Below are 72089 nucleotides of genomic sequence, written 5' to 3' on the forward strand. Positions count from 1 at the left end.
TCTTGTCATTATGGGGTGAGTAGAATTTGATGAGAAAAAGGAATTTCATCCATTTTGGAATACGACTGTAACATAATAAAATGTGGAAAAAGTGAAGCGTTGTGAATATTTTCTGGATACACAGTCATAATCTGTATTCCAGCTTTGGAATTTGCTGAGAGACATCAAGGAGCTGTTTTATGCCCCTTTTTATACTGAACTGAGTCCTATATAAGACCTACAAGATCATGATATTTTGTAAACTCTCAACTCTTATCTGGTCTCCGCTGTGATCCCTTTTTGCGTTTACACTAAGTTTGCATTGTGACTGAACTGTGCAAGTAAACAATATGTTAATATCCGTAATCACTGATGCAACCTCATGCAGAGTTAATCGAGAGTCTATTATGACCCGTAGGATCCTGTTGAGAATGAGTTAAGACCAACCCAGACTAACGGCATGCCGTGATTCAGCAGCACAAAATATACATTAATCTATTGGTTTGTGATATTGTCACGAAAAGTGCAAAATGTTCGTAATGGGAGCACAAATTTGCTCTATTACATTCCGTGACGGCTGCACGAAATTAAGTGAAGCAGGGAGGTCGGGGGAGGGGTATGGTTAGGCATGAGATAGACCAATGTATCTGTTAACTGGTCGCAGAACTTGTGCAGTGTTTAACAGTCCAATACACTCACACACCTGTTAGAGGCCGATGGAGAGTGATGGCGACCAAGAGGAATTTTTTTGACCATGGAGACCCCATTGTGACCAGTAGTCCATGGGCCAAGCAGATTTTTGGTACCACTGAAGGTGACTAAACGACACTTATAATCCAGCCTCAGTGTACTATGGACTACACAAAAACTGAAACTGACCTTTGTCACCATTTTTGCTGTTTTTACCCCATAACTCCAGAACATTCAGTCATAGATAGTCCAAACTATACCTTTTTGGAATCTTTACGATCAGACAAATAATGTGACATAGTTTTTCAACATGATTGGAGCATTTTAACATTTTGACCTCTGTGTGATCCTTCATTGACCTCTAGCTGGCTGCAGCTACAGTGGGGAAAATAAGTATTTGACCGCCTGTCAGTTTTGCAGGTTTTCCCACCTACAAAGAATGGAGAGGTCTGTAATTTTTATCATCAGCACACTTCAACTGTGAGAGACAGAATCTAAAAAAAATCCAGAAAATCACATTGTATGATTTTTTTTTTAAATAATTAATTTGCATTTTATTGCATAAAATAAGTATTTGACCCCCTACCAACTAGCAAGAATTCTGGCTCACACAGACCTGTTAATTTTTCTTTCAGAAGCCCTCTTATTCTGCGCTCTTTACCTGTATTAATTGCACCTGTTTGAACTTTTTACCTGCATAAAAGACACCTGTTCACACACTCAGTCAATCACACTCCAACCTGTCCACCATAGCCAAGACAAAAGAGCTGTCTAAGGACACCAGGGACAAAACTGCAGACCTGCACAAGGCTGGGATGGACTACAGGACAACAGGCAAGCAGCTTGGTAGAAGACAACTGTTATGATTATTTATTAGAAAGTGGAAGAAACACAAGATGACTGTCAATCTCCCTCGCTCTGGGATTCCATGCAAGATCTCACTTTGTGTGGTAAGGATGATTCTGAGAAAGCTCAGAACTACACTGCAGGACCTGGTCAATGACCTGAAGAGAGCTGGGACCACAGTCACAAAGATTACATTAGTAACACATGATGCTGTCATGGTTTAAAATCCTGCAGGGCAGCAAGGTCCCCCTGCTCAAGTCAGCACATGCCCAGGCCCGTTTGAAGTGCACAAGTGACCATCTGGATGATCCAGCGGAGGCATGATAGAGAAGGTTATGTGGTCAGATGAGACCAAAATAGAGCTTTTTGGAATCAACTCCACTTACCATGTTTAGAGGATGAGAACAACCCCAAGAAACCCATCCCAACCGTGAAGCATGGGGGTGGAAACATCATACTCTGGGGGTGCTCTTCTGCAAAGGGGACAGGATGACTGCACCGTATTGAAGGGAGGATGGATGGGTCATGTATTGCGAGATTTTGGCAAACAATCTCCTTCCCTCAGTAAGAGCATTGAAGATGGGTCATGGCTGGGTCTTCCAGCATGACAATGACTCCAAACACACAGCCAGGGCAACTAAGGAGGGGCTCTGTAAGAAGCATTTCAAGGTCCTGAGTGGCCTGGCCAGTCTCCAGACCTGAACTCAATAGAAAATCTTTGGAGGGAGCTGAAAATCCAAACCTGAAAGATTTGGAGAAGATCTGTATAGAGGAGTGGACCAAAATCCCTGCTGCAGTGTGTGCAAACCTGGTGAACAACTACAGGAAACATTTGACCTCTGTAATGGCAGACAAATGTTTCTGTACCAATTGTTAAGCTCTGTTTTTCTAGGGCGTCAAATACTTATTTTCCCCACTGTACCACCCTGTGATGGTTAGCATACATTTTTGCGTAGGCCATGGTACACTGAGGCTGGATTATAAGTGTCATTTGATCACCTTCAGTGGTACCAATCAGGTGAAAAAATTGATGACTGACTGACTCCTGGACTACAGCCTGCAACCCCAATGGGAGTCTGTGAGAATGACAGCGTGCAAAGGCAGTTTTCCATTCACAACTCCGTCGTGGACTAAGTGTAAACAGGCTGTTAGGATTAAAGCTCAGAATAGCCTTTTACAGTGATTTTTCAGGGAAACTGTTCATTTGAATAAAATACAATCTGATGAGTGATTTAAGAGTAAAATTTCCTTTGTATTGGCTCTTGAGGGAGCCCAAGAAGAAATTTACAGTAATTTAAGGGAAAAATGTTCAGTTGAATTAAATAGAACCTTTGGGTCCCAACGCCCAAATTCTGATCTATAAGCTCATTGTGTGAATTTGGTTGTTTTTGTGCTTTATCATTGCAGTGACAAAGTGTCTGACAAAGTTTTCCATCAAACTCCACAGAAACATACATGGATGAATAATCTGACACCAAATTTAAAACCACAAGGCTGTTCCCTGAGATATATAGCATCAGACAGAATGTAATGCATTGCAGATAATTTATTTCCTGGAAATATCAGCAAGATCACATAACATGGTCAGAATTTAATGTAAGTATTCCTTTGAGTCAACAAACGGCTCAGAAAGCCGACAGACAACTAAAGGATTTATCTGCTGTCACCACATGGACGTACAGAAGTCGATTTTTCTGTGAGGAACTTATTGTTGGTTTTGTTGACTTGCAGCTTACATACACTTTAGAATATTCCATCGTTGTGAAATCGAGTTAAAGCTGTGATTAAGGAAATGATGCAGCTCACTGAGCTTTGGCGTCGATTAAAGCTGCTCCAGATTTGGTTTCACAGGCCTCCACAAAACACAATCTGTGTCGCTACAGGTAAAGAATGAGAGTTTATGTGATGAGATTTATGGCAGGACGTGTTGAGAATGAGAAGCAGAGGAGTGACGAGAGGAATCTAAAAGGAAAAAGCGTCGGGTGATGGTGGAAGGATGTAGAACTCGGTGTCTCGATGGGGTTCTTATCTCTGAAGTGCTGCTGCCGAGAAGGAAGGAGCGAGGGGAAAGTTTGCAGGAGGAAAGGAAGGAGGTGAAGATAATCTTAAATCTTTTTTTTTTTTTTTTTTAAACGTTCACTCTTTTAATGGCTGTAACTTCAAAAACAGGCCGGTGTCATATTATTCACCAGAAGGTTCTGTATAAATGTGTTTTTGATGATATTTTCTTCTGTAATACAAGAACCAACTTAAAAAAAAAGCATTACAATGGGTAACAACCTGAATGAATTAAGTTGTTTGAACTTACGTTTGTAAGTTAGAGATAATCTAGAGCTGAACTAGCTTACAAACGTAAGTTCAAACAACTTAGTTCATTCAGGGTTTTTTTTTTTTTTTAAACTAATTAACGCTTTTTTTAAAAAACATGGTTCAACTATTCTTTTTTTCAGTGTATGATGGTAAAAGACCACATTTGAAATTTGTAACTTTTAATTTAAAATAAAGTCAAACATCCCAAAGAATGTTAATTTTGTTTGCTTTTTAACAGTGCTTTTTATGTTGATAAAAACATTAGTACTTTGAAGGTTTGGAGTCCAGAGTATTGAAAAAACTCAGATTGCTGATGTGCTGTGCGCTCTACACACCACGATAGAAATGCACAAGTAAATGTACACGTGTTTTAGAGTTTATATGCTCATATGACTTCTGAGAGGCTTCAATCATTCAAACCAATGTCCAAAAGTGCATATTTTGCCTAAATTTTTTAATTTCCAAATTCTGCCAGAAAGAATTGTGAACATCGGAATCAAAATTTATCAAAAACTGAAGGAACATAAGCATTTTCTATGAACTGTGGATGGATGGGCAGACGTCGCTTGACTTTAACTTATACTTTTTTTTTTTTTACCATGTTTTCTTGACCTTGACGTCAGACCTTTGACCAAAGTAACTCAAAATCTGATCACCTCTAGAAATCGGTCCAAGTAATATTCCCAGAAAGTTTGAATGAACTCTGTCCCACAGTTTGAAATATCTTGTATACACACACGCGCGCGCGCACACACACTGATAAAAAACAATACCCTGCTTTTGTCGCTTCGCCAAGGCTCACTAACGTTCTTCTAAAACCGTGGATAGTTCAACCAAAAGATATAAGGTGCACAGCAAAACCAACGGTGTTAAATTAACTCAGTGTTCAATTTAACAACAAAAACACCTATATGAGTCCATGCTTTGAAGCATTACCCTAAATTCACAGTTTTTAAAGTGTTTGGTTTTTGTAAATAACACTACGACAGTGTTATCTACAAAATTATTACAGTGTAAAATGTTGGCGACTTTTCCTGACGGACATTTTCAGATGACTGGAGGAAGACCAACATATTTCTTTAGCACTATTAAGATGTGACCCCAGTGTGGTGTAAACATGGTGGAAATGAACACCACAAACTTGACACGTTACACTAAAATACCATAACAATGGAAATTTTACACTGATTAATTTACTGTAAACTTATTTTATCTTTAATGCTTTGCACTATATATCTTCAGGAGTGTTTCAAGATTTGGACATAAATGATCCGTCATATAAGTCAAATGATGTCATAAAGACAAATGATGCTTTCTAGATCCTTGCAGAACAACAAATGCACAGGCAGTTCTGTGTCTGAAGTGACCACGGAGGACACAGTTAGCACCTTGTTTGTAGAGCAGGTCAACAGAGCTCTCAGGAAGATGCCAAAAAAACAGTCTGCTGTAAACCTGTCACTTACTGTTATCACTTTTCTGAAGAGTGAGAACAGGAGGGATCTTCAGCCGGCTGCTGTGGTTGTAGTGAGGCAGAAATGTTTGACAGGATCAGGAGTGTTTCCAGACACAAACACAAGGATTCACATTCTGAATGATGCAGCAGTGAGACAAGATCTGATCACGAGAACCAACAGGAGACATTCCTCAATAAGTCAACATGGGTGGCTTTATCAAGGTGGCCCATGTGCCCACGACCACTGCTGGCAAACCATGAAAAGGGTATGTGAATGCTTTAGATAATGGTGTGTGCAAGAGGTATGACTGTAACCATAGTTTCTCTAATTTCTCACAATTTAGAAGAGAAAATTTTAAAAACTGTTCCCCCCAGACATCCCCCTTAGACTGCATTGTGATGCCAAGTCGCTTGCACCACTATACAGCTTTGGGCAACTTCATTTGCCCCTCGCCCTTCCTGGGTGAACTTTTCTTGTTTTGCTTCTGTCAACGATTTTGACGATGGGATTTTTTATTAGTGACGTGTTTACAGAAATTTTTCACATAGCTACATAAATAACATTTATAATAACATAAAAATGAATAAACATAAATTAAAATATACATATAAATGGAAAAGTAATTAAGTGTGTGTGTGTGTGTGTGTGTGTGTGTGTGTGTGTGTGTGTGTGTGTGTGTGTGTGTGTGTGTGTGTGTGTGTGTGTGTGTGTGTGTGTGTGTGTGTGTGTGTGTGTGAAATACAGCAGGAAGAGATATAAGAAATATATTTAGATTTTAATATATATTAACTATAAATAGTGTGTGTGAAATGCAGCAGGAAGAGATATATAAATATATATTTCTATATTCAAATTTATATATCTATCTATTTAGATTTTAATATATATTAAATATAAATAAATACATTTTACATATATATATATATACACTCAACAAAAATATAAACGCAACACTTTTGGTTTTGCTCCCATTTTGTATGAGATGAACTCAAAGATCTAAAACTTTTTCCACATACACAATATCACCATTTCCCTCAAATATTGTTCACAAACCAGTCTAAATCTGTGATAGTGAGCACTTCTCCTTTGCTGAGATAATCCATCCCACCTCACAGGTGTGCCATATCAAGATGCTGATTAGACACCATGATTAGTGCACAGGTGTGCTTTAGACTGTCCACAATAAAAGGCCACTCTGAAAGGTGTAGTTTTGTTTTATTGGGGGGGATACCAGTCAGTATCTGGTGTGACCACCATTTGCCTCATGCAGTGCAACACATCTCCTTTGCATAAAGTTGATCAGGTTGTCAATTGTGGCCTGTGGAATGTTGGTCCACTCCCCTTCAGTGGCTGTGCGAAGTTGCTGGATATTGGCAGGAACTGGTACATGCTGTTGTATACGCCGGTCCAGAGCATCCCAAACATGCTCAATGGGTGACATGTCCGGTGAGTATGCCGGCCATGCAAGAACTGGGACATTTTCAGCTTCCAAGAATTGTGTACAGATCCTTGCAACATGGGGCCGTGCATTATCCTGCTGCAACATGAGGTGATGTTCTTGGATGTATGGCACAACAATGGGCCTCAGGATCTCGTCACGGTATCTCTGTGCATTCAAAATGCCATCAATAAAATGCACCTGTGTTCTTCGTCCATAACAGATGCCTGCCCATACCATAACCCCACTGCCACCATGGGCCACTCGATCCACAACATTGACATCAGAAAACCGCTCACCCACACGATGCCACACACGCTGTCTGCCATCTGCCCTGAACAGTGTGAACCGGGATTCATCCGTGAAGAGAATACCTCTCCAACGTGCCAAACTCCAGCGAATGTGAGCATTTGCCCACTCAAGTCGGTTACGACGACGAACTGGAGTCAGGTCGAGACCCCGATGAGGACGACGAGGATGCAGATGAGCTTCCCTGAGACGGTTTCTGACAGTTTGTACAGAAATTCTTTGGTTATGCAAACCGATTGTTTCAGCAGCTGTCCGAGTGGCTGGTCTCAGACGATCTTGGAGGTGAACATGCTGGATGTGGAGGTCCTGGGCTGGTGGGGTTACACGTGGTCTGCGGTTGTGAGGCTGGTTGGATGCTTACGCGTAGCCAAGGGTGGGCCTGAATGGGCCTGGGCCCGCCCACTTGTCAGCCAGGCCCTGCCCCATCCAATGAGAAGGCTGAGTCGACACTCGACAGTCTCCTGTTGTTGTCTCATTGTATTCCTATGATATAGTATTGCATTAGCACTGAGCCACAATTAATAAATTTTGTCAAAAAAATCTGATTCATCTTCTGTGATTTTTATTCATTTTCAGAGTACAGTGGTCCCTCGCTATAACGCAGTTCACCTTTTGCGGCCTCGAAGTTTTTGTGGATTTTTTTTAGTGCAATTTTGCATGCTTTTTTTTTTTTTTTTTTTTTTTAAACGGGACATTGTGTTCTGTGTCCTTATCAGGCGGGCCGTTCCCGGCACTGGTTGGCATCACCGTGATTGCTCTCACTGCCTCCGATGCGCTTTCTGCGGGCTCAGTAAATGCAGCAGCGGGCCACACCGCCCTCCTGTCTGCTGTGTGGAATTGCGCCAAATCTGGCAACAGGTCCAGAGACTACGCTCGCTGTTTTGATCCGGATGTTGATCGCAGCCGCAGAGCTCCGTGGCCACCGAGAGAGGACTTGGATTCTTTGCGGGTCCCGCATCCGTACCTCCGGAGGCAGTGAGCGAAGGGAGAGCTTCGCATTGTGTTCTGCGTGTGTCTGTTTATAATCTTCTCGCCCAGAAGAAAAAAAGAGTGTGTTTACACAGGAGAGAAAAGTGAGAAAATGTTAATGCCTGTTTGAGAAAAGTGTATAAAGTGTGTAGTGAGGGGTTTTACAGCCTTAAAACATCTATAATAATTGTAAAAACTAACGCTGACTACTTCGCCGGATTTCATTTATCGCTGGTTATTTTTGAACGCAACTCCCGCAATAAACGAGGGAGCACATTTTTCCTCAAATAAATAGTCTTCTGCGGGCCCTCATCACAATGCCAATAACAACATGCACCGTCGAACGGCTGTTTTCTACTGTTAAATGGATAAAAACGTCCACCAGAACATCCATGTTGACTCACAGACTGAATACACTCTCTGTGCTTTCCCTTGAAAGAAAACTGACTGAATCATTGGACTGTGATGACGTGATAAGAGAGTTCAACAAAAAAAACCCGTCGTCTCCTGCTGTAGCATTAAAAGGATTCATCAAATGTAAGTGTGAGACCATTAATTACTATTTTCTTCTAAATAGGCCTAATTGTTAATATTATATTGCAACTGCCACGAATCATGTTGGTGTCCGTTCTGATGGTTTTTAATTTGGCCGCTGAGCCAACCTGTTTTCATGTTGCGGATATATTTTGAATTTTTATTTTAAAGGACTTTACATGACTAAGCGTTGCGTTGCTGCTTGCATTGTCTATGGGGTGCTTGTGTCTGACACTTTTCGTCTGTGTAACTGTGCACACAGCGTCTGTGCAGTTGGCTGAGATGTGTTCATCATTAAACTTGGAATTCATTTTTGAAACAATGCCTTATTTAAATACTTATTGACGTTTTGGGTTTAGGCCGAGCCAAGTAGGCTACCAGACTTGCACTGAATGTGTGTGTGTGTGTGTGTGTGGAGGGGGGCACTGCACTTGCATTATCCATTAAGAGTACTTGTGTCTGACGTGTTGCGTCTGTGTGCTCACTTTGCCAGTGCTGTAGGCTAAGTGATAACGTTGCTTGCGATGTCCAAACGAGGCACACTTTTTCAAACGGTGTATTATAATACCTACACCTTACCTACAACCCCAAAGGTTGGGCCCGTCTGATTTTTTTCTGGGCCCACCCATTTTATGATTTCTGCCTACGCCCCTGGTTGGATGTACTGCCAAATTCTCTGAAACGCCTTTGGAGACGGCTTATGGTAGAGAAATGAACATTCAATACACGAGCAACAGCTCTGGTTGACATTCCTGCTGTCAGCATGCCAATTGCACGCTCCCTCAAATCTTGCGACATTTGTGGCATTGTGCTGTGTGATAAAACTGCACCTTTCAGAGTGGCCTTTTATTGTGGGCAGTCTAAGGCACACCTGTGCACTAATCATGGTGTCTAATCAGCATCTTGATATGGCACACCTGTGAGGTGGGATGGATTATCTCAGCAAAGGAGAAGTGCTCACTATCACAGATTTAGACTGGTTTGTGAACAATATTTGAGGGAAATGGTGATATTGTGTATGTGGAAAAAGTTTTAGATCTTTGAGTTCATCTCATACAAAATGGGAGCAAAACCAAAAGTGTTGCGTTTATATTTTTGAGTGTGTGTGTGTGTGTATATATATATATATATATATATATATAATGTACACACAGATTGAAAATGTGTGACAAGTTTTCGAAGCTAATCGCATATTTAAGGTGATTTTCTGTGATTTATGACAATCAGGTTGGATTTTATCAGGTTTTAAAGCTCATTTGTATTACGTGAGGCCCAGTGATTGTAGTTTTCCCCCCAAATACTGTTCTTTATTTGGCATTTAATAATTTTTTCTGTAACTGAACTGTTTTTCCCTTTCTTGTTTTTTTGTTTTTTTTTTAATACATTTTTTTCTGTTGCACGTCTAATATCGTCCAAAAGGGGGCAGCAGAGCCTTTTACATGGCGCTTCATGTCTCTTCACACTTTTAGGTCTTTTAGCTTCTGTTACTGTGGACTTTTGCTTGTTTGTTGGCCGATAACACAACAGTCAGAATTCATTGCTGTATAAACTATTTATTAAGGATAAGAAATGTGAAAACCACACCAAAAAGCTTGTGAAAACATGAGACATTCTTACACATTATTAACACTAAGCAGTGAATATCATGTATTTTGTTCACAGCGGTTGCTGACGTTGGCACCAAGAGAAGCATCGTGTTGGCGAGTGTTGGCTGACTTTGTGCACGTGTGAGCAGTCACCTGAGCTAGGAGCCCTTATGAAGTTTTGGGTTTGTCCCAGTTCCATGATGGACTAGGAGCAGGTGCGATGCAGGTCCTCTGGGTAAAGCTGTGAACAGATGGATGCGTGTTGCAATAATAGAAGTGTTAGAGGCACGATGGATGCGTGAGTGTTTAGATGAGTGTGTGCAGGTGACAGGCCGGCTGAGCGTACAGCCGGTCAGGAGAGCGGTGGGAGAGACCGCGTGCTGACCGGGCTGCACTTCACCCTAGAGGGTGATGGAGGCGGCTGACCGAGATGAGGGGATGAGGGTGATGGATAAATGTGTCCGCCAGAGCCGAAGAACCCTGAGGCCGGGTGACCTTTGGGCCTTCGGAGGCTGGGCGGGGTGGAGGAGGAGGGGTTGGCGGGGATGGAATGGTGCACTGAGTGACAGCTGAGCGATGACTGGTGATCAGGGTCGCAGTCAACGCGCGGAGCATCCTGCGCGTCTTTTGGAGATCTTGGCGATTCGGACGCAGTGGACAATTTCTGTGTCTTGGGCGATTTGGGATGGTTAGAGCTGGTAGCAGTTGGTGGAGTGATGGCATGAGAGGAGAAGGCGGAGGAGGAGACGGAGGCGGGGTCTTCACTGTCAGCAAGCTTGTCATACTGAAGGGGCGGGCTGGTCTGTGGGTGGAGTTTGGCATCTTTAGGAAGGAGCACTTCCAGACCAAGAGTTGCTCCATCCTGGAGGAGAAAAGTGGTGTGTGGAGGCGGAAGTAGCCGTAGGGAAAAAAAAAATCACAGCAGTTAAACAAACAACAACAACAACCACATATAAAATAAGGTGTATACAGGAGGATAAAGACATCACAACAGGAACAATATCAGATAAACGCAAATGAAACAGAACATCACAAACTCAAACATAGCAGAGGGTCATATTCTGTGACTTAAAGGTCACTGTTTATTCCTGTTTCCCAACAACAAGGATTTGGTTCATCACTAACCTCACACTCATAGAGTCCATAGATACTTCTGCCAAGGCCTTGCTGTTTCTGTCCTTAACTGTGTGTCAGTGCCAGTGGGGGCGCTGTTTCACCATAATGAGAAGAATATAAAGTCCTCTACAAATAAAATCTCAATAAATAATCTCTAAATAATAAAACCTCATATGCTTACATACAGTGACATCTAAAAAAATAAACTCCTCCAAATCCAAGAGCAAAAAATAAAAAAAATTGCTTTTTCATTTTGTTGTAATTTCAGAAAAACATCGCAAATTTCAATTTTTCAATTTCAATTTATTTAATTTTATATAGCGCCAAATCACAACAAAGCTGCCTCAAGGCGCTTAACACACACACACATATATATCTATATCGATATATATATATATATCGGGATGTGTGTGCTATGATTAACCAAAGTTGCAGTTGTCATGGTTGGGTTTGTGGGGCTTATTGTTGTGTGTTGCTGTATATTTTCTCGCTACGTGTTATTTTTTTGTGCTTGGGTGTTGGTGGAGGGACCTCTCTTGTCTGGTGTTGGATGCTTGGTGTAGGGCGTGTCCATCCTGTCCTCTCTTCCTGCTTGCCACACCCTCTTCCTGATCCTTCCTCACACACCTGTCCTGCATTTCCTCATTATCACTCCTCCTATATTAGTCACTCCCTTTTCCTTCTCCAGTTGCAGATTGTTGTGCCTTGTGCCTTTTCCAAGCATTTGTTCTGTGTGTTCCTGTTTTGCTGACCTGTGTATTGACTGATCTGCTTGATTTTTTTTTTTTTTATTTTTTTTTTTTTTTTTTGTATTTGGATCCTGTCTCTGCCTAATGCTTCGACTACTGTGTTCTTTGTGGCCTGACTTTTTGTGTACCGAACCCTGTCTGGACTGAGAATAAACTCTGTAACGCTGATTTTTCAATCCTGCATTTGTGTCCCACTACTGTGTGCCATCGAGCATGTCAGCAATAAGTCAAATTATAATAATATACTTAACAATATATTATGTGATTATTGCAAAATGAGGTATATATATTTGCACTTCTTGTTATATAAATACATTTGCAATAATTAAAAATTATGGTGTATCATAATAATATAGCATAATATAATTATGTCCGCCAAGGACGGAATAAAATCATCAGTGTTTATTTGTCTGTCTGTCTCTTAGCAGGATTACATCAAAGTTACTGAACAGATTTTGATGAAATTTTTACCACAGATAGATATTAGGCCATAGAAGAAACCATTAAATTTTGGAGGTGCGCTGGTTCCAGATCTGGATTCTGGATCAAGTTTCACTTTATATAGGCTTTGAAAGATTTCTGTTAGCAACATTACGTCAAAAATACTGCACAGTTTTTGATGAAATTTTCAACACAGATACATATTAGGCCATGGAGGAATCCATTAAATGTTTAGAGGTGATCTGGATCCAGATCCAGATTCTGGATGCAGATTTCCTTTTATATAGGCTTTGAAGGATTTCTTCAAAACTACTTCATGGATTCTCACCAAATGTGCACCACAGATAGCTATTAGGCCATGGAAGACTCCGCTGAATTTTAGAGGTGATCTGGATACAGATCCCAATTCTGGATTAATATTACCCTTTATATAGTCTTGAAAGATTTCTTTAAAACTACTATTTCTTTAAAACTCGTACTTCATGGATTCTCACCAAATTTGCACCACAGATAGATATTAGGGCATGGAAGACTCCACTGAGTTTTGGAGGTGATCCAGATCCAGATTCTGGATTAAGATTTCCTTTTATATAGACATTGAAAGATTTCTTTGTGGTCTTGCAATAGAATGGCGCCATGTCCAGGGTGTATCCTCACTGGGATGTGCTCCAGCCCCCCCCCCCCCCAAAAAAAAAACAAACATTATTTGCATCAAGCAGGTGTAAAAAGTGAATGAATAGTAGTGTTCTGCATAATGCAATTATTGCAATATATATATATATATATATATATATATATATATATATATATATATATACACACACACTACACCTTGATCTGGATTAGCCTCAAAATGTAATCACCTGCTGCCATCCCTGAGGTCCACCTTTGCACAAAATTTCATTAAAACAGAAATCCTGTTTATAGTTGTGGGAGTCGTCTGTCTGTGCGGTGAGCTGTCCATGGTGCTGAATGGACAAAGTCCTTTTATGTGTCTGCTGTGTAAAAGGCTGTGAGCGGGCCGCTGTAGCACAAAACCAGGGTCAGGCATGCAGCTGGTTATTATTAGTCAGGCAGCAGACGAGTGGGGAAAAAAAGATGGAGAGAGAGAGAGAGAGAGAGCACAGAGCAACACACGAGGACAAGCTGGGTAAAATTAAAAAGGTTTATTCCAACAACTGTCAACTATAATCCTGCATGTTTACCCAAAAAAGTACAAAAGAACCTCAAGTACATGAAAGTATTAGAAATCACATTGAAAACCAAGACACATCATGTGTAATGTTCATATAGATTCAAATATCAATTCCAAGCAATACTTTAACCTCTTGTACTCTAGGCATAACCACTTACAATATTAGCAACGTCAAACATGAATATTTTGCAAATACACATTCACTTACTTTCCATGTATTTCTTTTTGCAAATGTTACGTTTTCAGACACTTTTTCGTTGATTACACCAATGCATGCGGGCAGAGAGACAGCGAGTAAGGTGGGAAGGCATGGGTGGGGGAGCGTTAGGGGGGGTACACAGCAGAGGAGACAAAGATGGCGTGACAGGTCATTGGTCAAAGACCAAGGCAGGGTGTCAGTCGAGAGTAAAATCAGACATTGGAGTGTCCAAGCCAGAGGTTTTAGTCAAGGCTAAAGGAAAAAGAGGAAGCAGAGGCGTCGTGATGGAACGCGCTGGAATGGCGGCCGTATGTGAACAGGACTATTGTGCTTCTCAGGTTGTATTCACGTGGTGCTCTACTTTAGACGTTAGGGTAGAATATGCACTTTGCATGGTGTAAACGATGTTTGTGTGCTTAGTAAATGTTTTGGTCTTGCTCTCCAGCACCAGACTCTGACAGTTCTTACACCAAGTTGTTCTGAATTAAGTTTACCTCGGCGTTTTCCTCCGTGTTGTTGGGCGTGTTGTCGTGGTCTTGGGCAACGGTGGTCGGGCGGTTGTTCTCATTTTGGGGGGAGTGGGAGTTGAGGATGTTCATTGACCCCTCTTCCTTGGCTTGTGGGGACTTTTCTGGTTCCTCCTTCTTCTGAGGCTCATCCTGCAAACACAAGTATGCACACGTCTGACTTCTTGTGATAACAGCAGATTAAAGTGGCCCCTGGATAAACTTGTCTGAATGTTGGTGATTTATTAAATTCGAAATGACAAAATATCTGTTTAAATGAATCACTCAGAAAGGACCCCAAAACGCTGTACATGGTTTAAAATTTATAATTTAATAAATGTATAACCTCTTGTACTCTAGGCATAAATAATGAAGTGTTTTAAATATATAAAGGTGTCAATGCAAAGGGGAGGTGATGGTCATGCTCTAAAGGTCAAAGTGGTGATTGTGTGATCAGAGCATCCTCAGGTTAAACCCTGGTCAGAGGAGGAAATCACTCGACCCTTAATGGCCAAGTTTGTCCCAGTGTGCATTTAAACCGTGCATGGCAGCAAGCTGACATCGTGTGTGCCTGAATATGAGGCATCATTGTAAAGCCCTTTGAGTATCTGCTTCAGATGAAAAAGTACTATAGAAATGCAGCTCTTTTTTGCCACCAAGCCTACGACCCAAGCTTGTTTCAAAAATATTTTCCGTGTTGTTTTGATTGTGCTAGTAGTTGTTATTTTACATTTTCTTTGTGTATGAAATTAGGTTTTCTGCCCAAGTATGAAGCACAAGTGACAGTGGGTGTGGCCAGAAGGACGAGAGAGAGAGAGAGAGAGAGAGAGAGATATTTAAGATCATGGTCTCTACTCTGCTCTTTTCTACTCTTCTATTTTACTCTTCCTTTTTAGATATTTAGATATCCCTTAGTATAGTTTCACCTTAGAATTGGAATATAATATATAAGATATACCTACTGAATTTTCATGAACAAGAGCATACATGAACCATACCCTGAGGTACTCACAGCTTTTTGCAGTACATGCAATAAATAAATAAATCAAAATAGCAACATTATGTTTTATACAGAGCCCCAGACAGGTCAGAAACTTTAGACTGGTATAAACTTTAATTTAATGCAATTTTAAAATACCCTCGGCTGTATGAGCAGGTAATCAGTGAAAGATTATGTAGAAAGAATGTGACCTTTTGACCCCTTAGAATAGGTCAAGGTTAGCCATCTTTGAACTTGTCCAAGGTCTCTGTCCCAAGAATGCTCCCTGTGAATTTGAAGACCCTAGCAGTAAGACAACTGGAGTTATGCTGAGCACAGACAGACAGACGGACGGACTCAAAAGTTTTCGCAATACCTGATGGCCATATTTTGGCCTTGGGTAAAAATTGAATTTAAACAGGAAAAAAAACTTTGCCACATCAATACAGCAAAATATCAGCTCAGTTGTGCCCAAAGTAAGCTTTCATCGATCTGTCCAAAAGCTTATCACACTCAAGACGGTGTTAATTCCACAGACTGATGACCTGCTTGGACCTTTATGTAATCAACTAATCACACCTCAGCATGATTATTAAAAAAATAAAATCCCATCTAGACATCTGACATTTTAAAAGGTGTAGCAGAGACCATGTGCTGAGGGGGGCTTGAATGGAGGGGGGGGGGGGGGGGGGGGCTTTTTAGCCTCTCGACCTGACATTTAGAAGCTGCACAGAATCCTGCACAGAATCGCCAGCAGCATTTCAGCATCAGCAGCTCAAACTTTGCTTGCTTCAGTTCTAATCCAGCTAAATACAGATTCCGGGCATAAACATCATTTCTGGAATGTTTGTGCATTTTCGCAGCTGCACAAGCAGCGCAGAAATGCACGTTTGGCTAAATTAGAATGGTGTTATTTTGCAAATGTAAAAGCAAGTGATTGATTGACGCGTCTCTTTCATGTGAAGGTCACAGACACCAAAGGCAATAACTGGGGCGCGATTGATCACGAGCACCGACTACTGCTGGTCAGCCCCCCAAAACACACACATGATAAATGAAATCAGTTTAATTGCGTTCATGTGCGGTCTGCTGTTATTGTATATTTGTCCACTTCAATATTTTAACTAACATATTATTTACTGTGACTGATGGATACTGAATGTGCACGCAAACTCAAAGTGTGCACATGCTGCCATCTATTCAAACAAACGTGGGCAGCAGTAAAATGCACTATAACAAACGGAACATGCACGTGTGTCAGACAGGAAACACGTGCACCCTGGGAGATAAAATGGCCGTCTGAGTTTCTGCAGTCAGGAGCCAAAATGGAGCCTTTGTTGCCTTTAATGAGCTTCTTACGAGGCGGAAGCAGGTAAGAGGGGGAACGTGAGCGCGCTACACCTCAGGAGGGAATTAATCATGTCACCTACAGGATAAGTAATGCTGGCTGCAGGGGTGGGGGGGGGGGGGGGGTAGGACAGAGGTCAGAAGCTGGGATTTGGAAGCTTGTAGGTACGTTTGGAGCAAATCCAGGTCGGGAACCTGCTTGCAGTTCGTGCGGGCGTTTCAGCGGTGCTTACCTGGAAGTGGTTATAAGGGTTTCTGGAGTTAGTGTGTTGCCAGGTGCAGCTGGTTTTTGATGGTTTCTCAGAGATGAATAAATGTAAAATGGACAAAATGAACTGATAATACAGAGAAAAGAGGAGTGAAAGTCCCACTGTGGGCATCGAGGTGCTTTGTACTGGGTGCCATTTAGACTAATATACACACAAACAGTCCTCTCTTGACATTTTCCTTTTGTCTTTTCCTTTTTTTATTAGTGTGAGATTGTTGTTTATCTCTTCTCTGTTTGTTGGCCGCGACTGTTGATCTGTGACCCTGATCAGTCAGCTTTGATGCAAATCATTGACTTTAGATACTGATCAGCCATCTATCATAACTGATCTTTGATCCTGATCTTTCATCTGTTACCCTGATCTTTGTACAAAATTACACAGCTTTGACTGCTGACCTTTGGTCCTGGTCACCGAGCTTTGATTCTGATCGCTCATCATTAATAACTGAGCTTTGATCCTGAGCCTTGATCCAGACTGTTGATCTGTGATCCTGATCAGTGAGCTTTGATGCAAGTCAATGACTTTAGATACTAATCAGCCATCTATCATAACTGATCTTTGATCTTGATCTTTCATCTGTCACCCTGATCTTTGTACAAAATTACACAGCTTTGACTGCTAACCTTTGGTCCTGATTACTGACCTTTGGTCCTGGTCACTGAGTTTTGATTCTGATCACTCATCTTTAATAACTGAGCTTTGATCCTGAGCTTTGATCCAGAGTGATGATCTGTGACCCTGATCTTTGTTCATAATTACTCAGCTTTGTCCACTGATCATTGATTCTGACCTTTGTTCCTGATCACTGATCTTTATCCCTAATCATTGAGGCTTCATCCTGATCACTCATCTTTAATCACTGATCTTTGATCCTGGCCTTTGATCCTAATCATTCATCTTTAATTCTAATGCTTGACCATTGAGCTGTGAACCCTGCCAAGGATGCTATGTTTTCTGTCTGGGTGGTTTTGATCCTGTAAACAGGACCGGGCTATAAGCATTCTATATCACATTTGAGGGCCCTATCTTGGCAGTCTATGGAGCACAGTCAGAAACACAAAGTGTGGGATTTGCGGTGTGTCTGCTGATACAGTTATTGGCATGGCGGAAAACAAGGTGCTGGGTACAAAACAGCTGTATTAAACCCTCTAATTGTGGACGTAACATAAACTCAACTCATCAGATTGTCACCTAACTCCCCCCCCCCCCCCCCCCCCCGCCATTTGTCCACACATCACCTGCTATGGCCAGCAATGGGGAGAAAGAAAATTGTAAAAATATGGTACAAACCAGAGTTATTATGGTTGGAGGGTTTTTCCACCCTTTAGTTATGACTTTGACTTAATCGTGTTATTTAAACATCTTTAAATTTAACACTTCTGCACCAGGTTGAAGATAGGGCCCCATAGATCAAAACCAAACTCCACTTCGATCCTGGTCCGCATCAAATTTCCTTCAACTTTTCTTTGACTGAAGATCTTTCTCCACCAAAAATTTAACAGACAGACAGACAGACAGACAGATGGCAGCAATGCGTAACCACCTCAGTGGGGCCAAAATATACAGACACAAGGAAAACTTGAAGCAAAACAGAGGAGAGAACAGGATGCAAAGAAGGAAAGATGGCACGATTGTGACAACAGAAAAGATTAAATGAAAATTAAATTCACATTTAAAAGGGGGGGGGGGGGGGGCGTGGCATACCTGACAGATAATGTTGTCATAGTACGCCAGGTTTTGAGTGTGAGCTTGGGGAGCAGACGGAGGGGTATCGCACAGTTTCCTTACGTTTGGCTGTGAGCCGTCAGCTGTCGTAGAAACGGAGAGGTCGTCCGTCTGTGGCTCGCTGCTCTGCGGCTGGAACTTACTGCAAACCAAACCACAAAAGAAAGGAAAGGAAACGTTTCAGCTTCAGTTTGCCCAAACAGTGGGGATGTACTGCAGAAGGGAAATGTTTTTGTATGTTTGGTATAATTTGACACACAGTTTTGCAGGTTCACTCTCACTGTCCAAACACATTCAGAGTAAATTATGACTTTAAGTGTAAGCAAGTACAAAAAATACGGTATGAACTTTGCGAGAGATTTTCTCTCTTGTATCTGACACTATGTGAAGGTTTGAGGAAAGTTCTGATTGGATCGTTGTCGCTATCCTTTGGTGATGAGGAAGATGATCTCTTGATCAATTCCTGGTTGGGATGGTGGATGCGGAGATGACTGACCAGGCCCAGTGCACAGGATTGCTGCAGGAAGCTTCTGCCAGTCTGTGATATTTGTTCGAAGACTTCCGCCTCCTCTGGACTGTTTTCCTTCACTCACCTGGGAATAGAAGATCTGCTTGGGAAGTCAGCTGTGGTCCATCCTAACAACACAAACCACCCACCGAAGCTGATTCGTGATGATGACACACTCTATGCTCTGGAGCTTGGCTTCAGCCAGGATACTGATGTTGGTACAGTAGTCTTTCCACCTGATGTGGAAGGTTTCTCCTCAGGCAACACTGGTGGAATTGCTGGAGGGTCTTCAGGTGGAGGTGTTAGGTGGTCCAGGTCTCAGATCCATACAGCAGGGTTGGTATGACAATGGCTTTGTCGATGAGATTTGTCTCATGTCGAAAGTCTTTATTGTTGAAAACATGGTTGTGTAGCCGGCTGAAGGCACTTCCTGCACACTTGAGTGGGTGTTGGATCTCGCCATTGATGTCAGCGTTTGATGACCCATGGCTGCCCAGGTATAGAAAGTGGGTCATGTTCTCCAGGACGTATCTGTGCAGTTTCACAGGAAGGCGTTTTGGATTGATCATGTGGGGTGGAGGCAGGTACAGGATCTGTGTCTTTTTCAGGTTGATGTGAAGACCAAGCTTGGTGTAGGCTTCATCAAAGGTTTCAAGGGTTTCTGAAGACCTTCTTCTGTAAATGACGACAAGCTGCTGTCTGAGGTATAGTGGAAGTCCAGGAGTGAAGTGGTGTTGCTTTTCTTCTTGGCTTTCAGTCAATTGAGGTCGAAGAGCTTCCAATCTGTTCTGTACATGATGTCCAACAATGGTGGCACCTCGCCCTTGATCAGATGGAGGATTGTTGCCACAAAGATGATGAAGAGTGCAGGGGCGATGACACAGTCCAGCATTACTCCTGATTGAACATTGAAGGCTTCAGTTTTTGCCATTTTACCAGAACTATGGCAGACATGTCATCATGGAGAAGTCTCAGGATCTTGATGAATTTCTCTGGACAGCCCATTTTGCTCAGAATCTTCCACAGGAGTGGGTGTTGCACACCGTCAAACACATTTGTCAAGTCAATGAAGGCAAGATACAATGGTTGGTGTTATTCTTGACATTTTTCTTGTAATTTGCGGACAGTGAAGATCATGTCTGATGTCCGTCTTGATGGTTGGAAGCCACTCTGGATTTCAGGAAGGATGTTCTCTGCTAGTGGTCTCACACAGTTGTTGACAGTACGTGCAAGAACCTTGCCTTCAATAGACAGCAAGGAGATTCCACAATGGTTTCCACAGTTAGACTTGTCTCCTGTCCGCTTGTAGATGGTGAAAGTCACTGAGTTTTTTGAGTGTACAGGCATTTCTTCTTGAGTCCAGATTTTGACAGTGAGTTGGTGCAGTTGGTGTTGGAGAAAGAGACCTCCTTCTTTAAAGACCTCAAAGGAAATGTCTTCCCTGAGTGCTTTATTGTTTTTCATGCCTTTAAGGTCGATAAGAGTTTCTTTGAGAGTTGAGATTCAGCTGAGATCTTCAGCAATGTCTTTTGTTGGTAAATGCTGAGCACTTCCTCCTTCTCCATGATTGGGTTGGTGTTTGAGGTCTCCAAAGTGTCCTTGGGTGGAAGGGCCATAGATTGCTTTGGTGGCATTGAAAAAGTCTCTGCTGCAATTTCTCTCAGGGAAGGCTTGGATTTCAGCAGCCTTGTTGATCCATTTTGATCTAGAGACCCCTGTGGTGAGTCTGTTTAACATGAAAATGTTGTTGCACGCCGACAAACAATCGGACACGACAGATCCTCAGCCTGTTGTGATGGCTGTGGGATGCCAAATGATCGTGGTCTGAGGTCTTGCTGCAACCTTCATCTGTCTTTACAGCCGTTGGGTGACAAAGCCATCACCTTCACCTGATCCGTCATTGAGGACCTCGTGTTTCACCAGAGTCCTGTTAGCTGTCTCATGTTCAGAGTTCCTGTTGGGCCTTCATGGCTACTGTAGCAGCCACGGGACACACAAGGTCCCCTACCCGATCTGTTGCCCAGGTACCAAAGGTGTGATAAAATATGGCATAAAACAAAAGCTGACTGATGAGTGCTGCTGCCAGCAGAATTAGTTACTGCACAGGTCAGCTCATCTGACTGAAGTTACTGTCCTCAGAAGGTGTCCGATGTTTAAAATGTAAATAGAATGTTGAAAATGATGACTTGAAGTCAGTATTTTGCTTCCCAGATTGCTTTAGAATGCAGAAAAAAAGACTATAGATTATTAAAAAAATTTGGTTGGCATGCCTCTGGTTCCCCCCTTGTAGGGGCCACCCAAGTCACAACCCCCCTTCACCTAAAGCTACATCCACCCCTGCTAGTCGTCTATATCTTTTCAAATTGCTCACATTTAATTTGAATAAACTGACATGTGCCTGTCCACATTTGTCTCTGTTCCTCTATTCCAGCTCTTCTTCCTCACTCCATCTCTCACTGTCACTATTCTCTGTTACTTGCATCATTTTTTTTCTCTCTCTCTCTCTCGTTAGGCTGCGAAGCCTCTCAGGAATCACACTTACAGAAGCACATGTGCACACAGCCAAACACCAAATGATTTAATTCACAACACATTTTTTTCTCACCTCCCAGTCTCACTCACACACACACACACACACACACACACACACACACACACACACACACCTGCGTTTGCAGAGGTGCCTGTTCTCATTCTTGAGCTGGTACAGCTTCTTGGCAAAGACAACGATGATCATGAAGAGGAGGAGGAGCACCAGAGAGGACACGCTCACCACCACACACATCACCTGGAACTCTGTGACCATCCAATCACAGCGCATGCCTTTGTTCCAAATGTAGTCCTGCACATTGCACCTGCATGCAGAGATGGGAGGAGAGACAGTGTTCCTTCTCTTTCATTATCAACCTGTCACTTCTCAACCCTCCCCACAAAAACAAACAAACAAACAAAAAAAAAATCAGAAGCTTTTATGTGAGGCTGTGCCACTGCGCCGTGTCTTTATCTGTGAGCATGTGGGCCAGAATGTAAAATGGTGCAATACAGTGTCCTGAGTTCTGTCCAGCAAAGGAGCGACTCCAGCCCAGGCCTTAATAAGATCAGAGGATCAGGACGTGCATGTGTGACCCAGCATGACACTGTTGGTGTGGCACGTGTGGGTTCAGATGCTGATTATACCAAAAATGTGACAATATAAAGTGTGAGCCTTCAAAAAGGATGCAGTAGTAACCGAATGCCCAAAATAGGACTGTAGTGCTACTATGCATTTGGATGGGCAGAATTTACCAGCCAACTTGTACATTCCAACCCTTATCTCCCACAAATGGAATACAAGCAGAAGAAATGAGATTCAGGAACGGAGCAGTTCGGTACCTGATTAGGATGTCTCCTGGAAAACCTTCCTTGAAGGTTTTCTAGGCACGTCCAACTGAGGAGCAGGAGTAGATCCAGACCAAGCTGCAGGTGTTTTGTATAATACTTACTGATCCCCCAGGAGGAACTGGAGGATTTGGCTGCAGAGGGAGATGACTGTGTTGCCTTATCCTGCTGCCACCATGACCACCTCCCACGTAGGTGGGGAAAAAAATAGATGGAGAGATATTTCCAAATGCATTCAACACAGACTTGCTGTTGGCTATTAAAGAGGTCCTATTGTGCAAAATAGTTTTTTATTTACCTTTACAGAAAATGAAGGTGGGGTTTCATGTTAAACATCCTCAAAGTTGCACAGTTCTTTGTATGTGCATGTAGAAACTACAACGTTGCAAGCAAAATTTTAATCTGAAATGGTTCATTTTATGATTTTGTGACATATGTCACAGATGAAATCATTTGCATTTTTAACTATTTATAAAAACGACAAGTCTTAAATGGCAGAAAACAAGCATGTGAGTGCTCTACTCACGTTTGATCATTGGACGAAATCCAGTTTTCCAGAAATTCTTAAACGAAATACAATGTTTTCAATAAGGAACTCATCATAAGAGCACTAAATGAATTCAAACCATTTCTCTCCAAACATTAAAACTGCATTTTTAAAATTATGAAAGTGTTCTTGCATTACTTACAATCAGTGGTGTAAGACGTACTCAGATATTTTGCTTAGGTAAGTGTAGTAATACCACAGTGTAGAAATGCTCTGTTCCAAGTCCTACATCAAGAAGGATACTTCAGAAAAAGCACATTTTTTTTTCCATCAAATTATAGTTGAAATATCAAAAATAAAAGTGTTAAATTGCAAAATACCCCATTTCTTAATCATCTGTTACATTACTGGATCATATTTAGTGGTTAGCGGGCTTTTCTCTAACACAGAAGACCCCTGGTTCAACGCGAGCAGTACTCCATTCTTCATGTACATCTGGAGTTGCATCCAGCATAAAAAAAAAACTGCACCAAATCAACATGTAGATCAATAACACATCTGCTGTGGTGACCGTGATCAAAAATTGCGGAAGCCAAAGAAATTAGTACACTTGACAAATGTAGTGCATCACCTTCAACAACACTCTGCATCATATGTTCATTGGCTCAAGGTATTTTCAAAAAGGTTCTTACCAAAACACATTTAACTGTCATGTCATTACCGTGCATTGATATTATAGGGTTCAACACAGCTAACTTTGCTGGCTAGCTACCTCACTGCATAGCCATGTCTCTCTAATATATTCTGTATAATTTTCAAGCAAAATTAAACGCTGGAATGTAATCATGACTGGCTATAAATTTTGATCTGCTAATCGTTAGCTGCGTGTACATTGGTAAACTAGCTGACAGGTAGCTGGCTGCATTGCTAGAAATCAAAGAAGTTCCATCTATTTTTGGTTTCTTAAAATCTTTGAATGTATAGACACTGACACCACAGATGAGATAAGAAAAAAGTTGGAAAATGTAACATATAAAAGCAAGTCAAGGTCACTGAACCAGTGTTTGTATTGATAAGGATTGATTCTATTAATTACTTTTATTCCAAATCCCCACTCTTTCTGAATTAATCAGGTAGTGTTTTTCACCATGGTCTGCAGTGCTTATTGTTTAATGTGTCCATGTAGAAAGGATGCCTTGTTTATGTCATGAAGTGTTGGAACTAGTACGACATCTAGTGGCAGAGTAATTATTTATAGCACCTTGAAGAATTACATTTTGGGGTGTTAATCTGTATCTACAAACTAATAACAACTAAAGCTGCCAGATAAATGTAGTGGAGTTTATTTCCCCAGAGATGTAATGGAGTAGAAGTATAAAATATCAGAAAATAAAAATACTCAAGAACAAGTACTTCAAATTGTACTTAACTGCAGTATTTGAGTAAATGTTGTTAGTTGCATTCCATCCCTGCTTATAACATATATTGCTCGTTTCTACCTATATGTAACATCCGTAGAGAACAAACTGACTGGAGCAAACATCTAAGACTGATTTGAGATTAACATAATCCATCATAGCTAGAAAAAAATACACCATGCTGGCAGTATTTCTCCAGGTACCACTGGATGGACAGCTAACATGCCAGTGTTTGCAAAGTAAGTTTATTTCTTTGTCATTTTGAGCATAATTCGCAGTTGCCCCTTTGGCTCTTATTTGTTCCTTCCTACACTAACATTTCCAAAGAAGATATTTTGTAAAACAGAGCAATCACCAAATATTGAGAAGAACATTTGGAGACTTGATTGATAATATTTTGATTTGAGTTAGGTTGTATTAGAAAAGAATGTACCCTTTAAATAATTATACTTGATAACCTTTGAAGACTGTTTCTTGCACATTTTAAATGGTTTTCAGACACACGTCGAAGTATCATTAGCGTTGTGATCTTTGCACCGTGTATGTAGTGTTGCAGCGTGTTGTTGCACTCAGATTGTGTGTGTGTGTGTATGTGTTCTTTCTTACTCAGCACGTACGATGAGCTGACCAACAGTTAATCCTCCAAACCCTCAGCGAGGCTGCAGCACAGGACAGATGGTTCCACCAAGATGTGGCATATGTGCATGTGTACACCAAGTGCATGTGCATATCATCTTCCTTAAACTATCTAAGTGTGTTCACTGTGTCTCCAACATGTGCATGTTTTACACCCCCCCCTCCCCAAAACGGATCTAATCTTCTGGTCGCCCCACTGTGACCTTAATGAACTCTCACGACACGCTTCTGTCCGTGCGCATCAAAGTGTTTTTTGCGTTGGACAAATATGACAGAAGACAAATGTGTTCTGATTTTTTTTTTTTTATGATCCGTTTGCATCTGCACGACTGCACTTTGTATTTCTCACCTGCAGAAGGCTCCTATTCCTGCTGCCACCGTGCAGACGCCACCATTCAAGCAGAAATTGGGTTCAACTTCACACTGAGGGACACAAACTCCAGGCCCAGAGAGCACAAATCCAAGTCTGCATCCATCTGGCCCTGTGGCTCCGCCTACACTCAGCCCCTCACCCTTGTCTGGCCCTGGGATTGGAGGAGCCGGTAAGGGAGCTTTACTGTTGACGTTAGGCCTTGACTTGTTCGGGATTGGAGGAGCAGCAGCCAGCAGTGGATTCTCATCCTCCATGTCAGCCGGCGGTAAAGGAGTCGGTTCTGGTTCTGGGGTCGTGTCAAAGGCAGAAAGGTCATCGTCAGGTGACAGGTAGTCGTAAAAGTCGGAAAGCTTCCATGTAGCAGGGTCTCCTGCTTTTTGCTTCTGGGCTTTCGGGGCTTTGGCCCAATCCAGAGCTCCGTTAGAGGGCACAACGTCTGGGGCGGGGCTGTGGAACTCCACGGTGATGATGTCATCAGACAAGGGGTTACCTGGCTGGTCTGGTCCTGCCCCTCCAGCAGTGAGCTCCTCCCCCACAGGCGGGTCCTCCTCTATAACATTGAGGTGTTTACGAGAGTAATGGCGTTTTGGGCTGAGGGGGAGCCTCGCTCCCATTCCGAGCCTCGCTCCGATCAGGTGGTCGCGCTCTGCGGATTCATCGCTGAGCACCATCCTCGTGCTCGCGGCCTCCTTGTTCACTGACGAGTGGTTGTGGTGATGATGTCGCTTGGTCAGTGAATGTCTGCCTGTTAATCAAACCCACAAAAAAAAAAAAGATTTAATATCATCACCAAGACAGCTCCAATGTGTTCATCTGTTACTTTCTACATCTAAACATCAATAAATTCAATTATACAAGCTTCAGAACTTTTGTTTAGCTCATCTCAATGTTTTTCAATCTGTGAAGCCAACTGAAACTAGCAAACGTAAAACCAGACATCGTTTAAAAATGCACACGTTCCAGACTCTCTTTATGAGATGTGACATGGAAAAGTGCAGCTCTTCAGAATGTTAAGTGATAAATCTGATTCATTGCTGCTACGACCCCACGCAAGCAGCGTTTTTTTTTTTAACTCAATGTATCATCTGATTTTGACGTCAAATTCCTCCAAATTTATGAAATCATTTTTCATTCACATCACAATACATTGAAAGATTTGTATTTAAATGTGATACTTTCCATTGTGTCAAGTTTATCTAACAGTGGAATAATTTGGATGACCTCTTAGTAAAGCACAGCCATGGGGCCTTTCATTGGGGTCAAATGTCAAAAAAAGGCACTTCACAAGATAAACTGTAATTTGAAAGAAAATAAACTTGGGATCTGAGTCATTTAAATCCAAAATCTGGTCTCTAGCCTGGTATCTCATAATTATTTTATTTATTGATTAATTTTGCCATTATGATTTTCATTTCTGTCCAGGAGTGTTAAACTTTTTCCCAAATAGTTTGACACCTAAATTAAGACTGTACATCCAAAAGTATCTGAGATGTGAAATAATGTCCACAGATGTGTATCAATTGAATAACTATATTGTTTGTGCAATTTTGAAAGAAATCGGAACAAGACTGTCCTGCAGTCAGACTGAGGCTGTATGGGATTAGACACACAGACCGACTAATGTGCTCTTTTGACCGAGACAGCGTGGAGATTAGACAAGGATTTAGATCTATAGGTTAGAGAATGTCCAGCTTCTCCTACAGGTGTTGTCTGCAGAGTAACACCCATGCAAAGGAAGGAAGTAAGTAAGGAAGGAAGGAAGGAAGGAAAGATAAAGATAGAGAGATAGATGAAAGAAAGACAAAGATGGAAGGAAGGAAGGAAGAAAAGACAAAGATGGAAGGAAGGAAGGAAGAAAAGACAAAGATGGAAGGAAGGAAGGAAGAAAAGACAAAGATGGAAGGAAGGAAGGAAGAAAAGACAAAGATGGAAGGAAGGAAGGAAGGAAGAAAAGACAAAGATGGAAGGAAGGAAGGAAGGAAGGAAGGAAGAAAAGACAAAGATGGAAGGAAGGAAGGAAGGAAGGAAGGAAGAAAAGACAAAGATGGAAGGAAGGAAGGAAGGAAGAAAAGACAAAGATGGAAGGAAGGAAGGAAGGAAGGAAGAAAAGACAAAGATGGAAGGAAGGAAGGAAGAAAAGACAAAGATGGAAGGAAGGAAGGAAGGAAGGAAGAAAAGACAAAGATGGAAGGAAGGAAGGAAGGAAGGAAGAAAAGACAAAGATGGAAGGAAGGAAGGAAGGAAGAAAAGACAAAGATGGAAGGAAGGAAGGAAGGAAGAAAAGACAAAGATGGAAGGAAGGAAGGAAGAAAAGACCAAGATAGAGGGATAAATGGAAGGAAGGAAGGAAGGAAAGACCAAGATAGAGGGATAAATGGAAGGAAGGAAGGAAGAAAAGACAAAGATGGAAGGAAGGAAGGAAGGAAGAAAAGACAAAGATGGAAGGAAGGAAGGAAGGAAGAAAAGACAAAGATGGAAGGAAGGAAGGAAGAAAAGACCAAGATAGAGGGATAAATGGAAGGAAGGAAGGAAGGAAAGACCAAGATAGAGGGATAAATGGAAGGAAGGAAGGAAGGAAAGACCAAGATAGAGGGATAAATGGAAGGAAGGAAGAAGCTAAAGCTAGAGGGAAGTAGGGAGGGAGAAAGAAAGAAAGACCAAAATTAACCAAAGCCTAACTTGCTGTCGTTTTTTTTTTTTTTTTTTAATAGCTGTGTCCAGTGACATTGCTGCGTTCGGCGTCTGGCACTTAATAATTTCAGAGTGACTCCAAAACCTTCTGAACGTGCCTCAAGTCACAAAGATTGCATGAGGAACCATGAGCGTGGCCTCACATGCATGCGCACACACACACACACACACACACACACACCGCACCGTTGCCATGGTGAGATGTAAAGAGGTGCCATGTTGAAAAGAAGCGTTGCAATGGAAACAGAGAATCCAGTGTTCTCGCTCTCTCTCCCTTCCTCTCGCTCTCTCTTGTTTTCCAATCAGTTGGCTGCTCAGTAAACGTCGTATGCCAGCTCCATCTCTGAGAAAACTGAAGCGGAACGTTTCACAGCATATCAAAGACGGAGGCACACTGCAAATCTTAAAAAGTGACTCCATCCTAATTCCATTTTAAGGTTCAATCCACCAATTTGTTCCCTGCGGCGACTTCGATTCTGCATCCTGTTGGCAGCCGGCAGTGTCAAAGATTACAACAGCAAGACCGGCATGAAAAGATTACAAGATGGGCAAAGTCAATGCAGAAGCTCATGCATTACCGTCTTAGAGATGTCGCTTTTGTGCTTTTAACAGCCACGGCACATCTTACCGCTTGACATGACACAGTGTCACTATGGCAACAAGTTGTGTCTGAGGTCACTGGCTGGTTCGAGCAGCTGTAACATCATTGACATAATGCAGTCGGACAGTCAATCAAAGTGCGCTCATTTTCTTTTATTACCTCTGTGCCAAGGAGGCTGTTTCTCAGTAGGACATCAAAAACAAAGTAACAGACTGATCATCATTAAATTCGGGGCGAGGTTGAGTACAGACCGAGAAAGAACACACAACAGTTTGGTAGAGATGTGGATTCAGGGATGGATCTGAGGAGGGAGACTCAATAAATCCAAACATTTGTGTGTCCTACTATGTGAAAGAAGAAAGCAGAGCATTCTTTCCTTATGACATCATAAAGACCATAAAAGAAAACCTAACATTCTTCTTTAATGATATACTATAGTTTATTCTACTTAGCGCTCTTGGTCTTTTTTAAGATGTCATAATGAAAAACCATAACATTGGTCCTCATGACATCTTAAAGAAAACCCCTAACCTTATTCCTACTTGAGCTATCCCAGACATTTATAAATTTTTTTATGAGGTCATAATAACAAAACACAACCATACTTCTTGGTGATGCTTTAAAAAAAAAACAAACAAACAAAGCTTTCCACCTTATGATGCCATCAAGTTATTCCCACTTATGACATCACAAAAACTGACCATCTCTGATACTGTGGAATAAGTGCGTGTAGGCTCGATGGGAACAGGATCAGAATTGTAAGTATTTTCTCTCTTTTGGTTGGCAGAGGTATTCAAGTGGCCTTGTAACGCTGCGCTGCACATGTCAATGAGTGCATGTGTTCTTAACGGACCTTCTGATTTCTGTTTGACACCTCTGATTTGTCAACCTGCAACGATTAACGTGCATTTTGTGGCATTTCATTAAGCTATAAATAGTGCAATTTCACCCTCCCCTCTGTGTGATGATGATCTAATAATCTATTGTGACATATGTAGGTTTTTTTTTTTTGGAGCTACAGGGCAGATGGATCTCACAGTATGCCTTTACTTCTCAGTGCAAACATGCACACGCTCATAAAACAAGGTGTGCAAAAATCTGGATCCCTTCCACACTTTGTTTTTCACACAGCCATCAGTGATCATCTGTGTTCCAGCATGTTATGTGGGGGCTGATGATAGGGCTTTAATGATACAAAATTACAACTGAGAAAGTCTAAATGTAACTAAATAAATAAAATATAAAGAATGAATTAATGCAGTTCACATGAGATGCCGTTAAACCCAGTGACCCAAAGAGTGTTTACTGATGCCCACTTAGGCTTTTGTATTTGGTGTATTTTTAACCTCATTGGGGGTAAATAACTAATTTCATCTTGGCAAATGCCACAAACTGCAAATTAATGACATCAGACATTAAAAAGGTCAACTATTATCAATTACAAAGGAGGATCCAGAAGGGGGATCCAAGGGGTCAGTGCCACCCCCTGTAGTATGACCAGCTAACTCAAACGATTTAGCCAAGTTTTATGTCACAAAGGTGCGTTTAATTAAATAAGCGGCATGTCTGTTGTTGTGTTATTAAAACTCACAGTGATGTCAAAAGTTTTTGCTTTTGCTCAAAAATGTAAGTCAACCACTTTTCTGCATTTGTGAATGATGGATGCTCCTCCCTTCACAGAGGGGGTGTGGCCTGCAGCTCCTTTCCAATTAAAGTAACAGGCACAGAAACTGGTAATATTCATTAATTCATTCATTTTCTGCTACATATCAGGGTACAGATTGCCATGGCAGTAGACCAAGTAGCTCATCCCACACCACATTTATAAAAACACGCTGCACAATGCGTCTAGAAAGTTTTCACAGCGCTTCACTTTTTCCAGATTTTATGTTGCAGCCTTATTCCAAAATGGAGTCAATTCATTTTTTCCCTCAAAATTCTACTCACAACAACTCATAATGACAACATGAACAAAGTTATTTTGATTTTTTTTACAAATTTATTAAAAAATAAAAAACTAAGAAATCACATGCACATAAATATTCACACCCTTTGCTCAATACTTTGTTGATACACTTTTGGAAGCAATTACAGCCTCAAGTCTTCTTGAATATGATGCCACAAGCTTGGTGCACCTATCTTTGGGCAATTTTGTCCATTCCTCTTTGCAGCACCTCTCAAGCTCCATCAGGTTGGATGGGAGCGTCGGTGCACAGCCATTTTCAGATCTCTCCAGAGATGTTCAATCGGATTCATTTCTGTGCTCTGGCTGGGCCACTCAAGGACATTCACAGAGTTGTCCTGAAGCCACTCCTTTGATATTTTGGCTGTGTGCTTAGAGTCATTGTCCTGCTGAAAGAAGGGCTCTCATTGTTCTTATGGTCTGAGAGTCCTTCAGGTGCCTTTTGGCAAATTCCAGGTGGGCTACCATGTACCTTTTACTAAGGAGTGGCTTCTGTCTGGCCACTCTACCACACCGGCCTGATTGGTGGATTGCTGCAGAGGTGGTTGTCCTAGAAGGTTCTCCTCTCTCCACAGAGGAATGCTGGAGCTCTGACACAGTGACAATTCCTTTGACTTCATCCTTGGTTTGTGTTCTGACATGTACTGTCACCTGTGGGACCTTATATGTAGACAGGTGTGTGTCTTTCCAAATCATGTCCAATCAACTGAATTTAGGTGGACTCCAGTTAAACTGTTGAAGCATCAAGGATGATCAGTGGAAACAGGATATACCTGAGCTCAATCTGGAGCTTCATGGCAAAGGCCGTGAATACTTATGCATTAGCTTTTTACACTGTTTATTTTTGTTTTTTTCATATAAATTTGCAATAATCTAAAAAAAAAAAAAACTAACTTTTTTTTTTTACATTGTCATTATGGAGTATTGTGAGTATAATTTTGAGGAAAAAAATTAATTTCATCCATTTTGGAATAACAAAATGTGGAAAAAGTGAAGTGCTGTGAATACTTTCTGGATACCCGGTAAGTCCTCTAACTGTTCCTAATTCCAAGGCATTCCCAAAAAAAAGTAACTAAGTCCCTTCGGCTGCTCCCGAAGGGACTCGGGGTCGCCACAGCAAATCCAAGGTGGATCTGCATGTTGAATTGGCACAAATTTTACGCCAGATACCCTTCCTGACGCAACTCCACATTACATGGAGAAATGTGGTAGGGGTGGGATTCGAACCGGGAACCTTCCGCACTGAAACCAAGTGCATTAACCACTTGGCCACCACCCCTACTCAAGGCATTCCCAAACCAGATAGGAAATATAATCCCTTCAGAATGCTCTGGAGCCTCCTCCCAGTTTAAATGCCTGGAAGACCTTCTGAAGGAGACGAATGATGGCATCCTCACTAGGTGCCCAAACCACCTCAGCTTGCTCCTCTTGATGCAAAGGACCAGCGGAAAGTCCATCCCAGATACTTAAGCTGCACCCTGTCCCTTAAGTGTAAGTCCATACCTGACAAAGACACCTCATTGTCGCCACTTGTATATGTGACCTCTTTCGATCATTACCCAAAGTTCATGACCATAGTTGAGCATAGGAGCATAAACTGACTGGTAAAACGGGAGTCTGGCCTTTTGGTCTTTCTTCACCACAGCGGTCCGGTACAGTGTCTGCAGGACCGATGCATTCCCAATCCTCTAATTTCACACTCCATCCCTACATATCTTTTTTTTTTTTTTTTTTTTTTTTTTTTTTTTTTAGTAACCTGAAATTGGTGGTTCTTAGGATGTATCACATGCTGTTGAGTGTTTTGCCTAAAAACATTAACATCTGTGTTGAAGACACCTGTTGATCCGTATCAGCTGCCTGATGTCAGAGTGGCTGTTGGTTGATTCAGTAGTTTCCTATCTGTGCATCAGAGAAACGCAATATTCTCCTTAGTAGAGTGAAATGAAGAATCTGACAGTGTCCCTTTTAATATAACTGACAGAGCCACGTGATCTGAAGCCTCAGAGGATGTCGCGCGTAAATTATCGGCCTATTTATCGGTCATTGTGTCACTGGGTTAACGCCTGATTTCACATTGAGGGCGCGAGTGGGGGACGATGGGGCACAGCGTGCATGGCAGCGCGTGCCCAGGTGAACCCCAGCTACCCTCTGCGTGCACGAGCCACCCTGTTGCTGGGCGGCGGCGGCGCGCATTGTTCCATCTCACCGGCTTCTGTGCGCCAGATAGACAGACAGACAGACAGACAGAAGTGGGTGATTTCCGTTTGCCGCCTGGCTCCTCGGGGAAGGAGAGGGGGAGCACGCGCAGGGTGCGGTTGTCTCGGGCTTCCTCTGAATGTCTGGAGGAATTCAGTCCTTTTAGCGCTGTGAATAGGCCTCCTGCAGCCCGGCCACGGTACGCGTAATCCCGCCTTTGTCTGGACCACCAGCCATTCTGAGCTGTCATTTCCACATTTTACGCAGATGCGCACAATAGTCGCATTATTCCGGATAAATCAATTACATCTGAATGAAAGATTCCTCTTTAAAATGCTTTAATGGGATCAGTGTCATCAATCATCAATACACCAGGTGTCAGCGCGCGCCAGTTTGATCAATTACCGCTGACATCACGTGGATGCAGTTTTTAAACACTGCACGAAATGCTCAGTAATGTGCATTTTATGAAACGTTCCAACCTGAACTGTAATTTGGTCTGTGAGGGTCATCTGTCACATCAAAGCCGGTGCAGGTGTGATTTTCATTAGTGCACGCGCGTGCTTGCATGCACACGCACAGGGTGGGACCCCCGTGGTAGTGTGGTGGTCTTACCGTGCGTAGACAGGGGCAGGATGACCGCCAGGATGGTCAGCAGAAGCCGCCAGGTGCCCAGCCGAGCGTCACGGCGCGCCATGCCGCAGTCTGCTCCTCAAACTCGAATGATCGCTTTTCCCTCACGGAGCCTCTTCACCGGTCACACACGCTGCACGATAATCCCGCTCGCAGATCCGACAAAGTTCAGATCTTTGCTGCTGCCGCCATGCCGCCGTTTAACCGCCTGCGTCCGCGCCGTTCACAGACTCGGGTTCGATTCCATTGTCCCCAGTGGGCGCCCTCTCCTCCGCCTCCCCCCGTTTTTTTTTTGTTTTTTTTTCCGTGCGCGTTTCTTCTCTGCACTTCGGGGTCCGTCACTGTAGTAGCGACGCGCGCGACCTGCGGATGGTGCGCGGAGGAACCGAAGCGTTTCTCTGTGGCTGCGCGGCGCGCACAGCGGCGGATCGGACGCGGCGCAGCGCGGTCGGAACGGCGCGCACGGACAGTGCGCTTTGGGTGTCAAAGTGCCACGAGGCGCAGGCTCGGCACCGTCTGTTAATAACGTCGGTCACTGCTGCAGAACGACGAACGAGGCGGCGTCTGTTGTCCCAAATCAGTAATCTCGATTTTACGTTGCGGTGCCAACTGTGCCTGCGCGTGGGGAGTCATTCGGGTGCAGCCTGCGTGGGGTCAGTGTGCGCGCATGCTTGCTTCTGATCTGTGGTGGCGAAAGTATAAGCGCTGCGGAGACAAACTTTATTTGTAGACTGCAAGGAGGTCCATGAAAAAACAAACTTTTAGAGTTTATACTTTATTTTAAGATAATTTCATAAGCGTAGTTAGATGGGGTTGGGGAGGGGGGTGTTGGGGTTTAAAGCCCCATGTAACCGCCACATATAAATAATGCTGGGAGAAATCAGGATTTTTGATACTATGAACCAAATGAGCCATTTACTACAGACAGTTCACAGATTAGAAAGAGTAAAACAGGTTGGTCCTATTTTGCACCCAGGTGCTAATTTCCATCCAAAGCAGTTGTAGCAGGGCAGACATATGCACTTTATTATAAAATAAAATAAAGAACCACATTTTGCACAGAGATTGATATAGGATTTAAAATAATTCCATATCATGCCATGCTCAATTTGGATAATAAATAGCAAAATCCAGGATGCCGCTCCAGAATATCTTCAAAATGCTCCGTCTTTATTAGTTTATGTCATACAAATGCAAATGAAGCAGCATTTTTTATGTTTTCTTATGCCGAATCCACCCTGACCACAATTACACTGTTTAAAAAAGAAGAAAAAACTGAGCTTGGCATTATCTCACACACACCTGATATCAGTGTGTGAGTGTGTCTGTTTGAATGGGTGAATGCAAGGCATCATTGTAAAGCGCTTTGAGCGTCTGATTCAGATGGAAAGGCGCTATCTAAATGCAGCCCATTTACCATTATATCTATTTTTGTATTATCCGATATCCTTTATCTTTGCTAAATTTGCTGCTGTTACCATAAAATGCACAATCATAGTGATATTTTACATATATGTTCCTTGCTATTGTCATTTATACAGCACCCATGTCCTCCTCCAGTTTGAGTGCTTAGTACATATACAGTTAACATGTCTCATTCACAAACTCACCACATACCTACAAATAAAACACACTGTGTTGTGACCCTCTAAAGTTCCCTCTAAATTGGGTGTGCTATTTAAAATCACCCTCTGCCTGTTAATGCTGCGACTGCAGCATGTCACTGCTGCTGCTCCACCCCAGCATCCACCTGTGGACTCTGACTGAGGAGAAAATGTGGAGACATAATCATCATTCCATTTATCTCAAGAAAACATCCACGGGAAGTGACGTGAAGGGAGCGTGGCTGCCAAACTCAAAGACATGTGCTGCTGTTGCAATAAATATTGTCTGACAGAAATTCTCTTATGTGGGTGTGTTGCTCTTAAAATTTTAGCTCAGTGATTAATTTCTATTTTGTATTAGTTACCATGGGTGTATGTATATTTTTATATACAAATGTACACGTTTTTATTTTTTTTGGTTAAAGGGGTGGGCATTTATAAGCTTTTGCTTGTACCTACATGGGTGCATTGTTGGATTGTTTTCTTTGTGAGTTTTCTTTGCTATTTTGGGTCTGTGTGTGTTGAATAAATTCATTCATTCATTCAGTTCATTCATTCATATGTGAGGTGTAGTTGGACAGAGGTGACACATTGATATCGCCTGTCCTCAAAAGCCATTCGGGCCTTATATCCTATGGGCCTGAGGTCCATTAGTGCCAGTGCTTATCCCTAAACACCCTAACATGAAGCAGATGAGGGTCCATGAATCCCCCTTGACTGTACGGCATTCCCGTTTGCAGCTAGGTGGACGATGCAGATGAAGTGCCTTGGTGCAAGGATAGAGACAGGTAGTGTGAGTGGGATTTGATCCCAGGTTGGTAGCTGAGCTCCTTATCCCACTGAACTACCTGTTCTGCAGGTACCATTGTGCTTTAAACCAAAAACCTGTTCTAAATAGAGTCCAGCACTATATAGCATTGTACAAAGAGCACAGCACTCAGATGCACCTTACACAAGATGGTTCATCATCAGTCATCTATAACTGTGTAATACTACATGAAAGGTGCATTACAGAAACTGGTTACTCCCCCCACCCTCTGTCACACAGAGAGGTTATATCACAAAGCAAGGCAGCTGCAAAAATGTTTACAGTTTTAAAATGCTCAACACAGTGAAGCAAGTGTTTCAGAAAATGACTCACTGTTTCAAAATGTTTGAAATGCTGCAATGTGATAAGTCATACAGTAGTTTTCAGGGATGCTTTGATTCGGACAACAAGCCACTGTTCTGAAACAAATTAAAATAAGAACAAAGAAAGCAACTGCTTAAGGAAATAATTCAGTGTTCACCCCCCGCCCCCGAAAATCCTAGCTACACCCCTTGGTGGATTCCTGCATACTGTAGAAATCACACAGTGGCATCTGTTGTGTGCCCCCCAACGGTGTTTCCATCTTTTTGTGTCAGTCACACTAAACTACACCCAAACATCACCTTTCACAAGATCACTGAATAATTTCTTTTATCACCCAAAAACCAGAATGTATTCAATATGCCCGTCTGACACAAATCCATTTTCCTGTTTTTCCTTCACTTTTATGGTCACTAACAAAAGAGCACACTACAGTCTGATTCCCCTCTCGCCTCCTAAATGGGATTACAAGTACATCCCAGAGTAATTAAGAACAAATGCTCCGTCTCTCGTGAACACATTACTCTTTGATTCATGACTATTTAATTTGGGAGTGAGCTGATCTTTGCACTATGTGCGGTGCCCTGCTGCTCAGCATCAGTTATACTCTCCAAAATCCAATACGAGTCATTCTGTACCTCGTGTCCTCATTGTCAAGTGCAGAGGAGTGAAAGTCTGCGTGAAGGATGAGGCTGCGATGGGATTAAGACAGTGGACAGATGTGAACAAGCACAGAAGACAGCGAGCTGGAGAAGGCCAGAGTCTGTGAAATCGAACCCCCCGAAACATACACACACGCATACACACATACCTCCTGTGATAAATGCAAATAATCTCTGAACTCATTCCACTTTTTTACAAGTAGGATAGGTGCTAATTGCAGGGATGGAGAATTGGAGAACACCACAGTGCAGGATGAACAGATGGAGCTCACCGAGAACCAGAATGGAAAAATGGCTCACCTTGGTCTGAGCACAGCTCTGTATATATGTGTGTGTGTGTGTGTGTGTTGTTTCACCCTGTTCCTTTGTTGAGCAGTGAGGGGTGGACACTGGACAGGAAGCCAAAACCACCTCCAGTGTGTGATAGAAAAGCAGAGTTTGGTGTCATCGTCTGCTGCCTGCCGGCACACACGGTTAGGTCCATATATATTTGAACACCGACTAAGAAGTTTAGCTGTGTGTCACAGCATGTTAGAGTTTAAAGTACATCATGTCACCTTTAAGAGTAATTACATCCACGTCAGAAAAACAGTGTAGTACAGCCTGAGTGTGTGTGTGTGTGTGTGTGTGTGTGTGTGTGTGTGTGTGTGTGTGTGTGTGTGTGTGTGTGTGTGTGTGTGTGTGTGTGTGTGTGTGTGTGTGTGTGTGTGTGTGTGTGTGTGTGTGTTACTCATCATTGTGTGTGGTGATAACATATTGCAGCCTGAACAGAAATGGTGTAGCGGGTGAGTGAGTGAGTCTATCCCAACCAGCTTGTGTAAGCAACAACACAAAAACAATAAATAGTACTATATTGTAAGTCACCTCATTAATGGCTCCGTTCACACATAACACGAAGTTAGGCGAAAGAAGCAGAAACTATCTGAAAAAGGGCAAATAAAAAAAATGAATGTGCGAACCGCAAAAAAATTGCAACAGCTGTCGGGAGGGACAGATGATCAGATAGGCGTGAACGATCCTGCAGTGACAGTTTCATGCATGCTCGTGTGCACGTGCATGAACACAGTGGGAGCATGTGAGAGGTGTGATATCACATCATGCTCACACAGCAGTGGAAGCACTCACATGTTGAACAGATGTATGTAAATCAACGAAAATGTGTAAGGACAAAATAATGAGAGAGCACAGAACATTACAAGAACAACAAGAGCAAGAGATTTCTGACGTCCGCCAATCCAGATCCAGATCACCTCCAAAATTCTGTGGAGTCTTCCATGGCCTAACATAGTTGTATGTAAATTGTGGCAGAGGGAATAACAATGGTGCCCTCTGCTAGACCTCTACAGTGAGAAGTGCACTTTTGCGACTTGTGTTAAATCATCAATGCCAAGAGATAGCCATGGAGGTTTTTTTTATTTTATTTTATTACCTGTTTACATTTGGATGCCTTATTTTGTTATACATTGCACTTACTTTTTCAGTATTACATTGAAAGCACTTCATATTATTAAATTGTTTACTTTTGTGAGGTAGAAAAAACTTTAAGTACAGTATGACTCCCAGTTGTCTGAAGTTGTGTGAGAGTTTGCGTTATTTAATTTGCATTACAGAGTGTATTCTCTTCTTCTTATTTTTTGGTACATTGCTTAATGAGCACATTTTAATTTTAGACTTACCTGAACGACAGTTGTGGCCTCATGAGTGTACAATGTTTTCTGTTAATACTTTATTCTATCAAGTGTCCATTTCATTCATTAGACATATTTAATATTAAGTTTTATTATACATTTTTTTAAGAGCTGTTGTAACGTGAATTTCTCCACTGTGAGATCAATAAAGTCTTATCTTAAATAACTGAACATACAGTTGAATTTAAAGATCCATTAAAGGTGGTAGTGTTTGCCATATTCATTGGCAAAAAAAATCGCCATATTCATATATTCATTGGCAAATTTTAACATTAAAAAATGTTAGAATAGTTGCTTTCCCTGATACTTACTCATTTAGACGACATGTTATAACAGGTGGGTGTAACACGATGGTTCCAACAAAGATGCTGTTAGAAGAATAAGACTTAATGCTTCACAACATCAGTTACAGTCATAATCAAAACAAGCACTCCTGGCCACCAGACCCAGGTTTTGGAAATGAAACATAATAGTAAGTCCCTTCGGCTGCTCCCGTGTTTGCACTCCGGGTCGCCACAGCAAATCCAAGGTGGATCTGCATGTTGAACTGGCACAGGTTTTACGCCGGATGCCCTTCCTGACACAACTCCACATTACATGGAGAAATGTGGCAGGGGTGGGATTTGAACCCGGAACCTTCTGCACTGAAACCAAGCACTTGGCCACTACCCCTGGAAATGAAACATAATAATAATAATAATTATTATTATTATTATTATTATAACAAGAGCAATCTGAGATTTCTGACATCCGCCAATCCAGATCTGGATCACCTCCAAAATTCAATGGAGTCTTACATACCCTAATATCTATCTGTGGTGCAAATTTGGTGAGAAGTAGTTTGGATGTAATCCTTCAAAGCGTATGTAAAGTGATAACTTGATCCAGAATCCATATTCGGCAGTAGCAAAACAAGGTCACAAAACAAAGCTGGGTCGGTACACGGCAAGACAAGGCAGAGCTATGAAAAAGGCTGGTACGAGGACTGTGAAAATCAATGTACTGGCCAGGCTTGAGTGAAAACAGAGGGCTTAAATAACCAGGGTGGAAATGAGGAATCTTTTAATCTTGAATAAATTTTAATCTTGTGTTGAATGAATTCTTTTGTGATTTTAAACATGCTTTTCTCCAATCTTCTACAGTAATATCTTCTTGTAAGTCTACTTTCCAAGTGTTTAATTTGTCTAGTGCTGATTCTGTTGAGTGCTCCGCTAAAAGCTAATAGAATCTAGATATGTGTTTTTTCCCCATTCAGATTATTATTAATCACTGTTTCTTCAATAATCGATAGTGGGGGTGTGGTCATGAATGTCTTATGTTTTGATGCAATAAAACTTCTTAATTGCAAATATTTGAAAAAATGTTTTTGAGGAACGCCGTACTTATGACAAAGTTGATCAAATCTGAGAAGGGTACCTTGAGAATAAAGGTCCGAGACCATCCCGATTCCTTTCTCTGCCCATAATTTGAATCCCCCATCCAATGTACCAGGTTTAAATAGCCTGTTTGTTGAGAAAGCAAAACCACAGTAATCCTCCTGAGGGAAAACTCCAAATAACTCTCAGAGTACAGAGGAAAACTGGAAAACGTGTAGTGTCAATTGTTATACTTAGCAAGTAAGAAGTGAGGGGTGGAGACGCCAACTCCTCCAAACTTCCAACAAACCCAGCTACAAGCTGCAAGTATATAAATCACAACTGCAAAGACTTCAGTAGCAATGAATGTGCATACGGCACAAAACAGCTGAGTATGTTTACCTGTTAGGTAAGCTGATAACTCGGCAGAGTTATGGTGTCTCTCCCAGGCTTTTATGGATGTGGTGATGAGTGATGACAGACAGCTGATGACGGCCTAACGGTGCACACCTGGTGGTACCAAAAAGGCCAGTGCCCCCTCTAGAGGCCCAAACGCTGCCAACATGGCAGGGCGCCATCTGGTGGTGGGCCAGCAGTACCTCCTCTTCAGCGGCCCACACAACAGGACCCCCCCCAACTGTGCCTCCTGGTGCCCGCCCCGGCTTGTCTGGGTGCTCCCGGTAGAAATCGGCCAGGAGGGCGGGATCCAGAATGAAGCTCCTCTTCACCCATACCCCTCCCAGTCTACCAGATATTGATACCCCTGGCCCTCCGATGAACATCCAGGAGTCTCCTCACCATCCAGGCTGGTTCTCCATCGATGATCCGGGCAGGAGGTGGCGCTGGTCCGGTGTGTGGTAAGGTTTGATCTGGGAAAACATGAAAAACCGGGCTGATCACTTTAAGGATCTTGTAGGGTCCAATGTAACGGTCGGTTAGTTTCGGGGAGTCCGTTTGTAGAGGGATGTTCTTTGTGGAGAGCCAAACCTCCTGCCCGGGCTGGTATGTTGGGGCCGGGGCACGTCGGTGGTCCTTAGCCCGTGTCCGGGCCTTCAGGAGAGCAGAACGGGCTTTCTTCCACACCCAACGGCATCTCCTGAGGTGGGCCTGGACCGAGGGCACCTCGACCTCTCCCTCGATGGCCGGAAACAATGGGGGTTGATATCCCAAGCAGACCTCGAACAGGGAGAGGCCGGTAGATGATGACACCTGGCTGTTATGTGCGTACTCGATCTAGGCCAGGTGTGGACTCCAGGCCGTCGGGTGTGCAGAGGTGACGCATCTCAAGGCCTGCTCCAAGTCCTGGTTAGCCCGCTCTGCTTGACCGTTAGTTTGTGGGTGGTACCCGGACGACAGGCTCACCGTGGCCCCCAGCTCCTTACAGAAACTCCTCCAGACCAGCGAGGAGAACTGAGGACCACGGTCTGATACAATGTCCGTGGGGATACCATGCAGACGCACAACGTGGTAGACCAGGAGGTCTGCAGTCTCCTGGGTAGTCGGGAGCTTCGGGAGGGCCACGCAGTGGGCCGCCTTCGAGAACTGGTCCACTATCGTCAGGATGACTGTCTTCCCCTGGGAGGCAGGGAGACCCGTGACGAAGTCCAGTCCAATGTGGGACCAGGGGCAACGAGGCACAGGCAACAGCTGGAAGAGCCCCTTCTCCGGCTGGTGGGAAGCCTTGCCCCTGGCGCAGGTGGTGCATGCCTGGATGTAGTCCCTGGTGTCGGCTTCGACTGACGGCCACCAGAACCGCTGCCGGACCACTGCCATGGTCCTTCGCACCCTCGGATGGCAGGAGAGCTCCGAACCGTGACAGAAGTCCAACACGGCAGTCCGAGTGTCTGGTGGCACGTACAGTCTGTTGGGTGGTCCACCTCCGGGATCCGGGTGTCGCGTCAGGGCGTCCCTAACAACTCCCTCCATGTCCCACGTGAGGGTTGCGACGATAGTGGGTTCCGGTATGATGGTGTCCGGTGGGTCCAACAGCCTTGCTTTAACTTCTTCTTCTTGCACCCGGGACAGGGTGTCAGACCGGACATTCTTGGTCCCGGGGCAGTAGGTGATCTTGAAGTTAAAGCGTCCAAAAAACAATGACCACCGGGCTTTCCTGGGGTTCAGCCGCTTAGCGGTCTGGATATATTCCAGGTTCCGGTGGTCAGTGAGAACCACAAATGGGACCACGGCTCCCTCCAACAGATGTCTCCACTCCTCAAGGGCCTCTTTCACAGCCAGGAGTTCCCGATTTCCAACGTCATAGTTCCGTTTGGCGGGGGTTAACCTGCGGGAGAAGTAAGCACAAGGGTGGAAAACACTATCGGACTCCCTGCTCTGGGACAGCATGGCTCCTATCCCTGAGTCAGAGGCATCCACTTCAACAATAAACTGGTGGCTAGGATCGGGCTGCACCAGAACTGGTGCAGTTGAAAACCGGTGTTTCAACTCCCTAAACGCGGCTTCACACCGATCCGACCAGGTGAAGGGGACTTTGGTGGAGGTCAGGGCTGTAAGGGGGCTAACTACCTGACTGTAGCCCTTAATGAACCTCCTGTAAAAATTGGCGAACCCTAGGAACTGTTGCTGCTTCCTACAATTTATCGGTTGGGGCCAATCTCTCACCGCAGCTACCTTAGCCGGATCGGGTACGACGGAGTTGGAGGAGATAATGAACCCCAAGAAGGACAGAGAGGTTTGATGGAACTCGCATTTCTCGGCCTTCACAAACAGCCGGTTCTCCAATAACCACTGAAGGACCTGACGGACATGCTTAACATGAGTCTCAGCGTCCTGGGAGAAGATGAGGATATCGTCTAGGTATACGAAGACGAATCGGTTCAGGAAATCCTGCCGAACGTCATTAACCAAAGCCTGGAACTTTGCGGGGGCGTTAGTGAGGCCGAGTGGCATGACCACGTACTCAAAGTGCCCTAAGGGGGTGTTAAATGCCGTCTTCCACTCGTCTCCCTTCCTTATCCAAACTAAATGGTAAGCATTCCTAAGATCCAACTTCATGAATATTTTGGCTCCATGCAGGGGCGTGAACACTGAATCTAAGAGAGGCAATGGGTATCGGTTGCGAACGGTAATCTCATTCAGCCCTATATAATCAATGCATGGACGGAGACCGCCGTCCTTCTTGCCCACAAAAAAGAAACCTGGAGGTAGAAGGTGTTACATAAAACACAATCTCCTTCCTGTGATTACCAGAGACGACCAAGGTTAAAGGCCGTGTCTGGTGTGTGATTTCTGGAAGTAGGGTGCCATCTAGTGCCCGCACCTTTAATGGTGAAGGAATGGCCACCAGAGGGAGCCCCACTGCCTTAGCCCACCTACTATCCAGTAGGTTCCCTTCCGATCCTGTGTCAATCAGTGCTGGAGCGGTAAGGGCTAAATCCTCACAGAGGATTGTGACTGGGAGTCGTGCGCATTTTCGTGGAACACCCGTGTGGTTTGTATGGCTCACCCTTAGCCCAGTCTCTAAGGGTGAGCATTGAAGTTTTAACTGTTTGGGGCAATTCTTCTGTGCATGCTCACTCGAGCCGCAGTAAAAACACTCTCCTCCACGGGCCAGCCTCCTATGTCTTTCCTTCAATTTGACTTTAGCCCTGCTCGTGTCCATAGCAACGTCAGCAGGGGGAGCTGGTGAATAACCAGATCAACAAGCCCATCTAGATCCCGCGGCTGATCCTTAGCCACCAGATGCTCCCTTAGGGCTGGAGACAGGCCGTTTAACAAAGGTGGCACGGAGTGAGACTGAATCCCAACCGGACCTCGCTGCCGCAATGCGGAAGTCGATTGCGTAATCAGCTGCACTCCATCGTCCCTGTCTCATTGACAGCAGCATATTTGAAGTGGACTCGCCTCTGTTGGGATGATCAAACACCTGTCGAAGCTCCCTTATGAACCCAGTGTAAGTTGAGAGGATCCGTGAATCTTGCCTCGCCCCAAAGCAAATTAATCACATAAGCCACCCGGGTGTGCTCCGACGCGTACATAACGGGCCGTTGTGAAAAAACGAGCGCGCACTGCATCAAGAAGTCGGCGCACGTTTCGACACAACCACCATACGGTTCCGGGGGACTAATGTAAGCTTCGGCCGACGAGGGGGGAGACCTCTGAATGACCACTGGATTTATTTTGTTCGGTGGCAGATCTACTGGAGGATGAGTGGCTGCAGCCACACCTGACACACTCGTGTCTACATGCGCGGTGAGAGCCTCCGTCCTACGGCTGAGGTGAGCACTCTGCTCCGTTAATAAATCCAAACGCCCCTCGGAATCCATGACGTGGCCGAGTTATCCTGTTGAGAAAGTGAATGCACGGACCCATGTTAGGGGGCGTCAATAGGAATACCAATAAATAACAATTTATTGTGCAAAAGTGCAAACAGGTCTCAAATATGCAGAGTCCAATCAAATAACAGATGGTGACACGTGGGCAGGCCCGAGGGTAGGAGACGCCTATCCAGAGAAGAGCCGGAACCCACGAAGTTCCACCGCCAGCCGGAGGCCTGCAATACACCAGAGCCGCCAAGTCCTGGTACCCCAGGTGGCCACCGCTCGAGGCTGTTGGACCGGTACTGCTGGCAGGAGCAAAAACAGATGAGATGGGTGTGTGCACACGCAGCAAACAGTTAGCAAAACCGCAGTAATCCTCCTGAGGGAAAACTTCTTCAGCGGGCCACACAACACTGTTGCCCCAGATAGGAGTAAATTGTGACAAAGTTATTGTTTCATTAACAAAGTTATGTGCCGCGTACCATACTGATATTGTATTTTTAATAAAAGGGTTTCTTGTCTGTTTTTTCAGCTTCTTGATATGTGAAGAATATAAATATTGCTTTATGGGCAAATCTGACACTGATTTTTGTTCAATATTTACTCAAACGGGTGGCGTGGATGAAAAATAGTACACTGCAGAACTTAACTGGGTGGCCCAATAATACCATTTCAGGTTTGGGACCCGGAGTCCTCCCCTTTCATAGGGTAAAAATAATAACTTGAGCCGGAGTCTACCTTTTCTATTGCTCCAGATAAATTGGCTAAATATAGTATCCATTTTTTTATGGAAGTTACTAGGCAGTGGGAGTGGGAGTGCTTGGAAAAGATATATAAATTTGGGTATAATAGACATTTTAATAAGGTTTATACGACCAATCATTGATATCGGCAATTTAGACCACCGGTCCAATTTTTCTGTCACTTCGTCTACCAGAGCGTTATAGTTTAAAGGGACAATGTCGCCAAGTTTCGGGGCAATCTTAACACCAAGTTATTTAAACGCATCTTGTGTGGCTGCAATTGGTGTATTTATTTTGGGATTACATCTTTCCTTTTCGTTTAGAAATAACAGTAGTGACTTAGATTTATTTACTCTGTATCCAGAAAATTTGCCAAAGTTTTCAAGTAATTTAACCAAATTTGGAATACTGCTCCTCAGGTTCGTTAAGAAAAAAATATCCTCCCCATATAATGCTATATGATGCTCTATGTCTCATATTCTGATGCCATCTATATTCCTACATGTCCTAACTGCGATCGCGAGAGGTTCTATTGCTAAAGTGAAAAGCAGAGGGGACAAAGGACAAAGGGTTTAGAAATTGTATTATTAGTCATCTGAGAAATGGTTCTCCTAAACCAGGGGAGGCCAAGTTCGGTCCTCGAGAGCCACATTCCTGACACTCTTAGTTGTCTTCCTGCTCCAACACACCTGAATCCAATGAAAGACTCGTTAGCAGACTTTTAATGAGCCTTTCATTGGATTCAGGTGTGTTAGAGCAGGGAGACAACTAAGAGTGTCAGGAATGTGGCTCTCGAGGACCGAACTTGGCCACCCCTGTCCTAAACCGTATCTAGGTAGCAGATCAAAAAGGTATTTCCACTCTATTCTATCAAATGCTTGACTAGCATCAACTGATAGCATTACAGTATCTTTGGCATTATTTTTCTCAAACAGCACATTCAACACTCTCCTGATGTTATGGAAGCCTTGTCGTTGTAATACAAAACCGTTCTGATCATTACTGACCAACTGAGGAAGATACTGTTCTAACCTTTTAGAGAGAGCTTTGCACAAGATTTTTGTGCACATCCCATTAAACTAATAGGCCTGAAAGATGAGCAACTGGTAGGTGATTTATCAGGTTTTAATATCACAGTTATCATAGCTAATCGTAATGATGGTGGAAGAGTTCCTGTTTTATATGATTTGTTAAACATATCCAGTAAAGGTTTTGCAAGTTTCTGTTTAAACTTCTTATAAAATTCTACAGGTATCCCATCAGGACCAGGTGCTTTACCGCTGTTCATACTGCTCATGGCATCATAAAGATCCTCAACTGTCAATGCCCTGTCCAGTGCTTCCTTTTCATCATCAGATAATTTCTGGAACTGTAGCTGATCGAGAAATGCTTGTTGTTGTGTAGCTCCAGAATATTCAGATTTGTATAATAGTTCATAAAAGTTTCTAAAGGTAGTATTAATTTCAGCTGGGTCTGTTGTTAAGTCACCTGACATAGTCTTTATACTGTTAATTGTCCTTTCGGCTTGCATTTTCTTGATCCGCCAAGCCAGTAATTTGCTTGGTTTTTCACCCTGATCATAGTATGTTTGCTTGGTCCATAAAAGGTTTTTAGCAATTTTGTCAGTTGTTAGTTTACTGTATTACGCTCTCATTACTGTTAATTGTTGCTGTTTATCCTCATCATTATTCTCATAAAGATCTAATTCTAGTGTTTTGATCTGTCTTTCCAATGTCTGTATTTCCTTTTTGTGCTGTTTAGTCTTTGAGCTTGTATATTTAATAATTTCTCCCCTTATGTATGGTTTGAAAGTTTCCCACCTTACACTGGCAGTTGTTTCATCCGTATTTAATAGGAAGTAATTATCTATGCAGGTTCCTATGAATTTAATAAAGGGTGGATCTTGTAGCCAATATATCTGGAACCTCCACCTCTGATGTTGAGCAGATATGCCTAAGCATATTCCCATTGAGGCAGGTGCATGGTCACTAATCACTATGCTGTCATAAAGCACTTTGTGACATTAATAAGCAGTTCAACAGATATTAGGAAATAATCGATACGTGAATATGTTTTATACGTAGAAGAGTGACAGGAAAATTCTTTTTTGTTTGGATTTCTTTCCCTCCATATATCGACTAGTCTTAGATCTTTTATGATTTCAGTCAGCTTTCTCCTTGTCTGTACGTGCGATGTATCAGTTCCAGTAAGTCGATCCAATGCTGGATCTAATGTGCAATTAAAGTCACCCCCAAAAATATAGAGACCTTCTAAGGTGGACACAGTCAACAGTAATTTGTCAAAAAATGAAGGCATGTCCTCACTAGGCCCATAAATATTAATGAGGTTGACCTTACGTGACATAATGTTTCCTTGTACAATCACATATCTACCTTGATTATACGACAGAACTTGTTTTGGAAAAAAGTCATTTAAAAAAATTGGAGAATTTTTCATTGTTTAAATTTTCAATAGCATCAATGTCATAAGGTGTAATGACACAAAATTGACTGCAGACAACAGTGGTGTCCTGCTGATTATACTACAACACTCACTTTGGGAAAAACTCATTTTTAAAAAATTTTGGAGAATTTTTTATTGTTAAATTTTCAATAGCATCAAAGTCATTAGGTGTAGTGACACAAACTTAACTGCACACAACAGTGGTGTCCTGCTGATTATACTACAGAGCTCGCTTTGAAAAAAAGGAATTTAAAAAATTTTGGATAATTTTTCATTGTTTAAATTTTCAATAGCATCAATGTCATAAGGTGTAGTGACACAAAATTTGCTGCAGACAACAGTGGTGTCCTGCTGATTATACTACAACTATTATACTCACTTTGGGAAAAAGTCATTTAAAAAAAATTGGGGGGATTTTTCATTTATTAAATTTTCAATTGTGTCAAAGTCATAAGGTGTAGTAATTTTTTTTAATTACTTTTTCCCAAACTGAGTGCTGTAGTATAATCGACAAGACACCGCTGTTGTGTGCAGTGAATTTGGTGACACCACATCTTGTGACTTTGATGCTATTGAAATATAAACAATCAAAAATTCTCCAAAATTTTTCTAAAATGACTTTTTCCCAAAGTGATTGTTGTAGTATAATCTGCAGGACACCCTTGTTGTGTGCAATAAATTTGTCATTATACCTTATGACTTTGATGCTATTGAAAATTTAAACAATAAAAAAATTCTCCAAAATTTTTTTTAAATGACTTTTTCCCCAAAGTGAGTGTTGTAGTATAATCTGCAGTACACCACTATTGTGTGAAGTAAATTTTGTGTCACTACACCTTATGACTTTGATGCTATTGAAAATATAAACAATAAAAAATTCTCCAAATTTTTTTAAAATTACTTTTTTTCAAACTGAGTGCTGTAGTATAATCTACAGGACACGGCTGTTGTGTGCAGTGAATTTTGTGTCACTACACCTTATGACTTTGATACTATTGATAATTTTAAAAAGAATAATCCCCCCAAATTTTTTTTAAAAATGACTTTTTCCCAAAATGAGTGTTGTGTTATAATCAGCAGGACACCACTGTTGTCTGCAGTAAATTTTGTGTCACTACACTTTATGACATTGATGCTATTGAAAATTTAAACAATGAAAAATTCTCCAATTTTTTTTTAATTACTTTTTCCCAAACTGAGTGCTGTAGTATAATCGACAAGACACCGCTGTTGTGTGCAGTGAATTTGGTGACACCACATCTTGTGACTTTGATGCTATTGAAATATAAACAATCAAAAATTCTCCAAAATTTTTCTAAAATGACTTTTTCCCAAAGTGATTGTTGTAGTATAATCTGCAGGACACCCTTGTTGTGTGCAATAAATTTGTCATTATACCTTATGACTTTGATGCTATTGAAAATTTAAACAATAAAAAAATTCTCCAAAATTTTTTTTAAATGACTTTTTCCCCAAAGTGAGTGTTGTAGTATAATCTGCAGTACACCACTATTGTGTGAAGTAAATTTTGTGTCACTACACCTTATGACTTTGATGCTATTGAAAATATAAACAATAAAAAATTCTCCAAATTTTTTTAAAATTACTTTTTTCAAACTGAGTGCTGTAGTATAATCTACAGGACACGGCTGTTGTGTGCAGTGAATTTTGTGTCACTACACCTTATGACTTTGATACTATTGATAATTTTAAAAAAGAATAATCCCCCCAAATTTTTTTTAAAAATGACTTTTTCCCAAAATGAGTGTTGTGTTATAATCAGCAGGACACCACTGTTGTCTGCAGTAAATTTTGTGTCACTACACTTTATGACATTGATGCTATTGAAAATTTAAACAATGAAAAATTCTCCAATTTTTTTTTAATTACTTTTTCCCAAACTGAGTGCTGTAGTATAATCGACAAGACACCGCTGTTGTGTGCAGTGAATTTGGTGACACCACATCTTGTGACTTTGATGCTATTGAAATATAAACAATCAAAAATTCTCCAAAATTTTTCTAAAATGACTTTTTCCCAAAGTGATTGTTGTAGTATAATCTGCAGGACACCCTTGTTGTGTGCAATAAATTTGTCACTATACCTTATGACTTTGATGCTATTGAAAATTTAAACAATAAAAAAATTCTCCAAATTTTTTTTTAAATGACTTTTTCCCCAAAGTGAGTGTTGTAGTATAATCTGCAGTACACCACTATTGTGTGAAGTAAATTTTGTGTCACTACACCTTATGACTTTGATGCTATTGAAAATATAAACAATAAAAAATTCTCCAAATTTTTTTAAAATTACTTTTTTTTCAAACTGAGTGCTGTAGTATAATCTACAGGACACGGCTGTTGTGTGCAGTGAATTTTGTGTCACTACACCTTATGACTTTGATACTATTGAAAATTTTAAAAAAGAATAATCCCCCCAAATTTTTTTTAAAAATGACTTTTTCCCAAATGAGTGTTGTGTTATAATCAGCAGGACACCACTGTTGTCTGCAGTAAATTTTGTGTCACTACACTTTATGACATTGATGCTATTGAAAATTTAAACAATGAAAAATTCTCCAATTTTTTTTTTATTACTTTTTTCCAAAGCGAGTTCTGTAGTATAATCAACACGACACCGCTGTTGTGTGCAGTGAATTTGGTGACACCACATCTTGTGAGTTTGATGCTATTGAAATATAAACAATCAAAAATTCTCCACAATTTTTCTAAAATGACTTTTTCCCAAAGTGATTGTTGTAGTATAATCTGCAGGACACCCCTGTTGTGTGCAGTAAATTTTGTGTCACTACACCTTATGACTTTAATGCTATTGAAAATATAATCAATCAAAAATACTCCAAAATTTTTTAAAATTACTTTTTCCCCAAACTGAGTGCTGTAGTATAATCTACAGGACACGGCTATTGTGTGCAGTGAATTTTGTGTCACTACACCTTATGACTTTGATGCTATTGAAAATTAAAAAAATAAAAAATTCTGCAAAGTTTTTCATAATGGCGTTTTCCCAAACTGAGCTCTGTAATCAGCAGGACCCCACTGATGTGTGCAGTGAATTTAGTGATATCACTCCTTATTACAGTGATTTATTCAATCATTTTCTGGTGTCTTTTTTCCATGTTTGCACTTTGTAGATGGTCCCTAAGCTTCCGTTTCTTTACCGCCTGCCCGTTCAGATCAGTGATATTTTTTCAGCTCAGAGGACGGCTCATATGGATAAAAATAAGGTTGTAGCTTGTTGTCTACCTTCCTGAGGTTAGAAACTAGTGTTTGTCTTTGGACAATGTTTCTCTTAAGATCTATTGAGCCATGAACTTCGAATCTGTGAATATCTTTCTAACTTTACCGAAGTATGCAACTTCGAGCGTTTCTGCAGACAGATCCTGGAAGAAAGACAGCTTGCTGTCGCCGTGCATGATTTCTCGCTTCCTTGCTTCACGATACACAAATTCCTTCTCCTGAAACTTCAAAAAACAGACAAGAACTGCTCGGTTCTTGTGAGGTGTGGCCGGTGCCAGTGTGCAATGAACTCGCTCCAGAGTGAAAGTTTTATCAGGACAATCGAGCCATCGTGGCAGCATGTCGCAAACAAAGTCATTGTGGCTTACTTCCTTCAGCTCGTTCATGTAGTCCAAAAATCCGTAAGTTCTTTCTTCTGCCACAATTTTCCAGATCTTCTGTTTTTGATTCAAGATAGGCAATTCGTTTAGTGGCAGACTCATTGCCTCTTGAGTGTGCTGTCTTCTGTTGTTGCTATGTGCGTTTCTGCCTCTCCAATATGTGTTGTATTTGCAACCACGTTTTTTTCCCACGCCTGAAAGCTTGCTTTCATCGCCACAATTGAGTTTTCCATATTCGACAGACGGTTATCAATGTTGTCCAGCTTTGATCCAAAGTCCGAGCGAAGGGACTTCAACTCCGTTAGCACATCGGCTAAATTTGCCATTCTGCTATCTTCATTAGCTGCCGCTGCTGCCGGAGAAGTTGTCTCAGCGATGTTTGCCTTGCGTGCTCTGGTGAAAATATTGTAGGGTTTCGATTCGGGTGGTACTGACATATCCAGAGCCGCACTGTTTACTCAAAATTGTCGGTGCATTTGTTGGGTTTTTCTAAAGTTTGTGTCTGGCTGTGTGGAGCTTCCAGTCTACGCCACCATCTTACTCTTGGTCCCACGTGACCCCCCGAGCTCCAGGTATTTATAAACTGAATCTTAAAGATACCATCAGAGGACGAAGTGGAGCTGAGACAGACACAACTGGTCTAGCTGTGTAAGGATTTATAGCTTAGTATTTTATCATGCATTGCAGTTTTTTCTTAACTAGATTAGTGAGACTTTTAAGAATATGAACACATTTCTATACTACACTGACTGTGCTGCTCATTTCTGTCTTTAGGAAGGCATTTGCTTACGATGCTTCACTCGTTTCCTGGCTGTATTATTAGGTGCTACAGTAGCAATTGTTATTATGCTTCAGTACAGAAGAGGAAGAGGTAAGTAATTCAACCGTTTTACAACACAGGTTTATTTTTCTGAGAAATGGTTAATTGCAATTTAACAACTGACAAAAAAGATGCTTCAGTATGTATTTTTTGCTTTTATGGGTTCCTATAGTCCCACCTTAATTGCTTCCTGGTTCTTGTATGAGATATAAGAACTGACCAGCATTCTTACAGCAGGACAGTGTGTTCATTTACTAAAATTACCGCAGCCGTGTATTTTTATGTTTTATGTGATAAAACAAAACACCTACTTGATAAAAATAATAAACCTACAAATGGGCATCATGTTACAGTTTTAATGTCATGTGTGCTTTCTATTGGAAGAAATTTGTTTGTCAAAGTGTTCCATAAAATGTCAAGCAAATCATTTGGTTAAAATAATCTTGAAGAGGTAAGGCATTTAGGGGTGATTCTTTAACTACGGGCACTATTGGCCTTGTAAATGTAATTTCCACCACACCATTGCCTTACAATATAAAGCGCCTTGGGGCAACTGTTTGTTGTGATTTGGTGCTATATACATGTGCTCTGATGTTACTGTTTATCTCCATAGAAACTACCCACACAATCTTTCATACAAACTTTTTAAAGGGACATTATTGTTGTGGTGGAAATTACGGCAATAGTGTGGGACAACTACATTTCGTTTAAAAAAATCACAACAGTTGTATGACATTGAATACCCCAATTATGTTTTGATTATTTTACTGATATTTTATTCAGAGATATTTTAAAACATTAGAAAAAACGTTTGTTTACTATTCATTTTTATCATTGAAGATCATAAGTCTGGGTGTGGGACAAGCACAAAACGGCAATATTTGCATATAATGATGCTGAAAAAAAGTGAAAAAGTCATCATAGACTACTAGAACAAATTTCTTAAAACACTTTCATTGTAAAGATAACTATAGAAGTGTGAAATTTCCCCTTTTTTCTTTTTTTCATAAAATATGATCAAGGGACATAAAAGTGCCCGTAGTCTAAGAATCACGCTTAGACTGTCTTTAAAAGGGTGGGTGTGTTCAGAAACTAAAAAACTAGGAATCAGGATCAAAGCACAAAACTTTAGAATGATCCACTTCTGGATCTGTAAGAAAAAAGTATAATCAGCTCTGTCTGGACCTAAAGTCTACTTTGCCACCAGGTTTTCCAAAAATCGATTCCTTGCACTTTGACATTAACTGCCGTCAAAGAAACAAGAAATGGAAATATAACCTCCTTGGCAGAGGTATTATTTGGAGGGTGTTTGTCAGCAGTGAGATATAGAAAGTGATAAAAAGAAAAGGTAAAGTGTTTTTGCACAACAGTAATGCCACATAAGAGCAGCTTCAGCATTTACTGGCCCCACTTTCTTCTTCCTCAATCAAAAGACAGACACGAGTCGTTGAAGGTGATTTATAGTTTTCCTTCAAAAATACAAATTTCCTCTATATTACACTGATTATGTGGCTTGATAGGTTTCTCATACTTTCACTTTAATGGTGGCAGGTCTTGGCCTTAAAATGACAATGTCTTGTCTTACTGTGTCGACCCACTTGTAAGTATAGACTCAGCATCTCCACCAGCTCCACCGGACCACTGACACCTCCAGCACCGGCGTCTCCACACCAACTGTGTCCTCACTCAAACTGCACTGGAATCAGAAGAGGGAATTCTGAGTGAGAGCAATTGGTGGCATCATGGATCAAATGATTAATGTCCTTAGTGATATTAGTAAAACAATAAATGCACTTGTGAATAAGTGAATTCTGTCTTTGCTGTTGTGTCTGCATTTGACTGCCTGTTTGTGTCTTTGGTTCAGGGTTTTGTTTTATCCTGTTTCTGTGTTTTCACTTATATGGTTATGGTGTGTCTTCTTATTTCTGTGATCGGCTCCCTATCTGTGCCTTGTTGTTAAACGTCATTGCGTTCTGTCCACATTCCTTCCGTGGGTTGTCTCTGGGTTGTTATCTTGGTTGGTGTCAGTAGTCCTTGTGGTTGATCCTTGTCTGTCTGGTTTCTTCTGTCCTTGTCTCTTTTGTCATTTGTCTCCTTGATGTCTCATGTGGCTTTCCCCCATTCACACTTTATCCATTTTTGAGTTCCACGTTAGTTTTCTGCCTTTTGTTGATGGATTTAGTTGTAGTTTGTTTACTGCTTGATTCCTTATTTCGCTCTTCTTCATGTCTGTTACATCCGCCAAGGAAGTAATAAAATCCTCAGCATTTATTTCTTTATGGCTGTCTGCCTGCCTGTTAGTAGGATTACGTCAAAACTACTGCACAAATTTTGATGATATTTTCACCACAGATAGATATTAGGGTATGAAAGACTATTAAATTTTGGAGGTGATCCAGCTCCGGATCATGGATCAAGATTTCACTTTATATAGGCTTTGAAGGATTACATCAAAACTACTTCCCGTATTCTCACCAAATTTGCACCACAGATAGATATGAGGCCGTGAAAGACTCCACTGCATTTTGGAGGTGATCTGGATCCAGATTGGCAGATGTCAGAAATCTCTGATTGTTCTTGTTTTCTACTGTTTCTCTTTGGATTGGTTCTCTGGGTTTTCTGTGTAGCTCCTCTGTTTTGCACTGTGTTCACTTGATAGATCCATGTCGGTTTTCTGCTTTTTATTTTTGATTCGGCTTTGGGTATTGTTTCGTGTTTTGTTATAGCTGATTATCATGGTGTTTTTAATTATGTGCAGTCTGTTCATCAGTTTTTTCCACTTTTTTTTTTTTTTTTTTTTTTGTGCCCTTTTAAGTTCTACATTTATTTTGTACTATGTGGGTTTTGGATCAGTCTTTTGGTTTTGTGACTTCTTCTTCTTGGTTATCTTCCAGTTATGGTCATGTTATGTTCAACCCAGTCTCACGGCAAGTAGTGATTCAGCAGCACAAAATATACATTAATCTATTGGTTTGTGATATTGTGATGAAAAGCGCCTCATTTTCGTTTCAGTAGCACAAATTCATTCTAATTCATGGTTGCACGAAATTAAAAGTGAAGGGGGGGTGGTTATGGTTATGGTGGGGGGAAGGAGTGTTAGTAATAGTGACTTAAAAAAGCTCCTTCACAAAAATTTGACTCATTTTGTCACGGGAGCACGAAAAAAAAAACGTGAGACTGGGCTGGTTAGGTTCTACTTCACTTGAGATATCTGTTTAAGTATTTGTTCACCTTGTGTTGCCTCTTGACCTTTGATCCTGCCACACCTGTCTTCCATTTTGTCATCAGTTTGACTTGTATTTAAGTCGCACCTGGTTCACTGTTCATTTGCTGGTTCCTTGCGTTTGTTCTCTATTCACACTGCTCCTGGTTTTTATAAGTACTTTTGACCTTTGATGTTGCCGCCTTTTCATGGCTGTAGTAGTTTTTTGGTGACTCTCTGTTTGAATGATTGTTTTATGTTTTGTTTGGAGCAGTTTTTTTTCCATCACCTGTTTGGACTGATATCACTTTGGAAACATTAAATCCTCTTGTTGCACTACTCCTTTTGCTATATTTTCTGCCTGGAAATTGGGTTTACTTTTTGCATCGGGTTCCTCTGGTGGGTGGGATGTTTTGCTCTGGCAGTATGCCGTGGCGGTGTGCCATGTTGTGGAGGATCCCAGAGGCTATCACAATGCGGCACACCTTCTCAGGTCTGTACAGCACCCCCCGCCAAACTGTCCACGCAACACCACGGTCCCTTCATCAGGCTGTTTGCCCCCTCCACTACTGTCCGAGTGAAGAATGGAGTTCATTGTACCGCTTCTGTTGGTTGGTGTTGGGGTTCGTTAGAGGGGTCATCAGCCATGTTCTTAGCGGGTAGCCACAGTCCCCTAGGGTCAGATGAAGGCAGAACACAATACACCACTGAAATGAACCAAACTATTAATGAATGCTGAAGTGCGCCACAGCTAATAGTGTGTGACATTCACAACTTTATGCACATTTTTATTGACAAATACTCAACATAGGGAGACAATCAGGGGCTTGTCAGGAAGCTCTGCAACTCTAGTTTCACCAGCAAAATACACAGAAAAAGAATAACTAAAAATCATATTTGAATGTGCACATGACCAAATGTGCATTGTGCTGATTTTCATTAGAGACAATTAAACAAATAAACTATTTACTCTCTGTTGTGCACATCACTCTGTTGACTTCTTGTTTTCATATTATTAACAGTTGCCTAGCCTCACCCCTGTCACCAAAGGAGCGATAGCTGCAGAAATGTGCGTACGCCAGCCATGACGTTGGCGTGTGGCGCCGCACATTTCCACGGTCATTTGATACATCTGGATGTTAGTGTGGAGATGGACATACGCCATGTTTTTGTGCGTATGTAGCCTTTGTACATGAAGTCCTGCTGAACAGTTCATAAATGTGCACCAATAACAAATTATTAATTTTACATTTAAAGGCTGCAGCTGTGCTGTAATCGCTACCACAGACAAGCGATGTGCTAACAACAAACATATTATGATGATATGCAAATGCCAGAAGATGATTACGAGGTCTATTAAAAAAAAAAACAACCTTTTTTTTTTTTTTTTAAACTTTATGGATCTGAGTCACGTGAGATTGCATCAGCCAACCTTGAACCTTAGTGCGCATGCGTGAGTTCTGTCCCACCTGTCGGCTGCGTTATTCGCCTGTGAGCAGCCTTTGTGTGGGGAGTGGTCCTGTGCGATCGGCGGATTTTTCTTGCAAGGAAAATGGCGGAACGATTGGGGCAGTGCTATTGCATCAAATTTTGCCAGAAACTTGGCGACAGCCAAGTGGAAACCATTCGAAAAATAAAGACGGCTTTCGGGGATGAAGCTATGAGCACCACACAGATTAAGGAGTGGTACATCCGGTTTAAAGACGGACGCGTAACGGTGGAGAGCGCGCCGCGCTCCGGCCGACCATCGACGTGCCGAAATGACGAGATCATTTCCAAAGTGAATGCTGTGGTGATGCGGGACCGTCGAGTGACCATCCAAGAAATTGCGGACGAAGTGGACATCAGTACTTTTTCGGCACATTCCATTGTTACAGAAGATTTGGGCATGAAGCGAGTGGCTGCGAAGTTCGTGCCGAGGTTGCTGACGGCGGAGCAAAAGCACTTCCGTGTGGAAGTCTCACAGGACATGCTGGACTCCACACAAAGTGATCCCAGCTTTATGGACACTATTATCACCGGCGATGAGTCCTGGGTGTACGGGTACGACCCGGAAACGAAATTCCAGTCGTCACAGTGGAAACATTCCACGTCGCCACGACCAAAGAAGGCGCGCCAAGTGCGCAGCAACGTGAAGGTAATGCTGTTTTTTTTTTTTTTTTTTACTCCTGCGGTGTGGTACACCACGAGTACGCACCACAGGGTCAAACAGTAATGAAGGAGTATTACAGGGATGTCCTCCGTCGCCTCCGTGAAGCTGTACGGCGCAAGAGACCAGAGTTGTGGGCCACAGGAAATTGGCGCCTCCACCAAGACAATGCTCCAGCTCATTCCTCCAACTTGATTCTGACTTATTTGTCTAAAAACCAAACTCCTGTGGTTCCACAGGCTCCATACTCCCCTGACATGGTCCCTTGCGACTTCTAGCTGTTCCCAAAAATTAAAAGACCATTAAAAGGAACGCGTTTTGAGATGAGGGAGGACATCATGGCTGCAACAACGGCGGAGCTGCGTGCCATCCCGAAAGAGGCGTTTTTGGAATGCTTCCAACAGTGGCGACACCGCTGGGAGAAGTGTGTGGAGTCCCAAGGAGTGTACTTCGAGGGTGATTAGGTTTCCAACCCTCCAGGTAAGCCAGTTTTTTTTTCCTCCGGCCAAAGGTCGGATACTTTTCTAATAGACTTCGTATGTTGTGTATTACTGATAACATTTAACAGTTGTTTAGAAGGATTGGTAGATACTCTTTTTGCACAGATTAGTTAAAAACATTTAGAAAAACACCTGATATTTTCAAATGTTGTATGCAAAAACATATATAGTGTGTGAATAATGTAAGAAATTGAAATTAAGTAAATAACTTTTTAAAGGGGGAAATTGAATTAATCAAACATACCAGTGGAAAAATTATGATGAATTTGTTTGTTTTTTAAGATTAGATCAAAGTAAGGTCTGACAGAGGACTGAAGCACGAAGAAAAAAATAAAACAAGACCTGAACTCACAAGACTTGGGTACTTTGCAGAAAAGTGATCTCCTGGATACGTCCCAAAAAATAACATTATCCACAGATGTTTTAATTGGTGTCAAACTTGCTATATTTAGAAAAGACCACCCTTTGGGGTGGGAAAATTGCCCTCTATCCGGTATTTAAGATGAACGCAAACCAAGCTGTTCCACTGTTCTTGATGACTGCGAATTTTGCTTCCTTTGCTGGCAAAATAAAAACTGTTGCTTAGAGAGTTCGATCTTCTTCTGACGTTTCTGAACACCTTTAAGGACATCTTTTTGAACAAGTGAGCACAGTTAAAACACTTAGACTCTCGTCTGGTGATCAAGAACTCTGTCCCAAGCCTCGACAACACATCCAGCGTCGTCTGTATTGCAATAGCACATATATTAGTTTTCATCAAGCAATGGTTGAGCATGGAACGTCCAACCTAATACCACCGAATGCTTCACATCATTGGTAATACAATAAATACAGCAGTGGTGGGCTTCGGACCCACCAGAGCTTGGCTTTGGAAATGGAAGACAATAATAAATGATAATAATCATTTATTTATGATATCAATTGTTGTATTTTTGCAGATGAAAATCAAGGAAAAAATTGTAAGTAATAAAACAATTTTAAAAACAGGCTTATTCATCTAGGAAATGAAACACTTCCACTGTGAGTTTCAGGATTCATTTTTTTGTTTGTCTGTTTCAAAAGGAACATTCTGACTGAAAGGCTCTAGAACTCCATCACGCCTGTGAATACATTCACTTAGAAGAGCAAGTATGACATTTTTTAATTACAATAGTCAGTACAAAGTCATTCTGCAGAAAATGTTGGGCTTTGCTCTACATTCTGATTTTTATTTTCTCCTTTGCAGATTCCTCACTAATTCTTAAGGATATGTGTACTTTGTGTTGGTGATAATCCCTGTAATAAAGTACTCACTGAACTCTTATAGACGCCTTTGCAGTGTCAAACCTTGCGTGTAATCACGTTCTCACTGGGGAGGCCGAAATTTCGTTGTTAGTGTAAACAAGCGTTTGCAGCAACTTGGTTGCAACATTGCATTGTTATGGAGGTGAGTTCAACCAAAATATGTATTTAGGTGTTTAACTAAGATAATCGTGAATCTTTAATGTGGGTTTTATTTAAAAAAAAGAAAAAAAAAAGTGTTGCTGTTAGGGTTGTGTGTTGGGAACTGGTTCTTTTCGGGTATCCTTAAGAAATGATTTGATCCATCAACATCAATAGCCTTTTTGCTTAACAATTCCCTTACCATTGTTTTTGGGGGTGTTTGTCAGGAAAATGATCATTTCTTTACATTGATTACAGACCCTGCAGCGGGTCTGTATAATCAACCGTTTCTGCAGCGCGGCTTTGCTTTGAACCTTGAACCAATGAAGCAGTGCTTTGATCTTTGATCTGCTGCTTCATTGGTTCTTTGTTTTATTTCGCTTTATCTTAGTTTTTCCCTGCTAAAACCCTAAAGAGAGTAATATTTACCTTTTTATGTTAAACTGACCAGTTATGGTCTTCTGAAAGGGTTGATAGATGTATTTTATAACTAAAATCCAGGACCAATACTAATGCGTTAGCATGTCTGGCATTTTCAATGTTAAATTTAGCATTAAGCTGAGCCATTATCAAGCCTCCCTCCCCAGCGCGCAAAGGATTCTGAGGGCACACATCCATGAATGGGAAATGTGTCATCTGGGATTCATCAGGTCATATCATTATCATTAAAATTTTATATTATCAATCATTAAAACAAACTAACTAAAAATCCCAAGAGGTATTTTGTTGCCTCAGTGTGCTTTTATGGTTGCTGTGTTTTCCTGAACTTTCAATGCTTCTTTTGTGAGATGAACCGGCCCAGTAACATTCTTTTAGATGCCTGTCACCTGAATAGTATCACAGGTATAATTAGTGTTGTTTACACCTGGGCTTTCATGTCAATCTGTTCATTTCTCAGAAATAACATAAGTGACAGACGTCACCCAGACAAGATGCCCGTGACAACAGGGAGTGATTAGGTTTGGTGGCTGTGATTATAGACACTACAGCTTTATATTAGAGATGAACAGAGAGGACTGAGATATTCAGATTTCATAGTGTGTGTTCATCTCTTGTTCACTTTCTAAACTTGCTACTATATTATTGTTACTAATAAAATTAAAAAAGATGTACTTGACAAACTAAAAATCCTACAAATGAGCATTATGTTTTGTTTTTTTTTTAGTTCTGTGAACTTTCACCTGTGCAAATCTGTTGAAGTTCAAATTCATGTACAAAATGTCAAGCAAATTTATTTATTTATTTAACTTGAAAGGATAAACCCCTTGAGATATATAATCTTGTTTTCAAGGGAGTCCTCAATAACAACAACAAGCCATAAAATGAATTGTTATGGACAAACAAAATCAAAAAGTTACATATGTTCTTAAGGTGATGAACAAGGGCACTTTTAAATGCAGACAAAAAGGTTATAGAGCAGACAGAGGAAGGAAGACTGTTCCAATCAAAGGGTGCTTTATGTCTGAATGAGAATTTTCCAGTTCCCTTATTAATTCATGGGACAACAAAAAAGATTGAGATGCATGACTCAAATTATAAAAAGAACCAAAACGAGTCAGATATTGTTTTAAATATTCTGGATAACTAAGATTAATGCATTTAAAAATAAATAACCAGTGAAATTGTCATCTGGAGGACGGAGTAAGCCAGGACAACTGGTTATAAAGGTCACAATGGTGAGTCATAAAGGGGCAGCAAAGAATAAACCTACACAAACTGTTGTAAACTACATTAAGTGGTTTAAGATGAGAAGATGAAGTATTTTGATAAACTATATCACTATAATCAAGAATAGGGCGTAATAATTGCATGACAATCCTCTTTCTTACCGAAAAATTAAAACAATTAATTGACTGATAAAGTAGTTTCAATTGATATATAATTTTATTTGTAATAGACTGAATATGGTTTGTAAAAGAAAGAGGAAGATCAAGCCAAAGACCTGAATATTTAAACTGCTCAACAGGAACAATTGGAGTATTATCCAAAGAAGTAAGAATGAGCTCACCTGCTGATATACAGCTTTTCTTAATTAACACTGAGTGAGATTTTTATTGTTCAGAAGCAATTTGTTAGCTTGTAGCCATAACTGAACCAAGTTAAAATAATTTGAGACATCTTGTAAGTAAGGTGGAACAAAAGAGGGTGTGGCCAGAAGCGAAACAAAAACAAATCTACACTGCTTTATGGGAAAGACAAGACTTTCTGAGCAATGGAAAACAATGAGAACAAGAAGGAGAAGAGATCAAAGATCAAAAGGATCAGGGTCGGAGATCTAAGATCAAAGGCAAGATGAGGTCCAAAGGAATCAAGATCAAAACACAACGCTCAAAAGAAAGATCCACTTTTGGGGTCATGCAACAAAAATGAAATCAACTCTTCCTGCAGTTACCCACGACACCAAGTTTCAATTAAATCGGTTCCCGTCCCTTTGACATTACCTGATGACAAACAAACAGGAATGAAAATATAATCTGAACCCAAGATATTTCTTGTTTTGTGTGTCAACATCATTTCATTTGTTAATATGCATCCATTAATACATTTTAAGCCTGCAATACATTCCAAAAAAAAGTTTATGGGGCAATTTAGTGTTAGTAATGAGTCAAAAATAAATAATGTTATTTCAAACGGGATGTCAACAGGTGATTGTAATTAGAATTTGGTACAAAAGCAGTTTCTCAGAAAGGTTAAGTCTTTCAGAAGCAAAGATGGACAAAGGAGTTCATGTTTGTCAATATATGCATGATAAAATTATTCAAAGGTTTAAATACAGTGTTTCTCAAGGAAAGATTGGAAAGGATATGCATATCTCTCCCTTTACAGTGCATAATATATCATTAAATGATTTAAGGAATCTGGAGAAATTTCAGTGCATAAAGGGCAAGAGCACAAGCCTACACCCGTGATCACGATCAGTCAGATGACACTGTATCAAGAACAGTCATTCATCAATAGCTGATATAACCACAAGAGTATGGAATTACTTAGGGAAACCTTTGTCAAACACAACAAAAGAAACTTATATTTATTAATGTCTGTTAAATCTTTAATGCCACTTAAATCTTTACTGTGCAAAAAAAGGCTAATCTTGACCTTGTTCAGAAGCAGCACTGATTTCTCTGGGCTCGCAGGCTGCTAGGTTGGACCATCCCTCAGTAGAATCATATACTGTGGTCAGACAAATCAGTATTCCAGTTATTTTTAGAATAAATTAATGAAAAGGACCTTACAGACTCTTTTCAAAAAGGAAAAAGTCCAAAATCCAGGGTCTGTTAGGTTTAAGGTTGTACCAGCGCCCTTGACAATGTTGAGTTACACTTCTGTGATGGTAGCATTAAGGCAGAAAAGTGCAATGAGATTTTTGAGCAACATATGCTTCCTGCAAGACAATGTTTTTTTTTTTTTCCAGGGACATTCATGCATTTTTCAACAAGACAATAAAAGACCACATTCTGTACACATTACAGAGGCATGACTACAGCAGAACACTGATCTGTTCCCAATAGAGAATGTATGAAGACATTTGAGACAAACAACAAAAATGCAACAACCATGACCCCATACTGTTGCACACTTTAAGATGTGTTTACATGAAGGAGGTACAATAACGTCTCAAACGCTTCATCGCTTGGTGTCCTCAATGCCAAAATGTCTTTTAGATGTTGTGAGAAGGAAGAAATAGAAACATTAAAAAGTGGCAAATGCTTGGGCATCTCAACCATTTTTTTTATAAATGTGTTGCAGGCCTTAAATGCAGGAATGGATGTGTATATTAACAAATGAAACATGAAATATCTTTGGTTCATATTGTCTGCAATGAAACAGAAGTCGAAGTAAATAGAAAAATAACTGCAGGGTTTCTACTCCGTACTATATCAACTTTTTCTGAATTGGGGTTGTATCTATTCATCAGTTTATTCATATGACTTTTTCATAAAAAGGTTAAGTTTATTAAAGGTGTTTCATTTTTCTTATCATTCAGTTGAGTGATTAGAAAATAAAAAGTTTTACATTCACCAGGGTTCAAAGTCCTGGATAAGCAAACAAGGTGATCAACAGGTAAAAATGCAGTTTCCAAAAAGGTTACAAAAGGTTTAAACTGAAAGTGCTGAAGCTCAAACGTCATTCATCACATGATCACTGAGACAATATAACAGGTCGGTATCATCTGAAACCAACCTGTAAGTTACAGAGCGTCAGAGGAGACGAGCAAAGCTGAAATTGAAGTCGACATGATGCCTGTGTCTTGGTAAGTGATTTACATTTTAGATTTATCTCGTGTTATAGCATTTCTCAGCTAGATCAGGCAGACTTTTAAAAATACAACTTTCTCTATATTACACTTGATGTCACTTGTGTTCTTAGGAGCGCAGAAAAAACTAAGGAAAACATAAAGATGGAGGTTAACATCTCGGATGGAGCTGTGGCTATACTGGCAGCCGCAGCAGTTGCTTGTGTTTATGTCCATAGTGGGAAGGAAAAATGTAAGCATTGTTTTACAAACAGGTTGAATTTGTCTGGGAAATAACTGACTGCACATTTACACTTCTACGTACAATGAGTCTGAGCAGTTAACTTTTTTGTCTGTTTCAGCTTCCAAATGATCAAATTCACTGGAATTCCATCACATCTGAATGTTCACTCACTGAGAAGTGTCAGTAAGTGTGACTTTTTATTCAGTGTGCAATTATGGAATAACCCCCTTGTGTCTGATGACTTGCGGATGTTAATGCTGGATTTTACGGTCGCAAATTGAGTTTTACCAGTGATGCGTTAGCAGAGCCAGTAAAACGGCTATTTTCGACCGTAATCCAGCATTAAGGTCCACAAATCATCAGACACAAGGGGATTACTCCCATTCTATTCCAGTACCAACGTTTGCATGGATCCGTGTCCACCACTGAAGGCTACATCTTAATCCGCATAATAATATAGCTCAATAAAACTGTTACGCAGACAAAGGGTGTGGTCGGCTCGTCAAATCTTACCGTAGCAACAGCGTCTTCATGCCAAACTGGAAATTCTGTGAGCAGAATCCACATCAATACTTTCGTATGGTATCTTAAATTGACCAATTTCTGTCGTTGAACGGTTGAATATTTTGCCACCATCCACGCGATATTTTATGGTCTTAAATCTCACACGATTAACCAATCAGATTTGCGTAAAAAATGTAATTGGATTAGAATATAAAATCATTATGCAGAAAACACCTGGCTTTGCTCTGTGTTCTTATTTAACACCTGTTTTCTCCTTTTCAGATTCTTCACTAATTTTGAAGGACATATGTAGTATGTGTTTGTAGAAATTCCTGTAATAAATTACTCCAGAATGAGAAAATGACATTTGTGTCATTACTGCACTGTTATATAGAGGCAAAAAAAACTTTTAAATGTCAAACCAGACAAACACAAAAAGTATTTTGTTGCATCAGTATGCTTTTATGTTTGCCTTTTATTCTTATATACTACTTCCACTTTCGTTTTTCATGACTATTGTATGAGAGAAAGAACTGGCCAGTCAACATTCAAGACTTGACTCAGCTGAATGCTTTCCTCCTCGTCATGTCAGTGTAAAGGTGGGTCACGTGTTTTAAGGGTTTTCCCAGGCTTTTTTAAAGGGTTTTTCTTGCCATTGACAGAATTCCATTTAATAATAATACATTCCATTTATAGGCGCCTTTCAAAAAACTCAAGGACAGCACCGCAGCAATAAACAGATTTGAAAACATAACAATAAATTAGAATAAAAAATTTAAAGGGCATTTAACAGTTAAAAAGAAATTTTATAACAATTCAAAACAAGACAAAAGTTATGCAGTGAATGAGTGGAACTCATGGTGAATATGTTTTCTTGAACAGGTGGGTTTTGGGATGTGATTTGAAAATAACCAGAGAGTCAATGTTATGGATATCTGGTGGAAGGGAGTTCCAAATGTGGGGGGGAGAGTGGCTGAAAGCTCTAAATCCCATAGTGGTCAAGCGGGAAGGAGGAATAGCAAAGCTGAGAGAAGATGATGATCTAAGGGTGTGGCTGGGTGTGAAGAAGTTCAATGAGGTATGGCGGAGCAAGGTTATGGAGGGTCTTGAAGGTTAGAAGGATGATTTTTATAGTCAATGCAGTGAGTGACTGGAAGCCAGTGAAGTTGTTGAAGAACAGGGGTGATGTGGTGAATGAATGGTGTTCCTGTGATGATCCAAGCTGCTGCATTCTGAACCAGTTGGAGCTTATGAAGAAGCTTTTGGGGTAGACCAAAGAGAAGAGAGTTACAATAATCCAGGAGGGAGGTGACTAGAGAGAAGTGTGACAGAAGTGTGTAATTGACGTAGACAATGTTTTGAAGATGTAAATATGCAGACCGGGTGATGTTATTGATGTGGGTTTGAAATGACAAAGTACCCTTGAGGACAACACCCAGACTCTTGATCTGAGGGGATGGGGAGACGAAGGAGTTGTCAGTAATAATAGTGAAACTGTTAGCTTTTGTGAGAGTGGATTTAGAACCAACAAGGAGAACCTCAGTTTTGTCACTACTGAGTTTGAGAAAGTTAGAGGAAAACCGGGATTTGATTTGCTGCAAGCAATCACAGAGGGAGGTGGGAGGTAGGATGGAGGTGGGTTTGGTGGAAAGGTAGAGCTGGGTGTCATCCGCATAGCAATGAAATTGAATGTTATTTTTACGAAATATGTTACCAAGGGGGAGAAGATAGATAATGAAACTCAACTGGCTGTCAAGGACTATTGAGTTTTCCACGTCAGACTCAGCAGACTCTCCTAAATTCAGATAAATTCCTAAATACGAGGGCTGTCCATAAAGTATAGGTCCTTTTTATTTTTTTCAAAAACTATGTGGATTTCATTCATATGTTTTTACGTCAGACATGCTTGAACCCTCGTGTGCATGCGTGAGTTTTTCCACGCCTGTCGATGACATCATTCGCCTGTGAGCACTCCTTGTGGGAGGAGTCGTCCAGCCCCTCGTCGGAATTCCTTTGTCTGAGAAGTTGCTGAGAGACTGGCGCTTTGTTTGATCAAAATTTTTTCCTGTGGCGGAGCGTCGCGGCGGCTGCGAGCCGACGCTGCAATCCGCCCGCACGTCTTTCATTAAAAAAATCTCCTTTAACAGTGGAATATCCAAATAAAATGCTGAAACCGACTTCTTCTGAAACTTCTCTGTTCTCTCACGACGTCCTGGATCAATAGAACCTGAAATGTGGAGGTTTTCAGCTTGAAACAGGCTGACGACGGCGCCTGGGAGTGCTGCACGACGTCTCGCTCCGTGGGAAGTCCTTAAAAGCGACAGTATCACCTCAAAATCTCTCATCAGCCGTTAAAATTTTCACCGAAAACCAGCTTAATTTTTCGAACCGTGTCCACTTCGATGTGTCTCACAGGTTTAGAAAAAATTTGATCAAACAAAGCGCCAGTCTCTCAGCAACTTCTCAGACAAAGGAATTCCGACGAGGGGCTGGACGACTCCTCCCACAAGGAGTGCTCACAGGCGAATGACGTAACCGACAGGCGTGGAAAAACTCACGCATGCGCACAAGGGTTCAAGCATGCCTGACGTAAAAACATATGAATGAAATCCATATAGGTTTTGAAAAAAATAAGAAGGACCTATACTTTATGGACAGCCCTCGTATCCTGCATAAACATGATAAATACCAGCTGTGTGCAATTCAGTGCACTTTAATGAAAATTCTCAATTAGCATGCATAATTAAAACCCCATTATCATGTAAGGGTACACATACTGTCCCATTTGTCAGGAAGTGTTCATTTATGAAAACAGCATCAAAGACAAAAAAAAAGAGCATTCTTGAGTTCAGAGGTAATAGTTTTGGTTTCTGAGGTTGTAAAAAAGACCTGAGGTTAATTATTTAGCACAATTTTCTGAGTTTTTGTCATACTACCATACACTCCTAGTGACATTTTTACTTATTTTTTGGCTGTAAGAAGCAGTTTAACTGAGTGTTTTAGGTTGCCCCCTACAGTAAAATTATGTAGCAGCTTAACCCCCAAAAGTATTTGAATTCTAAATCAATAATGTGCAGATTAAACTAGTTTTCATCCTGAGTGAAAAGATGTACTCCAAAGTATCTAATAGTAGAGACTATGTTGAAAAAAAGCCAAACTTCTCCTTTAACTTTCCAACTACATAAATGACTGTAAATGTTTAAAAAGTACATTTTCTTCTGTGTTAAGGAGGAGCTCATTTAAACTCATTATTGCTTACAAGAAAACACAGCAACCATCAGTACATGTTAAAGCCATGATGGTTGGCATGTTTTCTTGTATATCCACTTTTATTTCTTCCTGGTTGTTTTACAGTAGTAATAATGAAACTTAAAGTGCTTTTGCACCAGTGTTGTGTAACATCATCTTCAGCATTTACCAACATCATTTCATCAAAATCAGTCCATCTACAAGTTTAATTCTCCGCTATGTTAATATTTCATGTGTGTCCTTGACATAAATGCTAAACCAAAGTCAAACTTGGAATTAAAACAGAGTGAATGTGAGAGAATGTGTCACAGATCAGAAATGAAAGAAAAACTAAACCAAATCGACTTTCGGCAAACACCTGAGAAAGAATACGATTCTACTGAACTATTCAGTTGAGCCGCCTGCTTTAACAAGTCATACGAGGGTGAATCTTGCCGAGATGTTGTACACCTTGAGAGCCAGGGTTCTGGTGACTGATCTCCCAATTAAGGTGTGAACCACCAAATATTAGATGACGAAAGGGGTGAAACAGCTGAAGCTGGGGTAAACTGCAGGGATTTGTGGTTTTGTCAACAGAACTCCTTCAGGTTGGGTGGGATACGGTCATTCTGGAATTGCAAATGAGCTTTCTTCCAATTTGGAAGACAGCTATAAGGACTTGATCACTTTGGAAAGGGTGCTTGATACTGGTGGACTGCAAGAACTACAGGGGTATTATACTGCTCTTGCTGGGAAAAGTGCTTGTTTAATGCTGGCCAGCAGGTGGTGCTATGCAGCAAAGTAAACCTCACTCCCCAATGCCAAATGATGTTCTAGTAACAGCCAGTAAGGCCTTTGGGCTTTTGCTTCATTGTAAGAGTGCCTGCTTTCTATGCTGGGAACTGTGGGTTCATCCTCAACAGGATTCAATCACAGTCAATTGCTGCACAGTCTGAATGAAACAGTGCAACAACTGCAACAGGCTTTAAGACCAAGAAATGAACCATCCTATTCTTTGCTGTCTATGCTGATTTTTGCAAAGCATTTCATTTGGTTGGGCTGCTCTGTGGGGCACCCTGAGAATTTGTTTGAATAGAGGATTTTCATACAAGAAAATCAATCCAAGCTCAAGCATCCCATGTACCTACAGTATTAGCCAACTATAGCTGAAATTTCACATTTCAAAAGTGCAGAGTTTAAAAATGGCTGTTAATTCCTAAATGGAATGTGAAAATATTGTGAAACCCCTTAAATTAAAGCTGAAAGTCTACAGTCGAAATACATTTTGTGTCAGTTAAATTCCAGTGTGCCGGTGCAGAAGCAAACCAACTGGACAAAGAAAGAAGGCAAAGTGGACGTTACACTTTCATATAAAAGTTTAATGAGCTGAGTTTAACTCTGACATTTGGAGCACAAATATCTGACAGATGAGATGGGCGGAGCTTTTCACCACTTTAAGATCAACTGCATTCATGCACTTTTGACCTTCTGATAGTGAAGAGTTACAACTTCAGATTGAAGTGGTTGTTACTCAACATGCACGTGCTACATTTGTATGTGTGAGTGTGCTGGTTGAATCAGACTGATGTGTGTTGTTGGGGTTTACTGGGGACGGTTCAGCTGTGGCTGGATGTCAGAGGACCAGACTGTGCTGCTGCTGCTGCTGCCCCATCAACCTGTGAGGATGGGTCTGACATAAAAAACAGAAGATGCCATAAAAAGATTGTAGTTAATTCATCCAGACAATCAGAAAACACTCCAAATAATCAAAGAACTTCAGACACAATGATGTTAGTGACCATCCTTTGAAGACAAACAGGAAGAAATACTCACACATGCCATTGGGAGCGCCAGACTGTCGAGGTGCCATCGGCTGAGTATTTCCTGCACTGGACATCATCCGGTTGGGCACAGGTGGGCCTGAAGAAGAGAGCAGAGCTGCACGTTTTTACAGATCCACAACGTTTCCAGATTTATTAACTCCAGGTAGCTTCACCACAAAGCTGAAGGAGGCTATTGTAATTCAACATCTTCAAAATGCAAAAAACAGGAAATTCTATCAATCTTCATGGATACACTCAGTGGACCGTGCGCTCACAACAATATATCAAAGGTCAAGGTCAAATCAGAGGTCTACATCTAAAATACATAATATCTTCAAAATGCAAAGAGCAATTTCAATAAAACTTAGTAGGTAAACTCACTGCAACCTCATCTTGCAACAATGGTCATGTCAAGCTCATAGTTCACGGGTCAAGGTCAAATCAGAGGTCACTGTCCAGAATACATTCATGCCCATATCTCTGCAACTACATGAGATATTGAAACATGGTTTTCAACAGAGTTGTGTGGCTAACAGAGGCATCAGACTTCTAATGTGAATCTGGTGGCATCAAGTAAAACTGAATAATTTGGCGAATTCAACAACGTGGACATTCATCCAACATGTCATAAAACATGCACGCAAAAGGCCTGGGCTTCTCTCATGTGCTAGGCACATTATCTTAAATATCACATTCTGACATCTGTGGGAATTAAAATGAGAATCAATTTAAAATTGGCGAATCAACCTTTTCAACCCAGCACTACTGTTTATCTGACTGGTGGGTGTGCTGTGTGGCTAATTTGTGGTGCCATGTGGTCACACCTGAGTGCAGCAGTGTGTATCCAGGCTGCTGCTCCCTCTGCTGGCGAACCTTCATCTCTGCTTGCTTCAGCTGTTCGCTGTGGAAGCTCTGCCTCTCTGAAAGCAGCTGCTGCCGCTGCTGCTCGAGCTGTTCCAGCACACGCACACACACACGAGATGTTATAACAATGAACTGGTTGGTCTCCCTTACACACGGTTCCTGTTGCTTCAGAACACAAAGCTGTGCAGAAAAATCCAGCACTGTGTCTGTAGCTAACACAATAACACATAATGAAGAGTTGATTCATAACAGCGGCTGGAGCAGAAAGTATGCTCACGTACAGCCTCTTTCTCACGGTCCATGATGGTCTCCAGCTCTTCAAAGTGTCTCAACTTGATCTCCAGCTTCTTCATCTGTGTCTCCACCAAAAGCGCCACCAGGGACTTAATCTTCCTCTCTTCCACTGCTGCCAAGTGCTGGGAATAAAGGAGGACAACGATGGACAAAGTCCGAAGAGGATTTAGAATATGAATGAGGAGTAAGTGAGCATGAAAGCGGGAGAATAAAAACAATAAAAAAGGAGCGTGTAGATGAAACATAAGAATCAGTGAGGAGAGGAAAAAAGCAGACGAAGCTTCACAGGGCAAAATAAATTGGGTTTGATCAACCATAGAGAGGATTAAAAGAGAAAATAAATAAAAAAAGCAAAATCTATCATTGTGATGAAAAATGAATGCAATTATACATTTTGGATGGGTTAGGAAGCACGTGGTGGTGCAGCGTGTCCCTGCAACCACAATGCTATGGAACTGCCTTAGGTCCTTGTGAAAGCTTTCATACTCTGTGGACCAACTTCTTGCACAAGTTTGCACGTGAAGGTTCCAAAACCTGTGTGACCCCGTGAACCTATTTAGAAGTAGGCTACAGAGAAAACATTTTTCACATGCGCTAAATGGAGACACTTTAATTATATGCATAAGCTTTCATACTCTTTACACTTTTACACAGACTGGGACTCAGACGTGTGTCACCTGTCCTTTAAGGATGGGACATGGCAGCACTCACAGAATCCAAAATATCATAAAAAGTTTTAAAAAATAAATAAATAAAAACTCCAGAATCTGGATAGAAAGTTGGCTGATATTACAGTAATGAGAAGCCAATGTGGCAACACATTTGAGTCAGTCAGAACAACAGATCTACAATTCCTCTAATTAATGTATTTGTCCACTAACTGTGAAAATTCACCTCTTTAACTGATCCAAGACGGCGCCTCCCTTTGCTGCCAAGATACGTGTGATGCAACTGCAAAGCCTCTGTTTAAAATGGCACTACTTCGCTTTGCTCTCCTGTGATTGGTGCATTTTGAGAGGGCGGGTATTACCTTAGCCTTTGTGGCAGCTGAGGCCAGAGCGGATGCTGCTGCCGTGGCAACACTGCCCTCCACCAGCTCCTGCTCCATTACTCTTGCCACCTCATCACCTTCTGCCTCCCGCCTGCTGGCGCTCTCTTCATCATCTCCCCTTCCTGCAGGGAGGAGAGTAAGAGAAAATATCAATACAGACGTGCACATATGTGGTACACGCACGCACGCACACACACACACACCATCTCTCTCCTCTGCCAGTGCATTTTCAGCATGTTCTCTTTTGACTGGTTCTGTCTCCATCTTTACTCCACTGGGTTCAACCTTCATCCCATCTGGCCTCACACTGACCTAAAAAAAAAAAAAAAACACACACACACACACACATACAGAGAGACGTTATGCAAAGTGATTCAGCAGCACATGTTGTAATTATAATACTGCTTTTTCAAAATTTTACTGCTGCATAACCTGATGGGAGTTTGTCTCCATTTTTCCAGCGTTCATCAAATCTGTAGAAAGAAGAAACAGTCAGCAAGGCTTCAGGGGCGTTACAGAGAAAGAGGTTCAGTTGTGTGTGAAGTGTGTTTATTTCATGATCACCTGAACTTTCAGCCTGGTTTGAAGTTTCAGAGACTCTGTCCACAGATTCTTCCTGAACTTGGGAAAACTCCTCTTAAAAACAAAGATGAACAGACACAATACAA

The 72089-nt window shown here is 41.4% G+C and overlaps 2 protein-coding genes and 3 long non-coding RNA genes across 6 annotated transcripts in view; 3 read left to right on the plus strand and 2 right to left on the minus strand.

The window, feature by feature from the left end:
* The first annotated feature begins 9629 nt into the window (after window positions 1-9629).
* On the plus strand, window positions 9630-13865 carry LOC117501543. Its single transcript, XR_004558037.1, has 2 exons — window positions 9630-9673; window positions 13715-13865. It is a non-coding gene; the product is annotated as an uncharacterized LOC117501543 (long non-coding RNA).
* On the minus strand, window positions 10067-33967 carry LOC117501542 (chondroitin sulfate proteoglycan 5-like). Of its 2 annotated transcripts, none has more exons than XM_034160433.1 (6): window positions 33508-33967; window positions 25418-26186; window positions 21816-22004; window positions 18705-18783; window positions 14310-14474; window positions 10067-10977 (listed from the first exon to the last, which is right to left on the minus strand). In XM_034160433.1, the coding sequence occupies exons 1-6, from the start codon at window positions 33587-33589 to the stop codon at window positions 10468-10470; spliced, it is 1794 nt and encodes a 597-aa protein (XP_034016324.1). In that variant the 5' UTR covers window positions 33590-33967; the 3' UTR covers window positions 10067-10467. The 2 variants fall into 2 exon arrangements, with proteins under 2 accessions (XP_034016324.1, XP_034016323.1); XM_034160432.1 differs by having other exon boundaries at window positions 18621-18783; window positions 33508-33965.
* Window positions 33968-51697: 17730 nt separating this feature from the next.
* On the plus strand, window positions 51698-54257 carry LOC117502443. The gene is made up of 3 exons (XR_004558297.1): window positions 51698-51734; window positions 51861-51957; window positions 53517-54257. It is a non-coding gene; the product is annotated as an uncharacterized LOC117502443 (long non-coding RNA).
* Window positions 54258-62695: 8438 nt separating this feature from the next.
* On the plus strand, window positions 62696-64525 carry LOC117502442. Its single transcript, XR_004558296.1, has 4 exons — window positions 62696-63431; window positions 63548-63666; window positions 63776-63840; window positions 64444-64525. It is a non-coding gene; the product is annotated as an uncharacterized LOC117502442 (long non-coding RNA).
* Window positions 64526-68747: 4222 nt separating this feature from the next.
* Window positions 68748-72089, minus strand: part of smarcc1b (SWI/SNF related, matrix associated, actin dependent regulator of chromatin, subfamily c, member 1b) — a 14086-nt gene continuing 10744 nt past the window's right edge. Inside the window, exons 21-28 of the mRNA XM_034160859.1 lie at window positions 71986-72057; window positions 71854-71894; window positions 71625-71733; window positions 71401-71543; window positions 70358-70492; window positions 70037-70163; window positions 69223-69309; window positions 68748-69079 (exon numbers count right to left, since the gene is read on the minus strand). Coding sequence (XP_034016750.1) covers window positions 69006-69079; window positions 69223-69309; window positions 70037-70163; window positions 70358-70492; window positions 71401-71543; window positions 71625-71733; window positions 71854-71894; window positions 71986-72057 — 788 coding nt within the window. The 3' untranslated portion in view covers window positions 68748-69005. The remainder of the gene's footprint in view (window positions 69080-69222; window positions 69310-70036; window positions 70164-70357; window positions 70493-71400; window positions 71544-71624; window positions 71734-71853; window positions 71895-71985; window positions 72058-72089) is intronic.

The sequence above is a fragment of the Thalassophryne amazonica genome, chromosome 20 (assembly GCF_902500255.1).
Source record: "Thalassophryne amazonica chromosome 20, fThaAma1.1, whole genome shotgun sequence".
Classification (NCBI taxonomy): domain Eukaryota; kingdom Metazoa; phylum Chordata; class Actinopteri; order Batrachoidiformes; family Batrachoididae; genus Thalassophryne; species Thalassophryne amazonica.

What these genes read in the sequence shown, in the direction of transcription:
- LOC117501542 (XM_034160432.1), bottom strand. Translation starts at nt 33,589, where the DNA reads ATGGCGCGCCGTGACGCTCGGCTGGGCACCTGGCGGCTTCTGCTGACC. An exon ending in AGGCACCTCTGCAAACGCAG is followed by an intron (nt 18,784 to 21,815) that starts GTGTGTGTGTGT and finishes TTTGGTTTGCAG; the next exon opens with TAAGTTCCAGCCGCAGAGCA. An exon ending in ACACGGAGGAAAACGCCGAG is followed by an intron (nt 10,978 to 14,309) that starts GTAAACTTAATT and finishes TTTCTCCTCCAG; the next exon opens with GATGGAGCAACTCTTGGTCT.